The 72,089-nt window shown below is 32.1% G+C and overlaps 1 protein-coding gene and 1 long non-coding RNA gene across 3 annotated transcripts; one reads left to right on the top strand and one right to left on the bottom strand.

The window, feature by feature from the left end:
• Positions 1–6,080: 6,080 nt before the first annotated feature.
• LOC119611716 lies at positions 6,081–12,977 on the top strand. 2 transcript variants are annotated; one of them, XR_005232092.1, is made up of 7 exons: positions 6,081–6,161; positions 6,259–6,302; positions 6,385–6,466; positions 6,546–6,601; positions 7,473–7,531; positions 7,914–10,792; positions 10,868–12,977. It is a non-coding gene; the product is annotated as an uncharacterized LOC119611716 (long non-coding RNA). The 2 variants fall into 2 exon arrangements; XR_005232093.1 differs by having other exon boundaries at positions 7,914–10,138; positions 10,198–12,977.
• Positions 12,978–18,836: 5,859 nt separating this feature from the next.
• LOC119611715 lies at positions 18,837–21,377 on the bottom strand. The gene has a single exon (XM_037967383.1). It carries the CDS (start codon positions 21,375–21,377, stop codon positions 18,837–18,839), a length of 2,541 nt encoding a protein of 846 aa, XP_037823311.1.
• Positions 21,378–72,089: the final 50,712 nt, after the last annotated feature.

The raw sequence follows: 72,089 nt of genomic DNA on the forward strand, positions 1-72,089 counted from the left end.
GTTTTAACTTCCCTCCTCCTACTATATACCCTAGGTACTTCAACTCTTTGAAGCAAAATTTCGACTTCCCTACGTTGATGGTCAGACCCGCCGAATCCAGGCAATGCGCTACCCGATCCAGCAACTCCAGGTGAGTCTCAAAGTCTGGAGATACGATCAAAAGGTCATCTAGATAGACGAAAACTCTATCACGAAGTGCTGAAGGGATCACTTTGTCCATCAGACGACATAACCTTTGGGCTGCGTTACACAACCCGAAAGGCATGACCGTAAAATGGTAAAGTGGTCGCCCCGGCACCGTGAATGCAGTCTTCTCCCTACTAGATGCATCTAACGGTATCTGCCAGAACGCGTCTTTGAGATCCACGCTGGATATGAAGAACGTATCCCCTAACCGACTGAGCAGACCTTCGATGTGCGGCAGCGGATAGGCGTCCTTGACCGTGAGGGCATTTAGCTTACGAGCGTCCAGACACAATCGGTTCTTCTCGCCCCTACGGACGAGAGTAACCGGATGGCTCCAAGGACTCTCGCTCTGCTCTATGACCCCAAGCTCAAGCATCCTATCCAGCTCTGCATACATTAACTTCTGCACAGCCTGTGAGACGGGATAATGCCTGTCCTCACTGGGATCGCGTCGCGGGTATCGATTGTATGGGTTCGAGGGAAGTCTGACCGAGTCCCTTCTTTGAGAAACACGGGAATTTTGCTACCACCACATCTATGCCGCCTTTTGCCCAGGAGTAAGAATATGGGTTTTGGTTACATCCTTCGCCTCCTCAGACTCCGGACACAAATTAACCCCGTTAGTTTGTAATGCTACATATACTAGGAAACAGACCGAACTTTTCATAAAATCTACCCCTAAAATAGAGGCCTATTTAAAGTATGTACTAGATATAGAGTCACTTCATTAGAACAATTATTAAAATTAACTTGGTTTTTACTCGTCCAACAATTCTATGTGGACTGCCATCGGCAGTTTTTACATAGGACAAAAAATTTAAAAACTTGAAGACCGGATTCCTCCACTAACTCCATGCAAGCCCTTACCTAGCACGACAACCGTGGCTCCACTGTCTAACAGACCATCAATCTCACAACCATTTATATTAATCTTAGATAAAGTCTAGCATCCTTGCCCTCAGACAAACTCGTAGACAAATTTCATTCTTGATCTTCTTTTCTAATGTTTATACCTAAGTCTAGATATCTTCGGAATTCTATTCGATACTTGCCCAAAAATCCTAGATTTTGCTTCAGCGTATTCCCGAATTCTTTGATGAAGCGGTTTAATTATATGAACTTTAGGTTGTTCATACGGCAGGCATTATGCGTGCATTATTAACTAGAATTTTAGACGGTCTAAAGTGTTCGATACCATGGTCAACCGGGATTAAGCTAGGGTTGAACGAGTCTCCCCCGTTGTGGACTCGCTCCCCTTCAGGTTTCCCTGACATTTAGGGCACTTAGGCGTGACACGTCATCCCTACCACAATCTAAAACAAAATATGCGTCTATTAGGTGAAGGACAATCCACGAAACTATGGCCTGGCTGCTTACAATTCCAGCAAATATACCGGCTACTAGTGGCTAAGGCGTCGATTTCGAGGATTGGTATAGGCACTTCATCTCCAAACTGGAGTTCATGGACTCGAGCTGGGGCGGGTTGTCTAGACTGGAAAGTCTGCCTCTGACTGGTGATTAAATTTTCAGCTCTTTTCGCCTGTTGACAGAACTCATTGAGACTAGAAGTGGTCACGGAAATAGTAGATGTGACAATGACGGCTTTAGATTACTTTTCATAATCTCCACTAGATCTCGTTCTGAATAGGGATTTCGCTGTTGATTTCTTAGCTTCATCACACCATTGTAAAAACTTTCAAAGCTTTCCATCGGGCATTTGGCGACGATCCATAATTTGTTTTTGTAACTGGAACTCGTTCTCAAATCTTCGGAACTGGGTAAGGAATGCTCCCACCAACTCATCCCAGGACTGTATTGGCCTTAACTTACGTAGGTTCCAATACCAGTCCAGCGCCTGGCCTTCTAGCAGATGATGAAAACCTCGTAGGACGTCATTGAACGCGCAGTTGTAGTCCTGTCTTAGAACGTCTACTCGAAAAATGAAATCTTCAGCACTCATGGACTTCGAGGTTCCGTCGAACTTAATACCCCATTTGGACAAATCCACCTTTCTTTGAACGGCGAATGCGCCGTCAGTAGGCCAACTGGGAGCTTGTGGGATTGAATTGGTGCTGGAAAAACTGGATTCGCATTTGGTGGTACATAATGCGGCTGTGCGTTAGATGCTTGTCCTTGGGTTGGTTGAAAATCATTTTGCAACTGGTAATTACTAGCAGGTATGTACAATTGAGGTTGATGTAGTTGATTCGTTACTAAATTGTTTCCTTGCCTAACAGGTGGTTGCTGCTCTACAGGCTGATGGTTAAACACTGCATTTGGCTGCCGAACAGATGTTCGCGGCTCCGTTGGTTGAAGGACCGATATCGGCGGATTAGCTGGAGCAGCAGCATTGCCGAATTCCTGTTGCAATTCGGTTCGCAACTGCCGTATTTGCCGTTGCAATTCCTCCCGCACAAAAGTAAACATATCGCCTCCTGTGGTGACGATGTTAACAGGTTGAGGAGCTGTCGGCGGGACATTTGCTCGGAACTCTTGTTGCACATTCCTGGCGGTGATACTGCTGTAGTCAGGCGATGTAATCGTGCTGTTGGAGATGGCAGACTCATTTAAAAACCCAGAACGTTCATGGGCCATAGACATTAATTGTTGGACCGCCGGCATGACGGTCGATGCCGAGGTAGTAGTTGTCGTAGCTGTGTTGGCAATCGTATACGTCGGATGCGCCGTAGGAACTACAGTTCCTGCAGTCGTGCGTGTAATGTTCTCCATATTGGAAATATTATTATGCTCAGTTTGTACACGAGTCCTAGCCGAGCGAGTTAAGACCATTCTTAATGAATAGAAATCTAGTTGGCGGAATGACCCCACAATAAAAACTCAACCAAAATAACAAAATATAATAAAATATCAAATTGAAGATTCGTATATATAACAGACCGCTAGTAAAAAAACTATTTATCTCTATGATAAATATTAGCAAATACTAGAAGAAATTCCTCCTCTTTCCCAAAGGAAAACTAAAAAAATCAATTCTAAAGAAAGGAAGTAAAGATTCAAAAACTAAATCCAAAACGTTCGTAACGACAAAGCTAAAACGTTCTACAAAAAACTCAAAATCCAAATCCAAAAGAACCAAAGATAAATCTTGAAATCTCAAATTAATAAAATCTTACTATCGGCGGTGTATTTCAGGAAAGTAAAGTTTGCAGGTAATGTAAAAAATGTATTAAAGTTCGTAGATACGTTTCTAATTGTTTCTTTTCTATTTTGGTTTCAGGAGATGCAGACAAGAAAAAATTAAAATGGATAAAATTTTAGTAGTTGTTTCCCACAGAAAAACTTTTAAAGGTGCAACTAGAAGATGGTTTGATAACCTAGAACCTGTAGGACTACCCTTACTACTTCACTGCGGACAAAACGCATGTTTCTAAAACAAATACTCTATGGACTATTGTAAAAGAGGGGGCTGGCCTTAGCTATTCTTTCTTCACAACTTGAGCATTCTCAGATATGCTATGGAAAGCTATTCTGAGAGCCTCAAATTGTTTGGAAAGGATAGGCTGAAGAATCTATAATTCTGCATGACCATATTGTTCACACCACACGTCGCAACGCGAACTAGACTAAAATTGTCCTGTTGTCCGGGACTTACGTAGGTGTGTACAATATTGACCATGCACAATTATAGCTTCCCATCTATTGAAATGGAGAAAAGTAAAAACTAAATTTACTATTTCGTCCAACGACGTCGCAACAATTAGGGACTCTAGGTATGACCTAACAGGACTTACGTAGTCATGACTAAATAGGATTAGAAAACTAACAAAAGATCAGGATATGGACCTACTCGGGCCCCACGTTGGGCGCCATTTATGTAGTGTAGTGGTTGTGCAAAACAAAAGAAACTAGTGTTGCCAGAGTGGTAGCGGCGCTGGTATGCTCGCGTTCGCCGGGCTTGGAGCTCGCCGGATGGGGGTGGTTCTTGCTACCACTCTAGACACCTACACACACACATAAAAACCATACCAGCTAAAAGAAATAAACGAAATAAAATATAAAGGGGCACCGAGTAGGTTTCTGTCTGTCTCCCTGATGAAACGTTCCTACGACCTATAACGGCTGGCAGATGTTGTGCCAGGATAAACCCTCCCACTCGGGATTGGATAATCCCGCCATGACATCCTAATATTAGGGATGTCCCAAAATTTACCCTGCAAACTTTCCTTTCCCTACTTACCGCCGCTTATATTGTTTAACCGATCATTTTAATTGATTAAGACTTTTAAAAAATTTCATTTAAACATTATAAATGTTGGATTTTATTATCGAAATTATTCTCAAACAAACTTTAACAATATTAGATTTAAAATTTAGTTTAGTTTTAATTTTAATTTTAAGTTCAGATCTAGGCTTTACAATTTAGATTTAGTTTTATATTTAGGCTTTAAATTTAGAATTTAAATTTAGCTTTAGTTTTAGATTTAGGTTTAAATTTAAGTTTTAAAATTTAAAATTTAGATTTAGCTTTAGTTTTAGGTTTAAATTTAAATTTAGCTTTAGGTTTAGATTTAAATTTAGCTTTAGTTTTAGGTTTGAATTTAGGTTTAAATTTAGAATTTAGCTTTAGTTTTAGGTTTGAATTTAGGTTTAAATTTAGAATTTAAATTTAGCTTTAGTTTTAGGTTTGGATTGAGGTTTAACTATATGCACTCAAATTTATGTTTGCGCTCGGGGATAAACCGGATCTGGCAATTCTTTTTCTGCGGCAACCTAGCTGCTTTACATGGAGGCAATTATAGAGCGGGAAGAGTTCTTTTGGCTGATGAGGCTTTCCTGTCCGTCCGTATTAGGGTCCGTTCGGGTAAACCAGGTAAGTAATTGAAAATATATTTTAAGTTAACACACCTTTTAAATAATTTTGCTTGTTTTCACAGTTTTTTTGTTATAAATATATATGGCTAAGACCACCTGAGATCTCAAAATCACGCGTTACTTTGTAAGAGGCCTGAGCTCAACCCTGTTCGCGCACGTTTGAAAAAAAACGAAAACGGAATGGATTATATTTATTTAGTCTAACCTTTCCTTTTTTTTTATAGAAAATTATTTAAAAAGGACACTCGTCCGGTCCGTCTTGTCGTCCGGGTGCAAACTCACAGAAGGTCGGAAAACCAAAAATTATACCAGAGCACCCCAGGCGTGGTGGTGCTGGAAAACAGCTTCTCCCTCGTTGGATGGAGTCGGTGTTGAAGTGGCTTTGCAGGTTTGTGCTTTGCTTTGGTTTAATTTAAAATTTAGTTTTAAGTTTAGTTTTAAGTTTAGCTTTAAGTTTAGCTTTAAGTTTAATTAATTCTTTTTTAAATAAAATTGATTTAATTTATATAAAAAATAAAATCAAAAATTTATTTTTTTTTTATGATGAGGCCACAGACTCCACCTTCTTCTTCTCTCCGAGCAAAAATCAAAAAGGGCCGACATTTTTTCCTTTTGGCATCTAGAAACCTCGGTTACCAATATGGCTTCAACAAATTTTCAGCAATTTGTTTGCCTACATAAATTTTTTTTAAACTATTTGTTTTTGTTTTTATTCATCTTCTTCTTTCCAAAAAAAAAAATCCCTTTTTCATTGTGTTGCCACCTGTTTAAGTTTCTTCTATTCAGTAGCTCTATTACAGGGTGCACACGACAAACCCCACCACTCCTGTTATCCATCCCTGGATACAGGATGGGAGGGAAAAAAAAGCACCCTAATATTTCTGAACTACCCTAATGCCCTATAACTTTTCTGGGATTTTGGGTATTTATTATTCCCATACAAAAAATTTGCACTATGGCAACCCTTATTCATTCGAGAACAAAAGTACAACTCTGTACCGCCGTTAAAAACTGGCCAGGCGGCGACGTACTGTGAACAGCTGCTTGAATGAATGGAAGAGGAGGAGGCAAATAAGAAAAATACTACGCGTGGGTGAAGAAGAAGCACCCAAACAAAAAAAAATATCAATGGATACAACGAGGTAAGTAATTTTTTTGTTAATAAACAATAAAATAATAAAAGTATTAATTTAAATAGTTTAAAACAATATAATAATTGTTTCTTTTGTTTCTTTACAGGTTCTGGTGGATTTCTATGGCCGTATAAGGGGATTTTAAATAAGGTAAGTAACAAAAACATAGTGATAGAAAAATTTATTAGTGGTGTTGTTAACTAACACAACCAAATTTTTTCTTTCTTTACAGGGATCATGTTGGCTGCCTTGGGCCTATATAAAAAACTTGATGGCCGATTCTGAAAGATGGCGGATCGAAGCAGAATGAAATGGTAAGTAAAAAAAAAAATGTGGAAATTATTATAAATATTTATATAAAATTTTCTAATAATTTTGTTTTAAATTTTTCAGGTTTTGTTCCAGATGGTCCAGTGGACTAGGGATTAAGGTGGTTCCGGGAATTTAAGGTAAGTGTAATGGATTATATTTGAAATATAAAAAGTGGACTTTAGTGAAAATTAAAATGTGGTTCGGTGCAAAAAAAAAAAAATTTTGGTTACAGTGTGCGTCAAAAGTGTGAGTGCCGTGTAAAAAAAAAATTTTAATCGAATAAAATAAAAAAATTGAATAAATTTAAAATAATTTCGGTTCGGGTTTTGGAAAAAGTGAATTCGGGTAAAAAAATATTTTGGAATTTACAGTGCGTGTAAAAAGTAAACGGAAAAAAAAATACTTGAAAAAGTTTTAACAATCGTTTCGTGTAGAATAATTAAAAGTGAAAATGTTAAAGAAAAATTATTTGATCGGAATTTATAGTGAGTGTCAAAAGTGTTCGGACAAAAAAATTAATTTAATGAAAAAAAGTTGGAAAAAAGAAAATTGTTTAAGAAATTAGAGTGGTTCTGAAAAGGTGACAAAAAAATTTAAAATTTAAATTTGGAAGATACAGTGAGAACAAAAAGTGAAGTGACAGTGAAATATTTTTTTTTTCTTCAAATACAGTGGGTGTAAAAAAAAAGTGAACATTTTTAGTGACTGGATCTAATAAGCGAGACCAACGGAAACTAAAGTTTGAAAATTTACAGTGGCCATCAGAATTTGTGAATCAGTTAAATTTAAAACAAAATTATTTGTGTAAACAAAAATGAAGTGAACCGTGACCAAAACCTTTTGTAACCAAAACAAAAGAAAAATTAATAAAGAAAACTCTAAAAAAATCAAACCAATCCTAAATGGATAAAATAAAAGAAAAGTGAAAATAAAATTATTTCTCCGATTAAAATATCTTTTTGCTTTAATTCAAAATTAATAATTTTATAAATTTTCTTTTACTTTCAGCTAATAAAATTCAATTGGACCTGGGATTTGGCCTTGGTTGCTGCTTCCGTTCAGGAAAGGTAAGTAATAATCCTAAAACTAAATAATATATAATGAAACATAATTTCACTTATATTAAGTTTTTCTTCATATTCACGACTTAATCGTAGGAATTTGGTAGAAATGTAAGGACTAAGTTCACCAAAGCTCATAGACTAACGTCTAGAGACTTTGGCGAGAAATACCCCTTACAATTTCTCCGGAAATAAAAGTAAAAATATTCAAAAATAAAATTATTTTGAAAAAAAAAAGAAAAATATATATATAAAGTGTAATTTTCTAAAAGGAATAATAAATAAAAATGATTTGATCTTAGCTTGGAATTCAGTTTGTCCTTTTAGAAGATTACAAAAAGCTAGATTAAATTAATTCAACTAATTATATTTTATTTCTCTTCCACAGGTTATAAATTCAGATTGGACCTGGACCGGAAGCTTGAATGCGGTATATGAACCCAATTATTATTCTAAAACAGTAAGTACTAACTAATACTGAACTTATCTAAATCAAATGATTAGATATTGAAAATGACTTGTATCATCAAAATTTACTTTAGACCAAATACTAATTGTTTTGTTTTTCCTTTCACAGGTTGAATCATCAAATTTTGGTTCCTGAAGAAAATCAACAATACCAGCCAACTGTAAGATCGAGAGGAAAATTTCTCCAATCAACGAAAATTTTAATCGGTAAGTGAAAACTTTAAATTTCTATTATTAACATCTAATTTTAAGTTATTCTGTTTAGTCTAATATTAGATTTAGTATTTAAATTAGATTTAAAAGCAAACTATAGATATATTGCCTTATTTCGTGATCGTTAAGATCATAATGTTTTCCATTAGAAAAAACTATTTTGCCAGGAATAGTTCGTGTTGTGAGAACAACATACCGTAGTGATAGATTTCCCTGTTAACGAGTAATTCACGTGTTTCTACCCGAAACGCTTGTTGGATACTCGTTCCCAGCTTTGTTCCCAGACAATTCAAATTGCCAAATTTTAGTCAGCGCTTAGATGACTAATAATTCCTAACCCTGAGTGCATGGTTCCAAAGGGTGCTATGACGGAATTGCATTATGACTAGCGTCTGACGATCACAACGTGGTCATAAACGAAAATTAATATATTTAGTCTGGTTGAGCACTCGGCGAACTACTCGTTAACGGGCAAACTATCACGACTGTTTACTGTTCCACAACACAAATGAACTTCCCTGGTCGTAGGCTTTCACTAAAAAAGAAAACAAAGTGTTAAATATAATCAAGGCAAAATATCATTAACAAAATGTTTTGTGTAGAAAGTATCTACTAACTCATTTATACAAAATACAGAAAATAAAATAGGTTTTATCATTTTGGTTCGAGCTAGGAGTAGGTATAATCGTTGGGACTAGAACCACCAAAGATGTTGAAACTATTGTTTCAAATCTTTGGCATGAAATACCCCCAACGATTTTCCTTGAAGGTCTTCAACCTCGTATAGGCTATTACCAATAGGTCTGACAATTCGGCATTTTAAAAATTTCTTGGCTAGTTTAGCATTAAAATTATTTTTGAAATCGCTTTGCTGAAAGTTGCGGCGATAAACCTCTTGACCTGGTACAAACTTGACTTGACGGCAACGGGTATTGTATGTCTTCTCGTTTTTCAAATATGCTTTGTGCAGATTCTCACGAATTTTGTGCCGTACTAAGTCCATTTTTACGGGTTTTGGTACTATGTCGATTTCCGGATCATGAAGACATTGTAGTTTCTTAGCAAGCTTATATACACTTCCGTGCGAAATCATGTTCATACCGAACAGTGCGAAGTACGGCGTAACCCCAATAGACGTTTGGACTGACGACCGCAGCGAAAATTCAATTTCGGACAGGTACTTGTCCCACTCAGTGTGATCCTCCTGTAGGTAGGAACGAATTGCGGACAGGATGGACTGGTTAACCCGTTCCGAAGCGTTGGCTTGTGGCGAGTGTGTGGCAGTTTTTACATGCTTTACGCCAAAATTCGTTACCATATCCTGAAACTCTTTACTAGTAAACTGCTTGCCATTATCAGACAAAATCGTCTCAGGTGTACCAAATTTGTGGAACACTTCAGATATTAAAAACTTAATGACGTTTTTCGTGTTAGCTTTCGGTATAGCTCTGAGCAGTACATATTTCGTTAGGTGGTCGAGGACGATGAATATGTAAGCCTTTCCGTTTCTTGACCGTGGATAAGGCCCCAAAAAGTCTATAAAGATCTTCTGGAACGGTCGTTCCGTTGTAGATTCAGCTCCCATTGGTGGTCTTAGGATAGAATTCGCGGGTTTTGTCTCGCGACAGGTTTGGCATTTGGCCACAAATGATCGGACCTGAACATTCTGGTTGGGCCAGTAGAAATATTCCCTTAACCTTCGGAGCGTTTTACCAAAACCTCCATGAGCGGCTTGAGGCGGATTGTGGCACTTCGCAATTACTTCTTGCGTAAGCTCTAGTGGAACCCATAACTTCCAAAATCTTCGTCGGCAAAATCTTCGTTTAGCGGCACCCCGTCATATGGGAGGACCCGCTTATAAACCAGGTCATCCACGACCTTCAAATCAGGCAGGCTTTCAGCGTTTTCCTTGATTTTGGCGATTAAGTCCAGGTAACTTTGACCTTTGAAATACTCAGACTCTAAATCTATTAAATTATTTACCTCCACAGATACTTCCTCCATGTCATATCTCGACAAGGTGTCGGGAACGATATTTTTGGATCCGGGCCGGTGTTCGATGGTAAAGGTAAAGGCCTGTAGATGTAAGCTCCATCGGGCTAGTCTGCCACTGAGGTCTTTGTGGGACATAAGCCATTTTAGGCTGCTATGGTCCGTGATGACTGTAAATGGCAAAAGTTCTATATAAGGCCGGAATTTCTTAATGGCCATCACTACGGCCAAACACTCTCTCTCGGTAACCGAGTAGTTCTTCTGTGCACTGGTCAATTTGTGAGAGAAGAAGGCTACTGGATGTTCGCCGTCGTTTTCGTCCTTCTGGAGCAGAACTGCTCCCAAACCTATGTCTGATGCATCGCATTGGACATAAAAGTGCCTGTTGAAATCGGGATGCATAAGCACTGGTGCTGTTGTGAGGGCGGACTTTAGCTTGTCGAAGGCTTCCTTAGCTTCGTCCGGAAAGTTGAAACCTTTTCCTTTCTTAAGGGTGTTAAAAATAGGTGTTGATATGGTAGCGTAGTCGGGGATGAAGCGCCTATACCAACCCGTAGCACCCATGAAGCTTCGGACCTGTTTGGCGGTTTTCGGGTAGGTATATTTTAAAATCGTATCGATCTTATCTGGGTCAGGTTTTAACTTCCCTCCTCCTACTATATACCCTAGGTACTTCAACTCTTTGAAGAAAAATTTCGACTTCCCTACGTTGATGGTCAGACCCGCCGAATCCAGGCAATGCGCTACCCGATCCAGCAACTCCAGGTGAGTCTCAAAGTCTGGAGATACTATCAAAAGGTCATCTAGATAGACGAAAACTCTATCACGAAGTGCTGAAGGGATCACTTTGTCCATCAGACGACATAACCTTTGGGCTGCGTTACACAACCCGAAAGGCATGACCGTGAAATGGTAAAGTGGTCGCCCCGGCACCGTGAATGCAGTCTTCTCCCTACTAGATGCATCTAACGGTATCTGCCAGAACGCGTCTTTGAGATCCACGCTGGATATGAAGAACGTATCCCCTAACCGACTGAGCAGACCTTCGATGTGCGGCAGCGGATAGGCGTCCTTGACCGTGAGGGCATTTAGCTTACGAGCGTCCAGACACAATCGGTTCTTCTCGCCCCTACGGACGAGAGTAACCGGATGGCTCCAAGGACTCTCGCTCTGCTCTATGACCCCAAGCTCAAGCATCCTATCCAGCTCTGCATACATTAACTTCTGCACAGCCGGTGAGACGGGATAATGCCTGTCCTTCACTGGGATCGCGTCGCGGGTATCGATTGTATGGGTTTCGAGGGAAGTCTGACCGAGTCCCTTCTTTGAGAAACACGGGAATTTTGCTACCACCACATCTAATGCCGCCTTTTGCCCAGGAGTAAGAATATGGGTTTTGGTTACATCCTTCGTCTCCTCAGACTCCGGACACAAATTAACCCCGTTAGTTGTAATGCTACATATACTAGGAAACAGACCGAAACTTTTCATAAAATCTACCCCTAAAAATAGAGGCCTATTTAAAGTATGTACTAGATATAGAGTCACTTCATTAGAACAATTATTAAAATTAACTTTGGTTTTTACTCGTCCAACAATTCTATGTGGACTGCCATCGGCAGTTTTTACATAGGACAAAAATTTAAAAACTTGAAGACCGGATTCCTCCACTAACTCCATGCAGCCCTTACCTAAGCAAGACACCGTGGCTCCACTGTCTAACAGACCATCAATCTCACAACCATTTATATTAATCTTTAGATAAAGTCTAGCATCCTTGCCCTCATACAAACTCGTAGACAAAATTTCATTCTTGATCTTCTTTCTAATTTTATACCTAAGTCTAGCTTTCTGAATTCTATTCGATACTTGACCAAAAATCCTAGATTTTGCTTCAGCGTATTCCCGAATTCTTTGATGAAGCGGTTTAATTATATGAACTTTAGGTTGTTCATCGGCTGGCATTATGCGTGCATTATTAACTAGAATTTTAAACGTGTTCGATACCATGGTCAACCGGGATTAAGCTAGGGTTGAACGAGTCTCCCCCGTTTGGGACTCGCTCCCCTTCAGGTTTCCCTGACATTTAGGGCACTTAGGCGTGACTACGTCATCCCTACCACATCTAAAACAAAATATGCGTCTATTAGGTGAAGGACAATCCACGAAACTATGGCCTGGCTGCTTACAATTCCAGCAAATATACCGGCTACTAGTGGCTAAGGCGTCGATTTCGAGGATTGGTATTGGCACTTCATCTCCAAACTGGAGTTCATGGACTCGAGCTGGGGCGGGTTGTCTAGACTGGAAAGTCTGCCTCTGACTGGTGATTAAATTTTCAGCTCTTTTCGCCTGTTGACAGAACTCATTGAGACTAGAAGTGGTCACGGAAAATAGTAGATGTGACAATGACGGCTTTAGATTACTTTTCATAATCTCCACTAGATCTCGTTCTGAATAGGGATTTCGCTGTTGATTTCTTAGCTTCATCACACCATTGTAAAAACTTTCAAAGCTTTCCATCGGCATTTGGCGACGATCCATAATTTGTTTTTGTAACTGGAACTCGTTCTCAAATCTTCGGAACTGGGTAAGGAATGCTCCCACCAACTCATCCCAGGACTGTATTGGCCTTAACTTACGTAGGTTCCAATACCAGTCCAGCGCCTGGCCTTCTAGCAGATGATGAAAACCTCGTAGGACGTCATTGAACGCGCAGTTGTAGTCCTGTCTTAGAACGTCTACTCGAAAAATGAAATCTTCTGCACTCAGTTTTAAGTTTAGCTTTAAGTTTAATTAATTCTTTTTTTAAATAAAATTGATTTAATTTATATAAAAAAATAAAATCAAAAATTTAGTTTTTTCTTTATGATGATTTTTTTTAAAAGCTATTTGTTTTTGTTTTTATTCATCTTCTTCTTTCCAAAAAAAAATCCCTTTTTCATTGTGTTGCCACCTGTTTAAGTTTCTTCTTCTTCTTCTATTCAGTAGGTCTATTACAGGGTGCACACGACATATGATAGAAACAATATAATTTGTTTTTATACATATATCGTCACATAAAACGCAAAAATCCCTATTTAACATTTTTTTAAATTCTACAGGAGAAGCAAAAAACTATTTAAAATGGAAAGTTTAGTTTCAATCAGCGCGATTTGTTTTTCTTCAAAAGACATTTTTTAACGGTAAATTTCTCAGTTGTTTTGACAATTTACAATTTGTATTTACAAATGATTAGTTACGTCTTTTAGCCTTTATATAAAACTGCTTTTGAAGATAGGGCCCTTTTGAACATTTGGCTTGATGTAATACATCAGAAAATGAAAATGTCGATTTTGAATTTTTTTTAGTTAGGGCCGTTTTAGTTATGTATTTTTTACGGAGGCAAAGCCACAAAGTTGCACGTAGCTCTGTCCTGTTAATCCAAAATCTCGGATGTTGATGGAAATGAATTTATTTAAATTAGAGTAAAAAGGTGATATGAAGTGATAAAAATAAGTTTAATAAATTGTATGATATTTTGAGAATACAAAACTTCAGTAATTACATATGTGAAAATTATTTACATATGTATATTCCATATTAATTAAAAAATCGTTTAATGTGTTGTTTTCAAAATTTAATTAATGCCAAAAATTTATCGCTAACGAAGTAGCGGGCAGCAAGCCAATTTTAGACACCGTTTTCATCCCTTCATTACCCGAATTTCTAAAAAGTACCGAAAGGATTTCTAATAGACTTTAATTATAATAGGATAATTTTAAAGTTTTATTTGCATGGTCATTTGTTTCGAACATAAATAGGTTAAGAGAAGGTTCTATGGGGACAGTTTTTACCCTTTTAGCTCTATAAAGTCTAGATTTTTAAAAAAAGTACCAGACACCTATCAATTATTTTTTTGTATAATAGAGGATACATTTGGAATTTTATTTATATCTTTGCTTCTTTAGGAGATATAAAGGATACTAATTTTATCCTTTTTTACCCATTTCTTCCCCTAAACGTAATCCCTTCTTAGTGGATCTATACAATGCCAAAGGAACCTATAACCAAAATTTCATGATTCTAGCTTTAACGGTTTGGGCTGGGCGATGATGAATCAGTCAGTCAATCAGTCACGCAAGCCTTTTATATATAGATTGAGAGAAGGAGAATGGATAGTTAGCTGCTGGTTTCATACCTACATCCTGTACAAAAATATTTTAACAGATTAAAGGTGAGTCAGAATAATTATGAATTTTACGTACATAGTTGTTTAACTAATTAAAATTTTCCTCGGATATTATTATTAGTCTACTAAACTCACCTGCAAAAAAATCATCTGTAGTAACAGTATTACATTCGACACCATTACAACTGGAACCATTTTTTTCTTTTCCGTACACTATCCACGGTGAACCAGAATTCAACGAACACATAAATCCTATGTCGCAAAACAGAATTTGGATGTAAAACCATTTCTCTTCTGCAGGGTGATTTAATACGATTAACCTTAGAATCCAATACGCATATATTAGGATACATCCCACCAACAAGGGCGGCTTTAATGACAGAACAATTCGATTTGATATTTATATAATGCATACTAAGATCAACTTTGCTATATATTAATTGTGATGATCTTAAGGATCCAACCAATTGAGTACGGATATTGCAGTCCTGTTCCACAGGCCATTCAAAATGAAATTATATTAAAATCAAAAACCAATTCCTCATTTCTAAAGTTATTTTTCCATTCTTGATACAGACGCAAGAATATCAAGTGATCGGAAGGAATACCTTCAAATAAACGTTGTTTTTCTTCTTTTATATTATGACGCGATAAATCTTTGAAGGGTTCATTTAAATGATTCATATACGATGAAGAGCTTTTTCTTCACCGGCAACGATATAGAGCAATTCGGTCTACTTTGAATTGTTGTCTATAGGTTGCTGAAATGTTCGATGGGCAGTGATTAATTAACAAACACAAAAGAACTACCGTGGTACCGAGACAAGAATAAAAGATGATGTTGTTCGATTGAATTCAACTATGACAATGATTTATTTATTTAAAAATTCCTTTCTTAAGCCTAACAATTGATCATGTAAATAAGGGCTACACTGTTGTTATTGTAATATTATTTGTTTCTCACTTCCAATGTACCAACTCAACTTGTTTATTTATATTAAAAATATGCAAAAACAAAATACATGCAATAAGTCTCCAAAATAAGAAATTGCATTTTTAAGAGCAACAACAATATGCTTATAATAAGAATTGGAGTGAGAAACAAATAATAAAAACTAACGGGTCATTACCAAAAATATGTACAGTGGTTAGTATGAACAAAAAATAATGACAAATTACAGTGGCAACAGTGAGCCAAAAATATGAATAAATTTAAATACAATAAAAAATGGAAAATTTAAACAAAACAAAATAATAATGTTAGTAATTATTATACGGTGACCTAACATTCCGGCCCCATTGAAAGGACACTTTCAAGAAGATAGAAGAGCTAGTCTGTGGATAGGGCGACGTATAACTCCTTTTGTAGTTTTGATGTCGACAACTCGAACACGATAATCTCTTCCACGAACAATGTTGATGATTTTACCCATGAGCCAACGCTGCGGGGGTAAATTATCTTCTTTGATGATGACTAGGGAACCAGGGGTAATATTAGAGTTGGTGCTAGTCCATTTGTTGCGAGTCTGGAGCTCATTTATATAATCATGGGACCATTTTTTCCAGAATTGTTGCTTGATGGCGCTTATTCGGGCCCAATATTCAAGTTTGTTAATCTCATTTGTAGGGACATCACGTTCTGGCAAACTACGGAGGGGAGCGCCTATCAAGAAGTGTCCTGGTGTAAGAGCTTCAAAATCACTGGGATCTGAGGATAGAGGCGAAATGGGCCTCGAGTTAAAACTGCCTCTATCTCAATCATAGCCGTTGCGAGTTCTTCGTAGGTGAGCCTTGTGTTGTCCAGGGTTCTGGTTAAGTGACCTTTGGCCGATTTGACGGCCGCCTCCCACAATCCGCCAAAATGTGGTGCCCTAGGGGGAATAAATCGAAAATTAATAAATTGATTCGAGCAATAATTTGTAATAAAATTTGAATTTTTTGGCTCAAAAAGGAACGACTTTAATTGAGCCAACTTAGAGTTTGCACCAACGAAATTTGTTGCATTATCACAGAATATATCTGTGGGCAGACCTCTACGACCAATCATCCGTTTTAGGGCAGCAATGAAGGCATCTGTTGACAGGTCGGATACCACTTCAATATGGACAGCTTTGGTAGCGAGACAAACAAATATAGCGATGTATGTCTTGTAGGGGACCTTTCCTCTAATTCTTAGGTAGGTGTTGACTGGACCACAAAAATCGACAGCACACCTTGCGAAGGGCCTTGATGGGTTGAGTCGTTCCACAGGCAAATTTCCCATCATTTGTTGCAACAACTTTGGGCGATAGCGAATGCATTGAGGGCACGAATTTACAATGCTGCGACACAAATTCCTGGAGTTGATGATCCAAAATTGTTGGCGAATCAATGACATTAGAGCCTTGGGTCCAGCGTGGTAGTTACTGATGTGCAGATGACGTACGTAACAGTGGACGAAATGGCATTTGCTGGGCAAGATTATGGGGTGTCTTTGGCCTTCAGAAATTGCCGCGTACTCCAAGCGTCCGCCGACCTTGAGCAAATTGAAACCATTTGACGAATCTAGGAAGGGGTTCAGACACTTTAGAGCACCTTGGGGATCTTTCTTCTTTAGAGCTCGAGTTATGTCATCTTGAAAATGTAGTTTCTGGATGTTGAAAACGATACAAAGTTTAGCATTTTCTAATTCTTGGGGCTGCAAAGAGTCAGAATTGGAAATATTAGTTTTTGTTTTTTGAGCAAAACGAAACATCCAGGCAATAATACGAATGATTTTTAAGTACGAGCTATATTTTCCAACAGAATCGAGGATGTAGTTAGATTTTGTTTCAAGATGAAGTACGGTTTTCCGTTTTTCTTTGTCGAATACTTGCTGATTTTCTTCGGAGAGTTTATCAGTTTTAGTAGGGGGCCACTGAACAGGATCGAGAGCGAGAAATGCTGGTCCGTTGAACCAGATGGATGAGGCGAGTTCCTGCACAGTTGAACCACGAGAAACGATGTCAGCAGGGTTGAACTGGGTTGGGACATGTCGCCAAACGCAGCCATTAGTTAGATCTTGAATTTCTGATACCCTATTGCCAACAAAAACTGACAAAGTAGATGAATGTTGCTTTAGCCAGTGAAGAACTAGTTGCGAATCTGTCCACAGAACGACTTCCAGATTTGGTATTGCGAAAAGATTTTTGATTTTGGAATACAATTTTGCTAGAAGTTGTGCGCCACATAACTCAAGTTTGGGTAACGATTTTCGCTTTGTAGGAGCAACTCTAGATTTGGCAGTAAAGAGCCGAACAACAACATTTCCTGAAGAAGTTTTAACACGAAAGTAAAAACAACAAACATAAGCACGAATTGATGAGTCACAAAAGCCATGAAGTTGAACTGATTTAGAATCAGGAGCGAGACAAAAACGAGGAATTTTAAGTGAAGGTAATAGTTTGAGATCAGAGACGAAAGATTTCCAAGCCGAGTGTATTTCTTGAGGTACAGACTCATCCCGGCCAATTTTTTGCATGATGATTTTAGCTTTTATTATGAGAGGGGATAAAAGTCCTAGGGGATCGAAAAGCGCTGACGAGAGCGACAAAATTGTACGTTTGGTTATTTTTTCATCAATTTGGACTTTAGGCGAAAACAAAAATAAGAAAACATCTTTTTGTTGGTCCCAAGCAGTGTTGCCAAGTGTAGGGATTTTTCCCTTTTTGTAGGGATTTTTTTCAAAATTTTGTTATGTAGGGAAAAAGGGAAAGATTTCGCACTTTTGTGAAATTATAGGGATTTTTTCAATTTCATAGTTTTTAGCAAATAAATAGATTTTTTCAGGAATATTAGATAGATACAAATTAAATTTCAATTAAGATGAGAAAAAATTAACCCCAGCTATCTGAATCTGGATTTTTAAAATTCCTTGATTTCTTTAAAAGTTATTAAAAAAAGGCAAATATCATCGATTATGTTAGTCTTATAGAGCGATATATTATGACTTCTTATAGATAGCGAAGTCGATTTGGCGATGTCCGTCTTAATTTTTATTTTTAATTAATTTTTTGAATTCAGAGTTTTGAAAATTTATAAAAGTAGGCTTTATTTAATTATATTAATTAATAATTATATGAAAATATTATTTTTAGGGGCAGCCAAGATATTTGGTAATGTAATTAGCACACAAAATAATTTTTTTACATCGAATGACGTATCAAGATACTGCAATTGTTAACTGGGTCAGGGTTGGAAGATTTGTATGATGTAAAATTGAAAGTAAAAAATAAAACTTTAAAATGGAAATTTTAGAAATTAAATTCCAAAACTACTAAAAAAGATTTAATTTTTTAGCTTTTTATTTTATTATTATTTTTTTAAATAAACATGCAAAAATGGAAAAAGTAGTATAGGGGAAAAATGTAGAAAAATAAAAAGTGGATGTAGGGAAAAAAGGGATTTTTTCTCATAAGCGTAGGGATTTTTGAAAAATATCTCCTGGCATCACTGGTCCCAAGAGATACCAAGAGCGCTAGTTACTGCAGAATCTTCAATATTAAGGTCTTTGACAGTTTTGTCGTCCTGAAAATCTCTATGATTAGAGTGCCACTTATCTAATTGAAACGAACCATGAATTAGAATTTCATTAACCTCCTGCTTCATACGAGACAATTCTTCAAGCGTATCTGAGCCACAAAGAAAATCATCATCGTAAAATGATGACTTAATGGTTTTTGCACCAAGTTCGAATTGGTCAATGTATTGGTCTGCGAGATAGTGAAGGCTTTTGATGGCAAGGTAGGGCTCAGCTGACATTCCATAGGTGACTGTATTTAGGTGATATGTTCGAATTTCTTCCTCTTCTGAATTTCTCCACAAAATATATTGGAATTTTCTATCTTGGGAGTCAATAAGGACTTGTCGATACATTTTTACTATATCGGCAGTAAGAGCGAAGCGATGAAGACGGAACCGAAGTAAAATTTTATACAGCTCATCTTGAATTGTTGGGCCAACCATAAGAAGATCATTGAGAGACTTCTGGGACGATGATGGACACGAGGCATCGAAAACAACTCTTAACTTTGTGGAAGTGCTACTTGGTTTGAAAACGCAATGGTGAGGGATGAAATAATGAGGCTCGTGTAGACGAGGGCTACGAACTAGACTCATATGTCCAAAATCTTCATACTCCTTCATAAAAGCAACATATTGTGATTTAAGATTGCTGTCACGAGCAAATCGTCTCTCTTGAGATACAAATCTTTTAAGAGCCATATTTCGAGAAAGACCTAAAGCGTCAGGAGATTCCTTGAAGGGCAATTTAACAACAATCCTACCAGAAGATTCACGATGAACAGTATCATTGAAAAATGTTTCACATTCAGATTGTTCTGGTGTCAAATCATTTGAGCCAGATTGAACTTCATCGATTTCCCACAAGCGCTGTAATTTAAGATCAATATCTTCTTCTATCGAGAGCATACAAGAAGAGCCACAAATATTGGGTTGTTTTGATACATAACGACCTGCTACAATCCATCCGAAAAGTGTTTTGTGTAATTTAGGCAAATTAGGGCCAAGTTTTATTTGACCAACTGCTAAAATGTCGAAAAACGTTTCAGTACCAATAAGTAAATCAATTCGTTTTGATTTGAAGAAGTTTTCATCCGCAAGTTCAGTATTTGGGGGCAAATTCCAGGATGAGACATCTAATTCATTATCAGGTTGATATGAAATATGAGGTGTGACACAAAATGAGAGCGAAACTTCAAAATCTGTGACTCGAGATTTTACATTTGTGGACGACCTATATTTAGATTTGCTAAGAGTGTTACCAATGCTAGAGACTTCAGTAGTTTGTTTTGTACGAGGCAAATGTAATTTTTGGGAAAATTCATCGGTTATGAAATTCAATTGAGAGCAAGAATCTAACAAAGCGCGTCCCAATTGATAGCGACCAGTGGAGTCACGAACTAGAACCATGGCAGTAGCAAGCAGCACCTGTTCCGGCGAGGATTTTTCCATATGGGTATGGACCGAGGCAGAAGATTCATTCAAGGCAACATGAGAAGTAGTAGGTTCAGCAGCAGGGGACGAGGGCCGAGAAGCTGGCTGAGACCGATGAAGCAAACTATGATGCGAGCGAGAACAAAATTTGCACTTGAATGTGGAGGAACAACTACTTACTTGATGCCCTTTGGACAAACAATTTAGACAAAGGCTTAGACGTTTTGCATTTTCATACCTTTGACTAACATCCATATCTTTGAACCGAGAACAACGACTAATTGAGTGGTCAGATTTGGAGCAAAGCACACAAGAGCGTTTTGATACCGAAAAAGTATAGCCAGGTTTTGAATTTTTAGATTTGGACTTACCAGATTGATGATCAGGCTTACGAGGGGCCACAAAAGTATGGTTGGTATCAACCGATTCCAAAAATTGACAACGCCTTTCAAGGACCTTGGAGCAAACATCCCATGTTGGCAATCTGGTAAAGTCCAAGGAATCTTTCCACTTTCTTCTGGTACCTTCATCCACTTTTTCCATCACTATGTAAATCAGCATGGAATTAGCAATATCACTATGTGAGCCAAGAGACAGTAAGGAACTATAAAGGGCAGAAACATTATCGACGAGACTTCGTAATTGGGCACAATTGTATTTGGACATGGCAGGAAGTTCAAAAAGGACGGTAATATTTTCCATAAAAATAAGCGAGCTATTATCATAACGCGTTTTGAGCCTTTCCAGAGCCTTCGGGTAATTTTCGTTCGTAATCTGGAAAGCCTTGACCGTTTCTAGAGCTTGGCCTTGGAGGCAGTTGAGTAAATGATTAAACTTTTCAATATTTGATAGGCCAAACTCGCGATCGATAACTTGATTGAACGACGTAATGAAATTTTTGTACTCACTGTACTTACCACTAAATGTGGGCAATTTCAGCTGAGGCAATTTGTGGCTGGGAGCTGGGAAACAAATGGTGGACTCGGACAATGTTGTATTATGAACATCTTCACCAAGCTGCGACTGGATATTCATTTTGGCTGAGATGTACAAATCCTCGATTTCGGGCCTAGCATTGTCCTCGGGATCGTATTTTTCAATTTGGGTTTGATACGTCAGTATCTACTTAAAATACGACTCCAAAATCCCCAAACGGCACTTCAATTCGGCTGACGAAAGTGTCTTACCTTCTCCCCTTCCATTGGCTTCGATTTGGTTCTTGATGCGGGTAATGCTCTTCTTAGTGTTAGCCCGTTGCTGCTTAACCTCCTCCAGAGTCATCATAAATTTTCAATAAGTAAGGTTAGATGAGCCAAAAATGTCCAAAAGTATTTACAAAATGGATGACACGCAATATTCCGAGCGACAAATTAAATATACACAGAATTTTATATTATATACTGGAACCAAGAGCGAACAAATTTATGTATTTTCTTGTATATAAAAATTTGCGGTAAAATTTTAGAGTCACTATTTTATTTTTCCACAAAAACTGTTCTTATGTATTGAGCCGACAAAATTTTTATAATGTTTGTAATAGGTTTTTTTTAAATAGATTTGTAATAGGTGCGTCACCAAAAATTTTTTTAACAGTTTTTTATACATGTTGCACTGTCTCTTGATTTTTCGAATAGTTTTTTTATATGTTTTCTCAGAGTTTTTTTTTAATGTTTAATTTTTTATTTTTGTTGCACAAAAGTTTTTTATTTGAACCACAAAGCTTTTTTTATTTCTGTAGCACTAGATATTGCTTTTATCATAGAACCACAATTTCCACTTCACAATACGACCGTACACTTTTACTTTAAGTTGTACTTCAACGACAATTTTAGAATATACCACGGACCGAGAACGACAAATTTAGTAAGATTTAGATTAATCACTTGCCCCACGTTGGGCGCCAAAATGTACGATGAAGAGCTTTTTCTTCACCGGCAACGTTATAGAGCAATTCGGTTTACTTTGAATTGTTGTCTATAGGTTGCTGAAATTGTTCTATGGGCAGTGATTATCTATAAAACAAAAGAAATTACGACCGTGGTACCGACAAATAAAAAGAGCGATGTTTTTCGATTGACTTCAACTATGACAATGATTTATTTATTTAAAAATTCTTTTCTTAAGCCTAACAATTGATCATGTAAATAAGGGCTACACTGTTGTTATTGTAATATTATTTGTTTCTCACTTCCAATGTACCAACTCAACTTGTTTATTTATATTCAAAATATGCAAAAACAAAATACATGCAATAAGTCTCCTAAATAAGAAATTGCATTTTTAAGAGCAACAACAATATGCTTATAATAAGAATTGGAGTGAGAAACAAATAATAAAAACTAACGGTTCATTACCAAAAATATGTACAGTGGTTAGTATGAGCAACAAATAATGACAAATTACAGTGGCAACAGTGAGCCAAAAATATGAATAAATTTAAATACAATAAAAATGGAAAATTTAAACAAAACAAAATAATAATGTTAGTAATTATTATACGGTGACCTAACAATTTACACTAAACATCAAAAAAGACATGAAAAGTAGCATGTAAAAAATCACCGTACAAATGTTCATGATATTTTGGAAGATTCTCAAAAGAGAATTGGAAAAAACAGACGTCTGAAAAGTCTTAATGTAAATTGCGCCTTAGTAAAGTAATGAAAGTCGTGAAAATGAAATAAGTTGAAATTTTATAAAATTAATATTTTTTAAATATGTACACTATGGTGAAGGGTGTATAAGATTCGGTAAAGGCGAATATAGACTACTTACTTGTTTTTTTTTTTATTTTATTTACATGCTTTTTTCAAATTAAACTCAGCATCAAAGTTTGTATTTAATCAGCTTTGTGATTGCGACTTTTCGAATGTTTTAATAATTTTATTTAAAATTCACCTTGGGAAACTGTTTTGTTATTGACTGAGTTAGCATTGATTTTTATTTTAGTTTTTTTTTTTTGTAATTGAAAAATTAAAAAAAAAAGTAAACAACTGTAAAATTTTTGAAGATTAAAATCGTATTTCTTTTGTTGTGAAATATTAATTTGAAAAAAATAGGGAAAAACTTAATTTTGTGAATGAGAGACAACGAACCTTTACATATAGATTTTGGAACACTAAATTCGAACGAGTAATTTTTGCTTTTGATCCCGAGTTCTTCCAAAAAGGGAAACATAAGCTGAAGACAACAATTTAAAAAAAAATTAAAATGTTTGAATGAAAACTAGTTATTAGAAATAAAATTCGTGCAATATTAATTACTTGGTGATATTTTGTTATATTTTTCGAAATTGGATGTTATATGTAGTTTAAATTGGTGTTATTAAAATGCAAACTTGAATATTACTTAACTATTTGAAAAATTTTTATTAAAAATGATTTTCGAAAACAATTTTGTATAATACAGATTTATAAGGTGTAATCAGGATCTAATGTCCTTGGCATGAAATTTCCTTAAAGGCTTGCCTTTCATGTCCTCCAATTCATAATAACACGTACCATGTTTAGCTTTAACTCTGGCTTTCTCAAATTGATTTGCTAGTTTACTATTATAGTGTTCAGCTGCTTTAGACTGTGAAAAGTTTCGTCTATAAACAATTTGGCCGATATCAAAACTTATTGGTCGAGATCTAAGATTGTAGTATTTTACGTTTGTGTCATAGGATTTACGTATGTTCTCCCGCGCCTTTTCCCTCAAGAGCTCTAATTTTTCATCATGTTTTAAGTCTACAGGTGTTTCTAAAATATTCAGATTTCGCAATAGAGAATAAGAGATTTGCCATTTGTTAGCATATTTTGGCCGAATAATAGGAAATAAGGGGAATATCCTGTGCTGATGTGTACTGAACTTCGTAATGCGCAACTAATTGCGGATAGTTTTGCATCCCAATCTTTTTGAGAGGGTTTCACATAAGCTCTAATGGCCACTAACACTGACCTATTTACTCGCTCACTGGCGTTTGCCTGAGGCGAATAAATGGCAGTAAAATTGTGGAAAACTCCATACGATTCCATAAATTCTTTGAACAAGTTTGATTTGAATTGTACACCATTGTCAGTCGTGATTGACTCCGGGACACCAAATATGTGGAAAATTCTCTTCTCTAAAAATTCTATAATAACATTAGATGTAAATTTTTTATTGGCTCGAGGAAATGAAATTTGGATAAGTGATCCAACACTATAATTATGACTACGTTTCCTTAAGAAGACCTATGGTAAGGCCCTAACAAATCTAGGTAGAGTTTTTGAAAAATGCGTACAGATGTTGATGGCTGACCCATAGGTGGTCTTAGACATTTGTTCGAAGCTTTTGTTTGCTTACAAATTGCACAAGCGGATACGTAATCTGCTGTTTGTTTTGCCATTTTTGGCCAGAAGAAAAATGTCTTAAGTCGACTTAACGTTTTTCCAACTCCGCCATGTGAACACAACGGGTGATCATGAGCTCTTTTAATAAGGTCATTTGTCATCGAATCAGGGACCCAAAGTTTCCAGGAAAATTCTTCCTGCAACTCATCGCCTGTCGCATATTCACACCTCTTATATATGAAACCATCAACAATTTTGAAATCTAGAAGATATTTACTTTTGGTCTTTAGTTTTTCAATTAAGGAGAGATATTCTGCAGATTTGAATTCGTCAGATTGCATATCAATTTCGATAGAGTTTTCAATTTCAGCTACATACAGTTTGTCTAAGTTTGTAATAAAAATTTCGTCGTTGTTTTCAGAATGTATTCGCGATAAAGAGTCGGGAACAATGTTTTGACTACCTTTTCTATGGCGTATAGTGAAATTAAAGCCTTGTAACTTTAAGGCCCATCGGGCTAAGCGTCCATGTAAGTCAGTCTGATTCATGAGCCATTTTAGTGAAGCGTGGTCTGTTATGACTTCAAATTCGTGACTTTCTACGTAGGCACGAAACTTTTTGATAGCCATAACAGCCGCCAGACATTCCTATTCAGAAACAGTATAGTTTTTCTGTGCAGGTGTCAACTTATGGCTCATAAATGCAATCGGTACTTCGTCCATGTCGTCATTTCTCTGAGCGAGAACAGCCCCTATCCCATATTGGCTCGCATCACACTGGATGGAGAACGGACGTGAAAAGTCTGGGTTGTGCAGCACAGGTGCAGAACAAAGGGAGTTTTTGAGCTCTTCAAATGAAGATTTTGCTTCGTCAGACCAAATGAACTTTTTGTTCTTCTGTAACATGTCCGTCAAGGGTGTCGTCAGGGTTGCAAAGTTTCGGACAAAACGTCGGTACCAACCACAAATACCTAAAAATCGTCTAAGTTGTCGTACGGATGTTGGTAAAGGAAATTCACGGATGGACTGTACTTTGTCCGGGTCTGTCTTTATGGTCCCATGGCCGATGATGTGTTCTAAATATTTCACCTGCCTAAGAAGAAATTTACTCTTTTCTATATTAATTGTCAAATTAGCTTTTCTGATACAAACTGCTACTTCATGTAATAGTAAGACATGCTCATCTAAAGTTTCCGTGATAAGGAGCAAATCGTCTAAATAAACAAAGACTTTAGTACGCAAATGAGCAGGAATTACTTTGTCCATAAGTCGGGACATCGTCTGTGGCGCGTTGCATAAACCGAAGGGCATAGTGACGAAATGATACAAAGGTCGACCAGGTACAGGAAAAGCTGTCTTCTCCTTTGACCTTGCATCGAATGGAATTTGTCAGAAGGCATCCTTCAAGTCAAGACTCGAAATGAATCTTGCTTTTGGGAGCCGACTGAGAATTCCATCGATAAGAGGCAAAGGATAAGCATCTTTAACTGTAACGCTGTTAACGCAATGACTCCTAATTGGAGCATTCGGTCGATTTCTGCAAATAAAAGTTTTTCGACAGCGGGCGATATTGAAAAATGTCTCTGTTTAATAGGTTTGTTATCTGCCGTGTCTATACTATGAGTGACGAGATGTGTTCTCCCTAATCCTTCTTTGGAATAGGACGGAAACGAATTAATTGCTGCCTCAAGTCTTGATTTTTGGTCTTTGTCTATTAAATGGAAATTTTCGTCAACTTTTACCTCATCGACATTTGTCTTTGAAAACTTGTTGACATTGTCGATAAACAAATGTTTGGCTAAACCAAAAGTCTTAACAAAGTCTACGCCTAAATACAGGTTAATTACGCTTAGTTATTTCAATCAGTTCATATTCATTAATAGGATTCTGTAAACGATCAGACATTCCTGTTCAGAAACAGTATAGTTTTTCTGTGCAGGTGTCAACTTATGGCTCATAAATGCAATCGGTACTTCTTCCATGTCGTCATTTCTCTGAGCGAGAACAGCCCCTATCTCATATTGGCTCGCATCACACTGGATGGAGAACGGACGTGAAAAGTCTGGGTTGTGCAGCACAGGTGCAGAACAAAGGGAGTTTTTGAGCTCTTCAAATGAAGATTTTGCTTCGTCAGACCAAATGAACTTTTTGTTATTCTGTAACATGTCCGTCAAGGGTGTCGTCAGGGTTGCAAAGTTTCGGACAAAACGTCGGTACCAACCACAAATACCTAAAAATCGTCTAAGTTGTCGTACGGATGTTGGTAAAGGAAATTCACGGATGGACTGTACTTTGTCCGGGTCTGTCTTTATGGTCCCATGGCCGATGATGTGTTCTAAATATTTCACCTGCCTAAGAAGAAATTTACTCTTTTCTATATTAATTGTCAAATTAGCTTTTCTGATACAAACTGCTACTTCATGTAATAGTAAGACATGCTCATCTAAAGTTTCCGTGATAAGGAGCAAATCGTTTAAATAAACAAAGACTTTAGTACGCAAATGAGCAGGAATTACTTTGTCCATAAGTCGGGACATCGTCTGTGGCGCGTTGCATAAACCGAAGGGCATAGTGACGAAATGATACAAAGGTCGACCAGGTACAGGAAAAGCTGTCTTCTCCTTTGACCTTGCATCCAATGGAATTTGTCAGAAGGCATCCTTCAAGTCAAGACTCGAAATGAATCTTGCTTTTGGGAGCCGACTGAGAATTCCATCGATAAGAGGCAAAGGATAAGCATCTTTAACTGTAACGCTGTTAACGCAATGACTCCTAATTGGAGCATTCGGTCGATTTCTGCAAATAAAAGTTTTTCGACAGCGGGCGATATTGAAAAATGTCTCTGTTTAATAGGTTTGTTATCTGCCGTGTCTATACTATGAGTGACGAGATGTGTTCTCCCTAATCCTTCTTTGGAATAGGACGGAAACGAATTAATTGCTGCCTCAAGTCTTGATTTTTGGTCTTTGTCTATTAAATGGAAATTTTCGTCAACTTTTACCTCATCGGCATTTGTCTTTGAAAACTTGTTGATATTGTCGATAAACAAATGTTTGGCTAAACCAAAAGTCTTAACAAAGTCTACGCCTAAATACAGGTTAATTACGCTTAGTTATTTCAATCAGTTCATATTCATTAATAGGATTCTGTAAACGATCAGTAAGTTGTAAAATTGAGTCATAATACGTATCGAATTTCTCTCCTATCCTTTGCTTTCTGTTTCGTATTTGCTCTTTTAAGTCAAAATCAGTTCTGCGATCTCGAAATTGGTTTTTAAGTTCAAAACACAGAGTTTCCCAATCTAACCTATTGGCTGTGCGATGGAATCGCCAGAACCAATCTATTGCCTTTCCAGTAAAAGCAAATGGATATGTCTACATAAAATATCGAAATCACCACGTAAACTTTGAACTGTAAGTGCATGCACTCTATATATAAAATTATCTACAGACAAGCCATCCTCATCTTGCCCTCTAAATTTTAAATGCCATCCGGACATAATATTTGAAACTTTATCTGTAGTTAGATCGAAATTTTGATTAAATGGTGCTCTTCTAGTATTTTGTCTATTTGCTACATTCCTATTCGCGTTAGAATTGAAATTACGATTTCCAAAACTTTGTCTAACAGCATTAGAATTCATCATATTATTATTTCGATATTGTGAAGTTTGATTATTATTAATTTGGTCACCATAACTAGGTCTTAAAATAGGATTTTGATTTATATTCAATGAAAACAATTGACTCCTAACAGCTTCATTGATTAGAAATTGAAGAGTACTATAAGATATATTATGAGTATCTTGATTTGGTGGTAAATTTTGTGAATTTAAGTTTTGTTGAGAAACATGGAGTAAACTATCGAATGAGTTTATCTGGTTGTTTCTATTGAAAATTGGTGTCTGTGCTGTGGTATTGTCCAGTAAATTACGTCTAGCTTTTCTATTTTGAGTTGGAGCTTTGGGTATAGCACCTTGGTTAGTGTTATTATAAACATTTGTAGGAGCTGGTGTAGCATTAGGCTGTTTATCAGTCTCTTCTAAAATGTTATGAGATTTCAATTTAGTTTGCCTACAGGCCTTGCCACATATAGGGCAACCTTGAGTTTCCTTGAGTACATTCACTATACATTCCTTGTGGAATATGTGATTACAAGGTGTAGAAACTACGATGTCATCGATTTCATAGTCCTTTTTACAGACTGAACATTGATGCACATTAGTAACGTCTATTGAAGAAACAATATTTTCATTACTGTGAATGAGTGATCAAGTAAACTATATATTCAATATATGATATCTATAGAACTCATCTGAACTACGAGGTAAGGTTGTGTGAAAATAAGTACAAACAATTTGGATCTGATATAGGAAATTGAAGTTTTGAGATTTGAGTAATACGTTAATTGAAATATACCATCAATTATGAATGAAAAGTGGACGAATTGGCAAATTTTAAATCTATCAAAATCGTAATTCCAAGCTTTTCTTTCTAAATTAATGTATATATCTAATTAACACATTAAACAAACACTAAGATAAATTTTTAGAAAATATTTCACTACAGAAAGGAATAAATATAAACTGGGTAAACAGTGGACTGCAAAAGAATTAGTCAAATCTATTTACAATAATTTCAACTATACTCTGCCTATATTTCATTCTTGGTCTAAACCAACAAAATGACAAACACTATGTGAAAATATGGCTAAAAATAAATCTATAAAATTGATATGTTTTAAAACAAAGTTATCTATTAAGATGTTTATGTAGAGATCTCAAAACGAATGGAATTAAATTGTAAGGTGTTGAGAAGTAACAAAATCTATTTTGAATTTCCAATGTTCTGAGGGCCCCACGTTGGGCGCCATTTTCTATTGTAACAGGGGTATTTGCGGGGAGTAGGAGTTAAAAACTTTTCTACAATGTTTGGCCATATGGAACCTTACGCACGTACTGGCTGACTAGCTAGATCGGGAGATATGGACGGGGATCTTGTTCCATTGGACCTGGCTCCGTACAATAAGAAAAAAATTACGTGCGATTTAATTTGCCCTTTTTTATAAAAAACTAAAAATCGGGAGATATGGGCGGGGATCTTGTTCCATTGGACCTGGCTCCGTACAATAAGAAAAAAATTACGTGCGATTTAATTTGCCCTTTTTTATAAAAAACTAAAAATTCCTCCTATATTCCTTATCACATCCTTTTCTTAGCATTGCTGTTATTGCTAAAAGGCTCTAAACCCACCCAACCGTGTTTTCCTAAGGCCTATAAATGTTATAAGAAAACCCTATCACACATTATCTTACCTCTGTCCCTGTAGTTCTACATAATCAAAAGAGTTTTACATTTTCATTATTTCAGAAATATGTACATATATTATAAACAAAATCTCTTTATGAAATACATTAAAAATCTGTCTTAGATTTAGGGTTAGTAAAATATCATATTTAATAAATTTAATGATAATTAGAAAAGGGGGAAAAAATATAACTCTCTTTTTAATATTGGAGAACAGAGAAGTTTTAAAGCTTTTAGTAATGCAAAAGCAAATTTCATACAAAAACTTCTTTGTTGTTGTAATATTAATTTATGAATGACAAGAATAACTCAAACTTATGAATGAGAGAATATAAAAAAAGTGTTTATAAAAAAATTTACAATGACTTACAGTAGGGTCTCGATTACATTGCTGCTGAAGGCCTTCGGCTTGATGTCTTTTGGAGTCGATTTACAACGAAGTTTATAATAATTGTTTTAATGTTTGTGTTTAGTATGGATAGTAAAATTATGTAAATGTTAGTTTGATATGCATTCAACTGGTCAATAATATAACTTATAACTATAATTAGCAAAAGGAATGCAATAATTTATAGTTGTTATTTATAATTGCATGTTAATATTTAGAAATATATAGGAATAGGTATTCAAATTTGGTTTTAGGTCTTAACTTATAATAGATTAGTACTGATTAATAGTTAAAGTTTTAGTTTAGACAAATTTTCAACTTTGATTATAAATTTCATATTCGATTATGTTAATTATTAAATTTTAACATAATATATCAAAATTATATAAAAATTTAAATATGAAACATATATTTTTCTTCCACTTAAACTGAAATTGTATTAAGTTTTGAAGTGTGTATGTAATAAGATATGTGGATATGTGGTTGAGATCCACTTTGATAAAGACTTAATTAGGAATACGTTATGATCAACAAAATTTATAATTTGATAGTTTAAAAGTGATCATTGAATTTGGAAAGATTAGTTTTGGTCATGGTTAGGTTATGTTGAAATCTTAAATCAGCATGTCAAGCAAAGGAATATATATTAAGTGTTATTATCAGATTAGTAGGTTATACTATTGAATATAAAGAGCTGAAGTGTGTTATCTTCAGGATTTTGTTAATTTTCCGCAAGGATTTAGATCCCTAAAGTTATGAAATCCTCGATTGCCGAATATAAACTTTGTTGACCGACTTGCAACTTGTTGCCCTTATGTAGTAGTTTTTCTGACACGTGTGTCTACGTAGACAAATTCTGGGGTGACACTTAAAGAGGTCTCTCTCGAATGATTTACTGGGTGTTTGGGAAATCCAAAATCTTAGCCCAGTTTGAGAAATTTACACGAGTGTATGATTCTAAAGCAAAAATGATCTACTTAGTAAAAAGATATTTAAGTTTCGAATACACTTAGTTACCTTTTTATGATGTTCTTAAAAATTTATAATTTCAGAATTTGGAGCAGACAATCTTCATCCAAAATTAACAAAAATACAAGTTAATTTTGTATTCAGCTGTCTTTATAAATGTTCAGCTAAATTTTAATCTTATTTCTTAAACGATTTTTTTTTTTTTTTTTTTTTTAAATAACTATGTTTTACATTAACTTTACACTTTCCTTTAAAACGAGGTGGTCGATTTTAGTGCTGGATAGCAAAAGACCGTAATGTGCTTTTTGATAATAGATCAATACCATTATCGCCTTGTCAGAACGAATAAATCTAAATATCATGTATATTAATAAAAATATATGAGAAAATATATTTTATCTTTTCCTATGCTAAATTTAAATATTAAAAGGAGATAGCAACACACTATTATATCTCTCTCATATCATGTATAATTTGCTGAGAATATATACATGATTGGAAATGCTGAAAAACGCAAAGAAGAATATAAAGATCATAAAACAATCTGGTCCAGTGTAATATAGAAAGGTACTTAATAATGCAATGTTGCATTTGCAAGTACTTAATATAAGCACTTAAAATGTTGGGGAAGTATTCTTATCAACATATACTTATAACAGTTATGTTAGATACTCAAATTAAAGTAAATAAAAAAAATTAATTGAAATAAATTTGCAAACGAGTAAAAATTATAAAATTAAATTCTAAAATTGTCATATTACAAGGGATACTGGAAAATGTAAGTTTTTTTATGTACTTCATATCTACATAAAAAATATATATATGTATGTATATAAGTATATAAAAATGAATGTGTGTTTGTATGTATATTTGTTTGGACTTTAAAAACGGGTAAACGGCTGAACCGATTTTCTTGAAATTTTCACAGTGTCTTCCGGTATGTCTGGAAGGAACTATAGGCTACCTTTTGTTTTGGAAATTCAAGTAGGCGAGGTGCCAAGCCCACATATATAATAAGTATTAAAAGTCGTATATCTCAGAAATTACAACAGCTAGAGTCCCCAAATTTTGTATGAACAACTTTGACATCCATATGAATGTTGATAAAATGGGCAGCCTAGCTACAGTGGGCGTGCATCTCCCATATAAACAAATCTTAAATTAGTGTATCTGAAAAAGTATAACAGCTAGAGTCATCAAATTTTTTCGGAGCCACTTTAGTATCGACATAAATGAAATTTAAGACAAACAAGTAAGAGTGCTATATTCGGCTATGCCGAATCTGATATAACCTTCACCTTTGTTGTAGATGCATTATTATTTTGTGTAATAATTAAAAATTTGATATGTTCGAACCTAATCCGGGCTCTACATACTAAATTTCATGTTTCTAACCAATAACAACATACTGCTTGTAACGTGACGTCATGCTCAGCATTGTTTTTATAAACAAATACAATAAAAAATTTACCGTATGATTATGTGTTTTGTTGTTGTAGTTTACAGTTTCTGTCTGAGCATGAATAAAAAATCTAAATTTTTTTGTAACGTGACGTCATGCTCAGCATTGTTTTTATAAACAAACACAATAAAAAATTTACCGTATGATTATGTGTTTTGTTGTTGTAGTTTACAGTTTCTGTCTGAGCATGAATAAAAAATCTAAATTTTTTATGAAATTTTCAGAGGTTGTCTCGGATTTCTGCCCATATCTCCGGTATTTATGGACCGATTTTGCTGATTTTAAATAGCGATCTTCTCGAAAGCATGTCTAACAGAATTATTGAAGATTCGAATCTCGCCGATATCTGGGGTCCTCTAAAAACTGATTTCAACAAACACACAGGCGGACAGACAGACAGACGGACATAGCTTAATCAACTCCTCCTATAAGGATCCAGAATATATATACTTTATGGGGTCGGAAAATTATATTATAGAAATTACAAACGGAATGACAAATTTATATATACCCTTCTCACGAAGGTGAAGGGTATAAAAATTGGTGGACTAGCAATAAAATTCGTTTATCTTTGAAACTATTGGAGTTAGAATTTTAAAATTTTGCACAAGACCTTTAACATCCATCTGAATATTTGGAGAAAATGGGCGGACTTTCATAAGGGGGACTTGACATCTCCCATATGAATTAAATACAAAAATTCTGTTATCTCAAAAAGTATTAGAGCTAAAATTCTAAAATTTTGCACGAACAACTTTGGCATCCATGTCAATATTTGCGTAATAAATAAGCGGACTTGATTTTAGAACCGGGTACCTCCCACATGAAATAAGTACAAAAATTCGTTTTTTGGAGGTAGAATCCTCAAATTTTGTACGAAGAACTTTAACATCCATGTGAACTTTTGGGAAAAATTGGGCAGACTATCATTAGGGAGGATTAGCACCTCCCAAATGAATTAAGTACAAAAAATCGTATATTTGGGAAACTGCTAGAGATAGAATCATCAAATTTTGCACGAAGAACTCTGACATGCATGTGAATATTTGGGTAATAAACTGGTTGACTTTTAATAGGGGATCCCATATGAATTAAATACAAAAATTCGTATATCTCGGAAACTGTTATAGCTAGAATCTTCAAAAATCTTAAAGTTTGTATTTTATTTATATTGATTTTTGGGTAGCAAAGCACACAGGATATAGCTAGTGTATATATAAAAGAAAATACTATAAATAACTAATAACTTTTATTAATGACATTTTCAGCAATTTTTTTATAAAATAGAATACATATTTGTTCTTAATGTTAGTTTAAATACAATATTATTATTAACATCAGTATTTTTGAATACCCTACATTTTAAATTTTAATTATTTACTACATTAATATTATTGTTAATAATATAATACATACATTTATACAATTATATTTACTATAAAATTTTTAATTATAAACTAAACATACATACAAAAAATATTTCTAAATTTTGTTTTTGATGATAATGTGACCATAAGTTCATCATTTATAGTTCATTTGAAAATTTAGATTTTCTATTCTATTTTAATAAGGGTTCTCATTTAAACGTTCAAAACCCTCGTAAACTGTGCAACCTGTGCATGTTTCCATTCTCGCAATTGAATTGTATGGGAATTGATTTGCACAACCCAATTAAATTTGAGCGACTATGTAGACTGGCAAACTTGAACAGTCTCATTGTGCATTTAATAGAACCGCTCTGTATTGACCACTTTTTAACTTAAGCACTTGAATATTTACATTTTAAATGCATTTTTTATACTTTTTGTTTAAATAATTAATTTTTTCTTTTTAATTTCGTTTGACATAGTTTTTAAATGTTTAAAAATATTATAATTGAACAGAATTTGAACAGGGGTTTCATGAAACAAGTCGAATAAACTTGCACACTTGCACAAATGGGAAACTTAAGCGTTTAAATGAAAACACTTAATGTGTATTTATCAATTTTATTAAACTAAAACGAGTTATATTGTGAAAACATAAATAAAAAACTTAAACGCGAAGTTCTTTGTAAATAAAGCAAAAAATTAACGCCGAAAACGTGTAGTGCGGACCTCCAGCTTAATTGTCAGATAGTTGAGAACCTAATATACACCCCTCCCAACGACGATCACCGCCCATTTTAAAGGCAGCACAGTTCTCACGAAAATTTACCAACTCAAGGATTCGTTACGATTTCCAGAAGCAGGAAAAAAAATATGCGCATATTTGCGCAATTATTTTTGGATTTTTTTTAATTTTTACTTTTTTAAAATTTTACCCTTTTTCTACCAAAAAACAAAACACAAGATTTTTAAAACTGAAAGAACCTAGTTTTCAAAAATTGTTATATACCGTATATATACTTTCGGTAATAAGAAAAAAGGATTGCGTAATTATTTTTGGCGATTTTTTTAATATTTGACTTTTTTTAAAAAATTACCCTTTTTCACCAAAAAAAAACGAAACACACAAGATTTTTAAAACTGAAAGCAGCAAGTTTTTAATAATTGTTATATAACGTAATAAAATATGAAATCTCTACTTTCGGAAATATAAAAAAAAGTTTGCGCAATTATATTTTGCAATTTTTTTGAAAATTTTACATTTTTTAAAAAAATAAAAAAATTACCCTTTTTGTACCAAAAAATGAAACACACAAGATTTTTAAAACTGAAAGTAGCAAGTTTTCAAAAATTGTTACATACCCGTGAAATTTCACTATAAGTCTCTGAATACACCAAAACGGAAAATTCAACCAGAAGGTCAGAAATAAGACACAACAAAAGAGAGCTTAGTGATAATTTCGTGTTTATTTAAAATTTAATTTTAAAGTTCCAAAAAATTTAGCATGAAAAAAAAATGCTTCAACATTAACTAAAAATCACCAATTGAGCTCGAAGCGTGGAAAAGCATTAAGGAAGTGATATACAATGTCTTAGGCAAAAATCGACCTCCTACTGCTAGAATATACGTAGACAGCATGCTTAGGGCTTTTGAAAAACTAGGCGTTCATATGTCAACAAAAATTCATTTTTTAAATTCCCATATGGATTATTTTGAGAACCAGTTGTCAACGGAATCTGATGAGCATGGTGAACAATTTCATCAGACATGCGCACCCATTGAAGAACGCTTTAAAGGCAAAAGCATTCATTCACTTATTGCTGATATATGCTGGAGTTTATACGATAATGAAGAAGAATTGCCTAGAGCTAAAAAAAGTGTAATTAATGAATACTTACTATTCAAATTTAAAATAATAGTGATTTTTAGTTAATGTTGAAGCATTTTTTTTTTCATGCTAAATTTTTTGGTACTTTAAAATAAACACGAAATTAACACTAAGCTCTCTTTTGTTGTGTCTCATTTCTGACCTTCTGGTTGAATTTTCCGTTTTGGTGTATTCAGAGACTGATAGTGAAATTTCACGGAGAATATTTTTGGGGGACATTTTAACCCCTTAAATCCCTCTTTTAATGATGTTTTTGCTCTTTTCTAAAAGAAGGGTCACATGGTTTCTTATGCCGATTAATAAAAAGAGTGTTGGGAAACTTTAACCCCCCACTCCTCAAATGACATTCAGTTGTAAACTTTCAAAACGCCGATACACGTGTCTTTTTTTCCTCTATCAAAATTTATATTTTTTCATGCAAATTTTAAGGTACAGCCAAAGCTCGGCACAACGAACGATATATTGTCAGGCCCTATCGTTATAGTGAAAAATTCGTTATATCGTAAAGTTTTTTTTATCAAAATTTTATTAAAAAAAGAAAAGTACATTTAATTCATTTTAATAAATATAAGTGAGTAAAAGTGTTAAAAATTATTTAAGTTGGTGGAAAAAAATCATTTATAGACGTTTGTTTACAAATAACTTGAAGACTCATTTGAAGAGCTTCTTCCTGTATTTCTCGAAGTACTAATTGTTTTGAAATATTATTTTGGGAACCCCATTGTATACATTTATCAAAACATTTTATTACTTCAGAATGCTTTCTTTTCGTTTCATTATTAGAAAATTGGTCAACAATTTCAATATTTTCCTCATTTTCGTCATCTTCATCCAAAGTAATATCATTTAAGTCTCCATTGTTCCAAACGTTTAAATCGTCTGTACTAAATGGAATTTAAAATTAAAGAATAGATAAACAAAAACTAGAATTTTTTCCAACATTTAGATAATGCCTCCTCCTTAACATTGTTCCAGGCGAGACCAATCATACAGGATGCATCATAAAGAGAAAGACTTTTTAAAAAATTAATGATGTCATCTGTTTCAGATGTAACTATTTTTGAAAGGAGGCTATTTCTGTAGTGTAATTTGAGTAAGCGAATGGGGTTTTGGTCCATTGGCTGGATAAGAGGCTTCACGTTTGGTGGCATGTACATTGTCCAAATTTTCCCATCTTCTGTATTTTTTACGAGTTCCTCTGCAGGAGGATGACTTGGAGCATTGTCCAGTATCAGCAACGCCTTCATTGGCAAATTATTTGATTTTAAATATGACTCTACCTAATAACAAAGGTTTATAATAATCTGTTGCAAATTTCTTTTAAGAATGCTTACCTCAGGAATAAATATTTCAAAAAACCAAACTTTAAAATTCCGGTATTCATCCATGCATTTTTTGAGTGCAGATAATTAACTGGTAAAACTTTATTTCGAAATGATCGAGGTTTTTTTGCCTTTCCAATAAGAAGGGGCGTCATTTTCTTTTTTCCTGATGCATTAGCGCATAGAAGAGCAGTTATCCTTTCTTTGGATAGTTTTCTTCCAGGTGCTGTTGATTCACCAGCATAAACAAATGTTTTGTTTGAAAGCATTTTCCAAAACAAACCTGTTTCATCAGCATTAAATATAGAATCATGTGATAAACCTTCTTTTCGAATAACTCTCTGCAACTTCCTCTTAAACGGATCTACCAAATCTTCTCTTGACGACAATTTTTCTCCAGATTCCTTCAAAAGTCGTACACCATACCTTTTTTTAAATCTGGATAACCATCCATCACTAGCACGAAAACCACCGGTGCAGAACTGGTTTTGAATTTCCATAGCCTTCAATTTTAATGTTGTCCCATTGACCGGAATAAAATTCTTTCTTTGATTAAGAAACCACTGATAGAGTTTTTCCTCCATTACGGGATATTCTTCCTTTCTGAGGGATCGACGGTTTTTTGATCCATTGTTTGTAGTTTCAAGATTTGAAACGATTTTGCTTTCCATTTTCTTTAATGTACATATGGATGATTTTGATATTTTATATTTGTTTCAAATCACTGAAAGCGATATTCCATTTTTGCACTCTTCTAAAATTTTTATTTTTTCACTTAAAGAAATTCCTTTTCTATTTCCCATCTTTTTATAAAATAAAACTCACAACTTGTTACAAATGACTAAAATTTTTATGACCACTTGTCCAAAAGCACTGTGTGTTTGTATACAATGAAAACCAACGGTACTTTAACGAACATTTTTTGTGATCTCTTCTTTTGTTACATTCTTTTTGTTTTTACCATTTTTTAAATCATTCGTTATACTGAGCTTGAAAATTATAAAACATTTGTTATATAAGGTAGTCAATGTAAGAAATTTACTCATTCGTTATATCCCGAATTCGTTAAAGTGAGTATTTGTTATACATTAACACCAAGCTCTCTTTTGTTGAGTGTTATTTCTACCTTCTGGTTGAATTTTCTGTTTTGGTGTATTCAGAGACTTATAGCAAAATTTCACGGAGAATATTTTTGCGGAACATTTTAACCCCTTAAATCCCTGTTTTAATGGTGTTTTTGCTCTTTTCTAAAAGAAGGACAAAAAAGACCCATACCTCGAGGTCTTAGAGGGTTAACATGTTCTACAAAAATGTTCTCCGTAATATTTTACATAAATTTAGTGAACAAATTTTATACCTTAAATGTAAGGGTCACATGGTTTCTTATGCCGATTAACAATAAGAATGTGCCAGAGTTGGAAAACTTTAACTTTAATATATGAAATCTCTACTTTCGAAAATAAGAATAAATGCTTGCGTAATTATTTTTGGCAGTTTTTTTGAATTTTTTTTTTTGTATATAAAAAAAAACCTTTTTTCCACCCAAAAACGAAACACGCAAGATTTTTAAAACTGAAAACAGCAAGTTTTCGAAATTTTTATATGCCGTAAAATATCTTGTGTGTTTCTTTTTTTGGTAGAAAAAAGGTAATTTTTTTTTAAGTAAAATTTTAAAAATATCGCCAAAAATAATTGCGCAAATCTGGTTAGTTTTTTTAATTTTAAATTGCTAAAAATAATTGCGCAATTTTGCGCAAACTTTTTTATTTCCGAAAGTAGAGATTTCATACTTTTTTACGGCATATAAGAATTTTTGAAAACTTGCTGCTTTCAGTTTTAAAAACCTTGTGTGTTTGTTTTTTGGTATCAAAAAGGTACATCTTTTTTTAATTCCCCAAAAAACGAAACACACAAGATTTCTAAAGAATGACATTTTCCCCTGCTATGGTATCTCTGAAATTATCATACGAGTTCTTGCTAAAAGAATTTCAAAATGTCGGGAAATCTTCAACATAAAGATTTCAACAATTGGGACGATAATCTAGATGGTACTTATACAATTTCCCTGGGTGGTACAAAACTCCCTAGTCAACTACAGCAACATCAACAACAGGAAATGTGAATTATGAGTTTGAGGATGTTAATGGGAGCTATGCAAATATATACCATTTGACGGATATTTGGACCTAATTTCTATTTTTATTTTTTAATTTTTTTTATATGTTATAGTCGCTTTTTTCAGATTAAACTTTGCACCAGGGTTTGTATTTAGTCTGCTTTGTGATAGCGACTTTTCGAATGTTTTTCTAATTTTATTTAAAATTCTACTAGGGGAAACTGCTTTTTTATTGATTGAGTTAGCACTGATTTTTATTTTAGTTTTTTTTTTTTTGTAAAATTGAAAAAAAGAACTAAAAAATTTTTGAAGATTAAAATCGTATTTCTTTTGTTGAGAAAAATAAATTTGAAAAAATAAGAAAAAACTTAATTTTGTGAATGAGAGAGAACGAACCGTTACATTTTGATTTTGGAAACTTAAATTCGAATGAGGAAATTTTGCTTTTGTTCCTGAGATTTTCCAAAAAGGGAAAGAAAATTGTTGCATAATATTGCCCAGTCAAATTTGAAGCTTAAATTTCCAGTCACATGAAAAAATTTTTTTGGTGTTCATGAATGACTGTATTTTAATCATCTGGTGGATAATTGGAACAGTTTTAATGATGAGATGATAAGGCAATAGTTGTTTTGTTTTCAATGAAGAAGAAAATGAAATAGGAAAGCAATAGTTGTCTTTGTTTTCAATGAAGAAGAAAATATTTTTATGAAATTTGAGGATGTAAATATTTTTTTATAAAATTGAGAATTTGCATAAGGGAAGAAATTATTTTTTACTAAAAATTGAGAATGTATAATAATACATACATATGTATGTATGTAATAATGTTAAAAGCCCATACAAAAAATGTTTAACAAGTAAACAATTTTTTTGCGGTTTTTAATTTTTAACATGGAGACAATTTTTAATTTTTGTACTTTTAATAGTGACGAAATTGGAAACAGATGACTTGCATTTTGAGTATTTTTGGTTTGTTTATATGAAAAAAAAAATAATCTTGAGTAAGGCTGTTGACATTAATGAAGGTATATTTTATGATGTTGAGTATGGTCAAGATATATTTTAAACACTCTAATAACAAAATAATGGGAGTATTATTTTCTATTTACATTAAACATTTTCTTCTCTAGAATACTTATAAAATTAGCATAATAGCACAACCGCTGTCGAAAATGAGTTTTCATACATTTTGTATGGAGAGCAAAATATCGTCTTGTGGTTGGCGACATTGTGGTTGAGATAGATTCTATTCTATTTTTATTGCGCTCTCTGGCGATCCTCTCATTTTTCTCTTATTTTCATGTTGTAGCGTTGCCATATGTTCATAATATTTTACTAAAAATCTTGTAAAATTACAAAAACAGGGTTGTTATAATGCGCATTTTGCCATGTTTTACTATTAACGGAAGATATTAAATTAAATAAATATAAATAATATGCCAAAAACATATTATTTTCAAGAAAAATTCATTCCTACGGTAAGATAACTCTATTATTTTTTAAACATAACTTTATTTTTATAATCTGAAGTCAAATAATTAAAAGGATGCAATTAAATACGTTGATTAAAGGTAGAACTGGACAGGAAATTAATATTTGGTTATTTTATATGTACTAAAAATAATAATTTTGTTTCTTTTATTTTACTCTGAATTATTTTTTAATCATTCCTATTTATTTCTTAAAAAATTAATTCTATTTTTAAGCAAAAACTTACTTTTGCAATTATTTTTCTTACAAATGTCAAAAAAATGTGGTTTGTCGACAGTCGCTTTATTTTAACTCGTCGCCCTCTCTTTTTATGTGGTTTGTCGAAAGCGGTTCAATTGTAATCAAGCTGTAAGTCTCAAAATATACATATGAAAAAAAAATACTCAAAGTTTACTTATGTTGAGATAAAGGTGTTTTATTTTTTTAATTTGTATAAAAAGAGGTTTCAGAGCGTATTTGTTACCATTGATCTGAAGATACTTCAAGGTATAGTTTTCTCAATTTAAAATATTAAAGAAAAACACTCAAAGTATTCAATTTACTTATGTATGTAAAGCAGTGGTGGGCAGACACATCCCTCCAAACATTTAGAAGACAAAACTATTGCGCATCACCCCAGACGCCACGTCATAAACACTTCTGGACGATTGTCGGACGAGAATGCACATTTTACAAAAACAAAATACATTGATTTCGAATTTTTGTCTTCTAAAAATATACTTTTAAGTTACTTCCGGATGATAGTTAGAAGAGTGCATCCATTTTGCTTAAACAGAAAACCAAGACTGCTGATTTTTTTTTTTTTTCATCTGGAAGTATACGCTTTAGTGACTTCTGAATGAGAGTTGGATGAGAACACACATTTTACAATAACAAAATACACTGTTTTTTAATTTGAATCTTCTTGATTTGTATGTTTATGTCACTTATGGAAGACAGTTTGAAGAGTGTTCACATTAATGTTGTATTTTATTCATATGGAAGCGTGGATTGTAGTCACTTCTGGACGATTGTCAGACGAGAGCACACATTTTACAAAAACAAAATACATTGATTTCTAGTTTTCCCCTTCTGGAAGTATACTTTTAGGTTACTTCCGGATGATAGTAAGAAGAGTACAAAAACAAAAAATATAAATACTCCATTTTTTAGCGTGAACGCGAAAAAAATAGAAATAAATAATGCAGAAATTTTGCTAAGTTCAGTGATGTTTTGTGTTTTGTCCAGTCATGTTCAGTTTTAATTATTCATTGTAAAACTTAAATGAGTTATTGAATTTAATATTTATAGAAAAATAGTGTAATTAATATATTGTGAATCTTAAGTAATAAAAAACAATATGACAGTGTTGTGTTAAAAGTCACTGTTAATAAACATTTAAGAAGGTTTTGTTAATTGGTGAAGTAAAAGTAATTATCTTTAAGGATTATATAAACAAAATTAAAAAGTAAGTTGTCATATTTTACATTAAAACACTATTTTAGGAATTAACAACTCTAAACGGCTTCCTTTTCCATTATTTTTAAACGAAGTCTAATATGTTTAATTAAAAATGGTTTTATATTAAATTTCGTCTCTCTCTTAATTGGTTTAGGAGTTATAAGCATTTAAAGACTTTTTCAAGTTGTACGTTTCAGCTTTCATTTGATGAACATTGCATTTTTAACATACTTAGATTTATTTGACTTTCAATATTTTTAAACTATTTGCGCGTTTAGGTCCTGTTTCTAGATTACACTTTGAGCTAAAATTTTATTTGTATTTCATTATCGTAACAAAAAAATACATTAAAATTTTACTTGAAGTATTTAAACGCTAGCTGGAATCATTATATTCAAATTAATACTACTGTTTTATTTATTTTTCGACCTGGGTCACTTGACACGAAATTGCCCATATAAGATATTTAATAATAAAATCAAATATTTTTAAAACAACCTTTTTAAATACAATTTTATTAATTTTCATTTATATAGCTTTGGATTTAATTATTCTAATTATAGGTACTTTCTTAGTTATTAACACCAGGTCTTTCTATGACCTTTATATGATATTAATATTCTTAAGTTTTTGAAAGTGTATAACTCCTTAATTAGAAGAGAGCAAACAAAAAATAGTATTGCAGTATTAGTGTCAAAAGCAATATCCCGTTTAGGGTGGTTAAGGTGTTTCTATCGTTAGTGACTGTAAATAATTTTAAAAAGAAGTAAGAGTGTTATATTCGGCTGTGCCGAATCTTGTATACCCACCATCAAATCATTGCCAAAAAGGAATGCTTCCTTATAAATAAACTTTGATATTTAAGAATCGATGCTTTTGTTATTATCAAAACACTTTTCTCATTTATTACCTCTATGTATAGGGAAATTTTTGTCGCTGTCCTTGTATTTTTAAGGTAGTAAAAAGCGTTAAAGTTATTTTCTGAGGGAACGTTTGGTCAATTATGGACCGATCCTCGTCAAATTTTCTATAACGATTTTAGTTTAGGGTAGTAATGAGCGTTAAAGCCATTTTCCGAAGGGAACCGTTTATGGGGGTAGGATAAATTATGGACCGATCGTTATAAAATTTTACAAAGCTATTTAGGTTTCTATAGAATAAGTTTATGTCGAATTTCATCGCTATAGATGCTTTTTTTAGTCAGTTATGAGCGTTAATGTCATTTTCTGAGCGGGACCTTATATGGGGGATAGGGTCAATTATGGACCGATTCTTATAAAATTTCACAATGATATTAAGGTTCAAAAAAAATATGTTTAAGTCGAATTTCATCGCTATATGCTTTTTTTAGTCAGTTATGAGCGTTAAAGTCATTTTCTTAAGGGGACCTTATATGGGGGATAGGGTCAATTATGAACCGATCCTTATAAAAAGTTTACAATGATATTAAGGTTCCTATAAAATATGTTCATGTCGAATTTCATCGCTATGCTTCTTTAAGGCAGTTATGAGCGTTAAAGTCTTTTTCTGAAGGGGACCTTATATGGGGGGTAGGGTCAATTATGGACCGATCCTTGTAAAATTTTACAATGATATTAAGGTTCCCATAAAATATGTTCATGTCGAATTTCGTCGCTATAGATGCTTCTTTTAGACAGTTTCGAGCGTTAAAGTCATTTTCTGAAGGGCACCTTATATGGGGGGTAGGGTCAATTATGGACCGATCCTTATAAAATTTTACGAAGGTGTTAAGGTTGCTATCAAATATGTTAATGTCGAATTTCATCGCTATAGCTGCTTCTTTTAGTCAGTTATGAGCGTTAAGTTCATTTTCTGAAAGGGACCTTAATGGGGGATAGGGTCAATTATTAACCGATCCTTATAAAATTTTACAATCATATTAAGGTTCCTATAAAATATGCTCATGTCGAATTCCAATTCCAGAAAAGTCATTTTCTGAAGGGGACCTTATATGGGAGGTAGGGTCAATTATGGACCGATCCTTATAAAATTTTACAGAGCGATTTAGGTTCCATGTCGAATTTCATCGCTTTAGATGCTTCTTTTAGTCAGTTATGAGCGTTAAAGTCATTTTGTGAAGGGGACCTTATATGGGGGCTAGGCGAATTCGTGGACCGATATTGCCCAATTTCAATACCAAACAAACTACATCAATATAAAATGTCTGTGCAAAATTTCAGCCCGCTAGGTACTTTCATTTGGACTCTATCGTGTTTTAAACCGACAGACAGATAGACAGACGGACGGACATAGCTAGATCGTCTTAGAATTTAATAAGGATCCAGAATATATACTTTTATGATAAATATTTCGATGTGTTACAAACGAAATGACATAAAAAATATACCCCCATCTTTTTTGATGGTGGTATAAAAATAAATCACATTAAATATTAATAGCTGGTGTAGGGTATCATATAGTCGGCCAAGCCCGACTATACTTTCTTACTTGTTATAACATTATTTTTGTTTATTTCGTTGAAGGATTAATGCGTTCCAAAATATAACTCTTACAATTTGATGGATTGGTGATAAAATTTATGAAGAACTACAAAAATATTTTAGAGTCCAACGTTTTACAATTTTTGGAAGTATACCAGTCAACAGTTGGAATATTAATACAGATTTCCTGAAAATTATCTTATTATAAGGTAATAATTCTAAATTTTTAATACATATATGTATATTAGACCGACTCACTCTGTATGGAAAGCAAAAACGTGTTTTTGTTACCCCTCCCAAAATTTACCTTGCTTTGTTTTATGATGATTCCCAAAATATTTTAAGTCTCGCGATGACCGTTCATAAGCTGGACCAAATTAAAAAAAGGTATTTTGGAATTATTTTTTTAAAATTTTGTTTGTTTTGAAACAGAATATCCAATACGGGGTATCGTTTAAAAGGTATTTTAAAGCCGCGTCCAATGATGTATTAATCATAAATAACCGTCAGCTTATAATTGTCATACTCCAAAATATTTAAAATTGTAAGGTTTTTCACTAAGAAAAATAAAATGTATGCACAATTTTGCAAATTTGCACATACTGTATATATTGTTTAAGAAATGCTGTATAATTTACTGAAAAGGGACGTTTTTGTAACTTTTGTTTAAGCTCACGAACGGCCATCGATAGACTAGAAATATTTTGGGAACAAGCTGGGTAAAATATTGAATTTAACATGAAGAGTCGTGTTCCCATACGATATTTTCTTTAATACCTGCCCAGCTCACGAATGGACAACACTTAACCTAAAATATTTTGGGTAACATCATATTACATAACAGCGAATATTTAGAGGGGGGTAACTCAAGCACCATTTTTTGTGAGTCAGTCTAATATACATATATTACTTTTTTTTAGATTAGTTGTTAAATCAATTATTTTTTCTATTATTTAAATTTCAATTATTTCAATAAAAACTATGAAATTTCATTTTATTTAGATTTATTTTTCAGATTTTATCTTGGTGAGTATACAAATAGAAAAAGAGAAAACTCATCTTCTAGAAGATAAGATAGGAACACTTCTAGATGATACTAAGTAGTCACTTCAAGAAGTGACTTCCTAGTCACATCTATAAGAGTCTTTGGCAATACCTTACTTCCAAGAGTCATCTAGAAGTTTTCTTCTGCGGGTCTTCCAGAAGTATCTTCCACGTTACTTTTAGACGTTCCCCAGCTCGGCATCAGTTCTTCCTAACTGGTGACAAGAATTCTTATACTTCCGCAACATCGCTGGCGAGCTTTTAGCACGTTTGGAAGTTTCATACGGGTAACTTCCGCAATAGAAAATGTTTGTAGGGATACCATCAAGTGTATATTTGTGTGCGTTAAGCAGCAGAGAACTGACTTCAAGTCAACATTTAGTAGTAGTACACTGAGCAAAATTGTCAACATCCAAATAATATATGTTTTCTGTTGTAAATACTTCTTATGTACATATTTGTGTAAATAAATATAATTTTTATAAATTAATCGAAAAAGTGATCAAGAAGAAGATTTAATATTCACATAAATTTTATGAAAATTAATTTTTTATACATAATGATTTTCATTTATGAGTTTTCAAAGTTCTTTTAATTATTTTGTTTTAATTAAAAACCATTTTCCATTTTGGTTTGAATATTTTTATAAATTGTAAGTCTTGAAATTTATCGTTGTAATTATCCTTTATGTATTCAACAATTTTGGTAAATTTTTGCATATAATCAAATGTATTTAAATTAAATTCTAAAAATATTGAATATGTTTTTTAAGATTAGAAATACTATTGTTTTTTAACTGATATATTAACAATCTAATTTATTACTAAATTGGAATATAGTAGAACTCAAATGAAATATTTTTATATTTTTACCCTGAAGAGTCAGATTAAGGTTATTTAATACCTCAGTAATATCGCATAAAAATGCGAAATCTAATAGAAAGTCGGGGGTTTTCTAGAGAATAAATTAGCTGTTCGGTATTATTATTTGATAAAGTTTTTAAAAATACTAATACTTCTTTTCATAAATGGAAGAGTCTTTCCAAACTTTTGCCTCGACTTAGCCAACGGACTTCGGTATATAAGAGTATATCGCTATAATCCGAATTAAGGCTTTCTAGTCTTTCTTTTGATGACATTTTAATAAATTTGCTTAGATAATGGTATATCCTGACAGATTTTCAAAGTTTCTTGGCATTTTTCTCGAAAACAACTAAAAATATCTGTGGTTAAATTTAAGAAAAAAATGCCATCCTCAAATGGGCGACATTGTTTTGCTAAAGATACGGCAACTATATAAGATGCCTTTTTATGAGGCAATGACAATTTTCGGTTATTCAATGGAAGATTGTTACAATTAATCGCATTTGTTTAATTAATAATAAATTTTAAGAAAAATTTGCTTTTAATTGCAACAATTTTACATTTCTGTCATATTCCTTAAGGGGTTTTAAAGGTTTATGACAAGTTTCATAATGCCTTAAAAAAATAACGCCTTTCTACATATAATTTTATAACATACAACGCATTGTGCGTCACCATCCATGTTTTCTATAAAATAGAAATCATTTTCCCAATTAATATTAAACATTTTGCTATGTGTAACAAAAAAGAAAAAATCATAAGCATAAAAAAATTTCGCAGCGAGACCTTGCTTCTACAAGTGCTAAACAACAAATGATTTGATTTTGATCTGTGAGATCACAACAAAGCAACAAACAAGTGGCCATTTTAGTACAACACAGACACACCAATACCAGCAAGCTCCCCTGCAAACATTTTCTATTGCGGAAGTATACGAATTCTTGTCACCAGTCGGGAAGAACTGAACGTCTAAGCGTAACGTGGAAGATACTTCTGGAAGACCCGCTGAAGAAACTTCTAGATGACTCTTGGAAGTAAGTTATTGCCAAAGACTCTTCTGGATGTGACTAGGAAGTCACTTCTTGGAGTGACTTCCTAGTATCATTTAGAAATGTTCATATCTTATCTTCTAAAAGTGTTCCTATCTTATCTTCTAGAAGATGAGTTTTCTCTTCTTCTAGAAGATGAGTTTTCTTTTCTTCTAGAGGATGAGTATTCTCGTCTTTTAGAAGATGAGTTTTCTCTTCTTCTATTTGTATACTCACCAACATAAAATCTATAAAAATAAATCTAAATAAAATGAAATTTTATAGTTTTTATTGAAATAATGGAAAATATAATTAATTTAACAACTAATTTAAAAAAAGTAATATGTAAATGTATGAAAAAATTAGAATTATTACCTTATAAGATAATTTTCAGGAAATCTGTATTAATCTTCCAACTTTTGACTGGTACACTTCCAAAAATTGTAAAACGTTGGACTCTAAAATTTTGTACTTCGTCATAAATTTGATGATCAATCCATCAAATTGTAAAAGTTTTATTTTGGAACGCATTAATCCTTCAACAAAATGAACAAAAATAATATTATAATTAATATTGAATATACATTAGGGTGGGTCGAAAAAAAAAGTTGAGTTAGTCACCCCCTACTATTAAAGATATGTTAATAACATTTCCAAAAATATAAAAAATATTTTTTTGCCACGCCTAGAAATACCGCCCTTTTTGTTTTTTATATATAACGTCGCCATTTTAAGTCCGATCGTAACATATAATATATCAATATTTATGGCTTGACTGTAGCTATATTTCAGTCTTAGAAATTTTTTTAATTCGACGTCATATTCTATGCGCGACTTCTGATATCTCGGATCCTTCCCCAAAATCGAAAATTGTGGCTATACTGGAATAAAGTACATTGAATTATATGAACTATTAGCTTTTAAAATGCTCACTTTTATGCATAAACATCTATTTTACAGGTATTTAAAAATACCTGTATAGTTCTAACTACAAACAATTAATTTGCTAGGGATATGGTCGAAAACTATTTTTTCAAATTAATTTACAATACACAAATTTCATTCTGCCCTTATCTTAACACAAGGAAGATAATTTTATTCGGCATTTAATTTTATTAATTAATAACAAAATCACGTAGGTACATAAAAACTAAACATTTTATTTTATAGAAATCTATGCAAAATTAAATAGTTAAAAATATTTCTTGTTTTTACCATACAATTACTTGCATGTCTCTTGGTTCTTTTCAAAAATCTTTATACTAATTTTTATAAAATGTAATAAATTTATTTAATGATAGATTAACTTTTCATAAATAGTTATATATTTTTAAAGAAGTTCTTGAAATAAAAACTAATAAAAAAATATTAGTCGGGAATGGCCGATATCAGTATGATACCAGTTATGAGTATATCTAAAACATGATTTCTTTTTTAATAAAGCATTTATATTGAAATTTGTCCATTACTTTTTAAGCAATTTATTGATGAAAAACTAATTTTCCGAAAGAGCCTATATATGGGAGCTAGGATCAATTAAAGACCGATCCTATCAAATTTGGTGGAGGGATTTATGTTCATATAGGAGTTAGATATGCAGAATTTCATCATAATGGAAGTGTTTAAGAGGGAAATAACGACAAACCACAATTAAGAGCTCCGATTTAATCCATTTTCAAACAATTTCGTCCTTTGGTAAAGTGAAATATTTGAGCCTATTTTCATCAAATTATCTGGAAAATTGCGACTTGTAGTTTGATTACAAGGTTTAAATGGATGGACAGCCGGATGGACATAGCAAAACCACTATATTGCTGTATTGATATATAGTACATACATAGTTAACTTTCTGCTATTTTGAAAGGAAGTAGGATCTGAAATGGTTTGTAACTGAAACAATAAAACGGATTTCTGTTATATATAGTTCATTTAAAAAAAATTTCGACTGTTTTTCCTGGCAAATTAATTGTTTGTTATGGGAACGGTTGATAAATACTTGAACATTTTTAAATATCTATAAAATAGGTGTTTATGCATAAAAGTGAGCATTTTAAAAGCTAATAGTTCATATAATTCAATGTACTTTATTCCAGTAAAGCCACAATTTTCGATTTTTGGGAAGGATCCGAGATATCAGAAGTCACGCATAGAATATGACGTCGAATTAAAAAATTTTCTAAGAGTGAAATATAGCTACAGTCAAGCCATAAATATTGATATATCATATGTTACGATCAGACTTAAAATGGCGACGTTATATATAAAAAACAAAAAGGGCGGTATTTCTAGGCGTGGCAAAAAAATATTTTTTATATTTTTGGAAATGTTATTAACATATCTTTAATCCTAGGGGGTGACTGACACAACTTTTTTTTTGTCCATAGAGACCGACCCACTCTAATATACATAATTATGTATTTATTGAAATTACCTGTTATACTTTAGAAAGCAATACAAATAGGATTCTCTTATGCCTAATAAACGGTTAGATCCATTTTTTACATTTTCTGCAAATAATCGACATTTTTAATGGAACAGCGTAATAAAATGAGACTTATATAACTTACCAGATCCCTTTTGATATTTAAATTCGGCTAAAATTATTTTAATAGGGGGTACAATTATTGCTATTGTTTTCTAAAAAATTCAAATAATTAAAAATTAATTTATTTATTGTTAATAAAAACATTACCTTTCATGAACATTTTTTAAAACATTAATATAACATGGAATTAAGCCGTCTATAAAGATCTAAAACTATTAAGTCATGGATTATTTTAAAATTATTTACTAACGATAGGAACACGTTAACGACTCTAAACGAGAAATTTCTTTTGACACTAATACTACAATACTATTTTTGTTTGCTCTCTTCTAATTAAGGAGTTAAACACGTTCAAAAACTATATACTTAAGTTAAATATCTTGGGAACGGCATGCTCAATTTTAAGAATATTACACCCAATTTACACGATGATTTTTTCATGTTTGCCCAGACGTCTGTTTTCATGTTTGTCGATGATTGGTGGTGAGCGGGGTAGAGAAGAATGGGGGGTAAGAAAACAAACATGATTTGGGATTTTCATGATTGTTTTTGACATTCCTCTTTAAACTCATTCGTACTGATGATATTATGCTCATGCAAAAAAATAATTATGTCTTTTTTTTACATGAAAACATTATAATTTGCATTAAAAAAATACTATAGCGTGTAATAAATTTTTTTTTAATCAAATTAGATGGTTCTTATGTTGCGCCTTAGGTGCAATTTACATGAAGACTTTTCAGACGTCTGTTTTTTCCAATTCTCTTTTGAGAATCTTCCAAAAAATCATGAACATTTATACGGTGATTTTTTACATGCAACTATGCATGTCTTTTTTTGATGTTTAATTGTATAATCCTTTTTAATTACTTATTCGTAATAAAAACAAAATTAAATTTTTAACATAAAAACCATTTAATTTGATTTAAAAAAATTTAATAACACGCTATAGTATTTTTTTAATGCAAATTTTAATGTTTTCATGTAAAAAAAAGACATAATTATTTTTTTACATGAGCATAATATCAACAGTACGAATGAGTTTAAAGAGGAATGTCAAAAACAATCATGAAAATCCCAAATCATGTTTGTTTTCTTACCCCCCATTCTTCTCTACCCCGCTCACCACCAATCATCGACAAACATGAAAACAGACGTCTGGGCAAACATGAAAAAAATCATCATGTAAATTGGGTGTTAGTATCATACGATAGGTCATAGAAAGACCTGGTGCTAACAACTCGCATCCGATTAAGCGACTATAAAGCTCTTAAAGGAAATTGTATAAGCTTTCTTTTGAGCAATAAAAAAAGCTCATTTTGAAAAAAAATTAATTAATACATAATTAGAAATAATAAAAAAAATAAATTTTTTTCTTGGAAACATTGAAGAAATAGTTATCTAAACTCCTTTGGACAATTAATATACATATAAATAAATGAAAGCTATGAGTGTTTTCTATCAAATTATGGTTTAAGAAAACATATTTTTCAAATTTATCAAATTTATTATAATATACATACATATGTATATATCAGTTGAAAGGTCTTACTATTTACTTTCTAATAATATATAAAACAGTAGTATTAATTTGAATGTAATGATTCCAGATCGCGTGTGAATACTCTAAGTAAAAATGTAAATGTATTTTATTTTTGTTACGCTAATGAAATACAAATAAAATTTTACCTCAAAGTAATAATACGTAATCTAGAAACAGGACCTAAGCATACAAATAGTTTAAAAAAATATAGAAAGTTAAGATTAAATCAAATAAATCTAAATGGGTTAAAAATGCAATTTTCATCAAATGAAAGCCCATTTTGCCTTCTGTTCGAATTTCTGGCCTATGTGTTATGTTTATATGGGAAATTATAGAACAATCGCTAATTTGTAAATAGATTCAGACTTAAAATACACCGTTTGAAAGCTTTTCGAAATGGTATATCAAATGCATAACTTGAAAAAATCGTTAAATGTCTATAACTCCTAAACCAATTAAGAGAGAGACAAAATTTAAAATAAAAAAATTTTTAATTAAACATACTAGACTTGGTTTGAAAATTATGGAAATGGAAGCCGTTTAGAGCTGTTTACTTATTCCTAATATAGTATTAGTATTATATGTATTATATGTAAAATATGGCAACTTACTTTTTAATAATAATCCTTGAAGATAATTACTTTTTGGTATTTATATTAATAAATTTCACCAATTAACAAAACCTTCTTAAATGTTTATTAAGTAACAGTTGATTTTTAACACAACACTGTCATACTGTTTTTCTACTTTAGATTCACAATATATTAATAACACTATTTTTCTATGAATATTTAATTCAATAACTAATTTAAGTTTTACAATGAATAATTAAAACTGAACATGACAGGACAAAACACAAAACATCACTGAACTTAGCAAAATTTCTGCATAATTAATTTTTTTTTTAATTTTTTTGTTTTTGTACTCTTCAAACTATCATCCGGAAGTAACTTAAAAGTATACTTCCAGAAGATGAAAACTCGAAAACAATGTATTTTGTTATTGTAAAATTTGTGTTCTCCCCTAACTATCATCCAGAAGTGACTAAATGGTATACTTCTAGATGATTAACATGCAACATTAATGTGTACACTGTTCAAACTATCTTCCAGAAGTGACATAAACATACAAACCAAGAAGATACAAATTCGGAAACAATGTATTTTGTTATTGTAAAATGTGTGTTCTCACGTAACTATCATTCAGAAGTCACTAAAACGTATACTTCCAGATGAAAAAATTCAACAGTCATGTTTTTTGTTTAAGGAAAATGGATGCACTCTTCTAACTATTATCCGGAAGTAACTTAAAAGTATATTTCTAGAAGGCGAAAATTCGAAATCAATGTATTTTGTTTTTGTAAAATGTGCGTTCTCGTCTGACAATCGTCCAGAAGTGTTTCTGACGTGGCGTCTGGGGTGATCCGCAACAGTTTTGTCTTCCAAATGTTTGAAGGGTCATTGTGTGCGTGTGCGAACTCATCGTCAGCAGAATTTTCTGGCCTATACACGCGTGCATTATAATCTTAAATGTGCTCGTGACTGATGTAAAGATAAAGGAGTCAGTGTTGCCAACTCGTCCAATAACAAAAGCACCGTGAGTGGCTCAAAAACGGGTAAAAATATCCAAAAAAAGCACCATTCATAATTTGCAATAATTTTACAAATACAATAGAATGAAAAAATGAAAACATTTTTCTTTTTGTAAATTTATTAAAATTTAGATAAAAGGGATTACTTCATATAATATAATTTCGTTTATTAACATAAAAAATTAATGAAAATATGTAAGTCATAAACATAAATAACGAAATGTTCATGACCCTCCATGAGTCATCGTTAAATTTAAAATATTTTGAGAATCATCATATGACAAAACAAAAAGTTCTTTCAACCTCAACAATCGAATAAGAATACAAAGTTATTGAAATATTTTGAAAACTTCTATCTCATTATAACATAACGTCCGGTATATCGGACTGATGGGTTATGTGGACTTGTTAAATATTTTTAAAACTTCAATTCGTTCCTCTACTTTTTGTTTTATTTTTCTTTTTAAATTGGAGGAAAACTCAAGAAACATTAAAACAATACAATCACCCTATTATTTAGTCGTTGTCGACACGAAGTTGACAGTAAAAGTGGCATTTTTTTAGTATTTTCCAATATTTTTTTTTTAATATTTTAAGCCAATAACTATTTTTTATCACAAGCCAAAATCAAGATTGAATCGACACAACTCAATTTCTATCGAAAGCTAGTTTTACGACGAATTAAAATTGATGTCGACAACGACTTACTTAATAGGGGTGAATAATTCATGATTGAGTAAAAAGTATTAAAGGACTTCTAAAGTAAAGATGTTGTAAAAAAATGAAGATAAATTTAAAAAGTCATATTATTAAGGAGTGAGATGTGTGCCTCCGGTGGGTTAGTGGTTAGTGTTCTAGTCTGTTAGACCGGAGGTCATGGGTTCAATTCCCACCAGAGACACTGGTAAAGGAGCGCACAAAAGGCCCGTTGGAGGCCTAGGTGTATTTCTTCGGATTTGATGTAACATACATCCTCCTTTCAAACTATCTAACTAACTAAGGAGTGAGATCGAAAAATTTTTAACACACGTTTTTCAATAAAACTTTTAACCCAAGTATTATTTGATTTTGTATACCCTACACCACCATAGTGGGGGTATTATAAGTTTGTGCTGATGTTTGTAACGCACAAAAATATTGGTCCGACACCCACCTTAAAGTATACCGACCGACTCAGAATTACTTTCTGAGTCGATTAAGCCATGTCCGTCCGTCTGGCTGGCTATCCATGTAAACCTTGTGGGCAAGGTACAGGTCGCAATTTTCAAGATATTTTGATGAAATTTGGACCCCCCGAAAAGGGCTTTTGAGTTCATAATTACGTTAAATTTATAAGGATAGGCCCATATTTACCCTTGCCCCCTCTTTTAGGAAATCACTTTTTTCAACAAATTGTTAAAATATTTCGGATTTAAGGTAAACAACTTAAATGCTTTGTTATTAAAAATAATCCACATTTTTTACATACTCAGTGGTGTAGGGTATCATATGGTCGGCAATGCCCGACTATACTTTCCTACTTGTTTTTTTTTATAAAGTTGCCTTTGTAAAACATGTCAATTATTATGTTTAATGTTAATTATATTCATTTGTTGTTAATCTGATTAAAATGAGTGACCAGAAAAAAGTGCGTACTAAAATTATTAAATATTTTCAACAAAACCCAACTTGGTCCTACAAAAAGTTGGCCAAGCATTCAAAGGTCTGCCGTCAAACTGTTATTTAACAGTACCGGGAGAACTTGTCCGTTGATAGAAAGCCTGGTTCAGGTAGAAGGAATGGTCCACATGATGATTCTAAAGCCAAAAAATAGAAAGCATTTTCAAAAGATCTCCCAACACATCCGGTAGGAAAGCAGCCCGGTTAGCTCAGTGCTCGGCCTATTTGGTACAAAAAGTTAAAAAAAATGCAGGTTTAAAATCATACAAGGATCAAAAAGTTCCTGACAGGAACGCTGCTAAAAATTTAGGGGCCAAAAACAGAGCATGGAAATTGAAGTCATGTTTTATAAAAAAAACTAGCATGCTGCCCGCTACTTCGTTAGCGATAAATTTTTGGCATTAATTAAATTTTTAACGATTTTTAATTAATATGGGATATACATATGTAAATAATTTTCACATATGTAGGTTTTTAGCAAATTTTGTAAGTTTCAAACGGGAATTTTTTAATTACTGAAGTTTTGTATTCTCAAAATATCATACAATTGATTAAAGTTATTTTTATTACTTCATATCACCTTTTTACTCTAATTTAAATAAATTCATTTTCATCAACATCCGAGATTTTGGATTAACAGGACAGAGCTACGTGCAACTTTGTGGCTTTGCCTCCGTAAAAAATACATACCTAAAACTAAAACGGCCCTAACTAAAAACAAGTAAGAAATTATAGTCGGGCGAGGCCGACCATATAATACCCTACAGCAGAGATACAAGCCGATGCAAAATGACCGGCGGCGGCGGCGCAACCATTTTAGGTCGGCGGCTTATTATAGAAAATATCGGCGGCGGCTGAATTGTCGGCTCAATTTAACTTTTTCTTCAGAAATTGACCTTATAAGCGTTAATTATAATGAAAAATGTCTGTATAATAGTCTGAAATATAGAAATCTGTCTCTATATAAGTTTTTTCTGCAGAAAATGGACATTTATAGTAGTTTTCACTATTTTAATATTAGCACAATATTAGGGGCTTTTTTTAATCACTGGATTTATTTTGGATTTATTTTATTTCAAGAAAAAAACTATCTTTGGAGGCTGAAATTTAGTTTTGGTCATCATAATCTGAAAATACACTGTATATGCTAATAGAAGGTCAAAGAAAAATTAATTTTAGTGCAACAATGGCGGTTCTGCAGCTAAAAGAAGTAAATCCAACTTGGATTTATTAAATCCAAAAAAATAGTTGGATTTAGCTAATTTCAATATGGAAATGCTTTGTATTCATAGAATAAAACCAAAATAATTTAAAAATGATTTAATTTGTTTTATTTTGCTATTCACCAATAGATGGCAAATATTTTTTAAAATGTATAAAAATAGGAAAATAAACAAAATTCATGTAACTTAAATATTTCAAACATGATATTTCAGTGCAAATACCAATTTTTGCAACAAATTGTTACAAATTTTATGGAAAATTTACAAATTTAATATTAAATTTTGAAATAACTCCATCTGTCGGCCGCTGCTGACATTGTGATTTGAAATTTCTTTAGCCTCGATTAAAACCTTTTGCTTTATCCACCTGGCGTACAGAGGGAGAACTAAATTTTGGATTTAATAAATCCAATTGTTTAAAAAATCCTGCTATTGTGTGGCAGCTCTTTTCAATTTGCCATAAGAATTTAAAATAGTGTCAATCCGTTCAAATTGGTGAAATTATTTTCTGAAATACATGTGCGATTCCAATCTTTATCAGCGGCTACGTTTAAGCCGACTTAGATTTTTAGCCGAAAGAATTCGGCGGCGGCGCGGCTTGCAAAATATTACCGGCGGCCAGCCGCCGTCGATTTGAGCCGTCTCGGCTTATATCTCTGCCCTACACCTGTTATAAAAATAAAATGTGATTTAGTTTTCATAATAATGCATTTAAGTTGAATTGTACCTTGCCTCAGATATACTTAAGCCATTTATTGTTAAGTCATATTTTGAAGGGGCCTTTGTATTGGGGCTAGGGTCAAATGAGGCCCTATAATTATAAAATTCATCAGGGTCATCAAGGCTAGTATAGAACTTGGTTTTGCAGCTTTTTGTCGAGATACGAGTATATTAAACATAAATATGAACTTAAAAGCCCTATTCGGCGGGTTCAGTTGTATGGGGGCTAGGTGAAATAATGGACCGATGTTGGCCATTTTCAATAGGCTTTGTCTCCGGTACAATAGAAGATCATGTGCCAAATTTCATTAAATTATCTTCAAAATTGCGACCTGTAGTTTGATTACAAGGTTTACAAGCCATATTCCGGGGTTCAGTTGTACGGGGCTAGGTGAAATAATGGACCGAGCTTAACCATTTTCAATAGGCTTCGTCCCTGGGACAATAGAAGATAATGTACCAAATTTCATTTAATTATCTTCAAAATTGCGACCTGTAGTTTGCTTACAAGGTTTACATGGACGGACGGACAGACGGACATAGCTAAATCGACTCAGAAAATGATTCTAAACCGATTGGTATACTTTAAGGTGGATATAGGACCGATATTATTGTGCGTTTCAAACATCAGCACAAACCCAATATACCCTCCCCACTAAAGTGGTGTAGGGTATAAAAATCAAAATCGATATTTTCGTTTTCTTATGTATTGCATTAAACCAAATGTTCAAAAAAAATTAGACTCCGCTGGTCAAAATTAGCGGTTTTATTGACGAAAAACAAAGGGCCCTATATTCAAAAGCAGTTTTATATAAAGGCTAAAAGACGTAACTAATCATTTGTAAATACAAATTGTCAAAACAACTGAGAGATTTACCGTAAAAAAAATGTCTTTTGAAGAAAAACAAATCGCGTTGATTGAAACTAAACTTTCCATTTTAAATAGTTTTTTGCTTCTCCTGTAGAATTTAAAAAATGTTAAATAGGTATTTTTGCGTTTTATGTGACGATATATGTATAAAAACGAAATACCCTAATTTATATGTCAATATGATTCGCCTTATCCTATTGGAAAATTGTTGGAGGAAAAATTAATGGCTGGATGTTTTACTTCCCAACAACAATTTCCGGATTAATTTTTATTAGCTATGCGGATCTCGTAACAATTACTCTCCAAAATATATACAATCAATAAATGTATATACAATTTCGGATAATTCAATGAAAATACTTAAAATATGACATTTTTTCCTAATATTTAGATAACGTTTTTCAGTTTTTTATAAACTTTGTTAAACAAATTTTAAAATTATTGGGAGATCTCATAAGGTCAAAAATTAGGTCAATACCTCTTATAATTTAGCCATAAGAAGTATTTTTTGTAATATTTTAGAGAATAGGACTTAATTCTTTAATGTTTTCAATAAAAATTAAATATATTCAGGATATTATAGTCCACATAATACAAAAGATTTCCCTAAAGTTGTATTCAAAAAAAAATATGTTTCAAAAAGTATTAAACTATTTTTAGAATTTGTGTGGCCTCCGGTAGGTTAGTGGTTAGTGTTCTAGTCTGGTAGACCGGAGGTCGTGGGTTCGATTCCCACCTGAGGCATTGATGTATGTATATTAGACCGACTCTGTATGGAAAGTGAAATAGTGTTTTTGTTTCCCCTTTCAAAATTTACCATGCTTTGTTTTATGATGATTCCCAAAATATTTTAAGTCTAGCGATGGCCGTTCGTGTGCTGGACCAAATTTAAAAAAGAGATTTCAATTTTTTTTTAATTTTAGTATTTTTTTTAAACAATATATTTAATATGGGGTACCATTTGAAATAGTTTTTAAAGCTGCATCCAATGGTGGATTAATCATAAATAACCGCCTCCTCATAATTGTCATATTCCAAAAAATATTAAATTATTAGGTTTTTCATTAAAATAAATAAAAATTATGCACAATTTTGCATCTTTTGTACATCTTTTGTACACCGTTATCAGCTTCAAAACACCTTTCAAATGATACTACATATTGCATATTTTGTAAAAATTTAAAAAAATAACTAAAAATGGCCTTTTTTTGTAACCGGTCCAGCTCACGAACGGTCATCGATAGACTCAAAATCTTTTGAGAACCATCATAAAACAACACAAAGATTATTTGAAGCTGGGTAAAATTTTGAATTATGAAAGTACTTTTTTCTCAATGGTACTCTTTAAATTTCCTTTTACAGTCAAACCCGTTTATAACGAACTCCGGGGGACCAGTCAAATTTGTTCGTTATAAGCGAAGTTCGTAATACGACGGGTGAAGTTTTTGAAGATCAAAAAATAAAATGGCATTTTCCGTAATTAAAATAATATGAATTATACATTTATTTCAGATTCCTTATAAAAAGCCACCACTGATTTTATTTGTTCATATATTTCTGAACAAATTTAAGTTTTTTTTAAAGAAAACGGAATAGTTTCTTATGATTTCAACACATAATTTTTGAAGTTCGTTATAAAATAAGAAAAATTGTATGAAATTGTACTTGAGGGACTGAAATAGTAGTTCGTTTTGTCCGAGGATTCGTTATAAGCGAGTTCCTTATAAGAGATGTTTTTTGTATGAAAATAGTTACCAAAATGTCGGGACTTGAGAAATAGGTCGTAATAACCGAGAATTCGTTATAACCGAGTTCGTTATAAGCGAGTTTGACTGTACATTAAATGTAGAAACAAACAAGTAGGAAAGTATAGTCGGGCATGGCCGACCATATGATACCCTACACCATTGGATTATTTTTAATAATAAAGCATTTAAGATGTTTTATTACCTTAATTCTGAAATATTTTAACAATTTGTTGAAAATTGGTTTTCTAAAGAGGGGTTATATGGGGGGCAAGGGTAAATATGGGCCTATCCTTATACATTTTGGTAAATGGCTTTACGTTTACATTAAAGTTATGTATGCTGAATTTCATCGTGGTAGGTACTAGTGTTTATAAGTGAATTTTGGACATTCAAGACATTTTCTGAAGGGGACTTTGTATGGGAGCTAGGGTCCAATAAGGTCCGATCTTCATGAAATTTGGCAAGGTCATCAAGTCTTGAATAAAACTTAATTTTGCCGCTTTTTATAGAGATATAAGTATATTTACCATAATAATGAGCTCTAAGGCCCTTTTTGGGGGGTTATGTTGTATGGTGAAATAATGGACCAATTTTAACCATTTTCAATAGGCTACGTCCTTGGACCAAAAAAAGCATATGTGCCAAATTTCATCCAAATATCTTGAAAATTGCGACCTGTACCTTGCGCACAAGCTTTACATGGACAGCCAGCCAGCCAGACGGACGGACGGACATGGCTTAATCGACTCAGAAAATGATTCTAAGCCGATTGGTATACTTTAAGGTGGGTATAGGACAAATATTTTTGTGCGTTACAAACATCAGCACAAACCCAATATACCCTCCCCACTTAAGTGGTGTAGGGTATAAAAACGAAAGATCTATAAGTAAAAATCCATGAGGAACTCAATGGTACATTTTGAATTTTCTATAAAAATAATTATATGTAGATGCAGTGATTAAAGTATATTTTGTTAAAAACATTTTAGGTGTCAAAATACGTCCACATTTTAATTACAAAAGTTTTTAATAAAATTTTCCAAAAACGGTTCCCGAGGCAAGGTATACTTATTTGGCTCTGTAATATAAAAAAAAGTGGTCTCAGTAATAAAAAACTAGCAAATATTTTTACACAAAAAATTTAAATTTCAATATACATATTTTCTTCGTTAATACAGTCAAATAAAGAAATTTTTTACTACACAAAAATAACAATTTAGTTAGTTATATAATAGAAACAATGTAATTTGTTTTTATACATATATCGTCACATAAAACGCAAAAATCCCTTTTTAACATTTTTTAAATTCTACAGAAGAAGCAAAAAGCTATTTAAAATGAAAAGTTTAGTTTCAATCAGCGCGATTTGTTTTTCTTCAAAAGACATTTTTTTAACGGTAAATCTCTCAGTTGTTCTGACAATTTACAATTTGTATTTACAAATGATTAGTTACGTCTTTTAGCCTTTATATAAAACTGCTTTGTTTTTCGTCAATAAAATCGCTAATTTTGACCAGTCTATATTTTTTTTGAACATTTGGTTTGTATGTATTTTATACGGAGGCAAAGCCACAAAGTTGCAATTGTATGATATTTTGAGAATAAAAAATTTAGCAATGTTGACGACTTAATTACTTTGGAACCGGATATCCGATTTTAACAAATGAGGTCTCGTTCGACTGGACTCCAATTGCGCATTATTGGCATTTCATAAATTTTTTTTATGTCCTGGCTCAAGGACCATAAAATGGAAAATGTCCTTTATCCTTGAATATCCTGAAAAATGGTATTTTGTTTTTCTTAATTTCGATTCATTTTTACAGCCTCCAATTTCATTTTAAAATTTACATTACAAAACATCGCACTATGGGCCAGAGAGAAACACTGACACAAAAAGTGTAATAAAATAATTATGTGTGTTAATTACTAAAAGCCGAAGAGAAAATTATCACAAAGACGCTTGTAGTGTAAAATATATTGAAGTTAGAAAAACACTTCGGAAATTATCAAAAAATGACAATAACTTAAAAACTGATGATGATACAAAAAATGGTCTGTAACTAAAATGTCGTAAATTTGATTCTCTACAAATTTTGATATGACACCTAAACCCGTAGGATGCATAAAAAAGAAGATATTTCTAAAAATGTATTATTTTGACCTTTGACCTCTAATATTTCATGTAATTAAGACTTCATTTCATATAATTTTATCCATAATATTTCTAACATCAAGTTGATGGTCTGTGGTAATTTTTACATTATTCGGCATTAAAACCTTTATTTGAGTAGACTATGAATGTATTAAATGTATAAAAAGCACACATTTCCTAGGGAAATTTTAAATGTAGCTAAATATAAAACTGCCGTAACTTCTGAACCCATTGAGATCCCAATTTGAAATTTTTACATCGCAATAATAATTATATTGGAGTGATGCCAGGAGATTTTTTTCAGAAATCCCTACGCTTATGAGAAAAAATCCCTTTTTTTCCCTACACCCACTTTTTATTTTCCCTACATTTTTCCCTACACCACTTTTTTCCAAGTTTATCTTAAAAAAATACAAAAATAACATAAAAAACTAAAATATTAGCTCCGTTTTATAATATACATATATACATATATATGTATTTTTTTTAATTTTTAGGAATGAAATTTCTACGCTTGTATTTATAAAAAAATCTTATTTTGCTTTTAATGCACTCAATAGTTAAAGCACACTTTAGCCTTAAAAACCATTAATAAAATTGTGATATTCATAAACAAATAATAAACGTATATTAACTATTGTGCTGATTTATGTTTAAGTTGGCAGCACTGTACAATACGGCTGTCATTTTATGTGTTAGTGTTGCGTACAATTAGGATAAAATATTCGTTGATTCGGTTTTCTTAATTTCATATTTTTGTTTATAATAGATTTTTGACAATATAAACAAACTTTTAAGAAAAATAAATATATATATGGCTTTAATAAATGTCTATTTAGTTCAGATGTATAAATATAAAATATAATTTCTAATTATTATTAAAAGTATCCGAATAACGGATATTTTGCGACAAAATATACATCACTATGACATATTTTCTTATTTTTACTTATTTTCCTTGTAATTTTTGATAAATTTTTGCAAATATTGATAAATTTCTTTGATATTTGACTAATTTTAATGCCGGCGAATATATTTTGCATTAGTATAACACTAATCAATATAATTTACATGGTTAATTACTTTATGGCATTATATTTAACCAACAAACTTTGAAAAAGCCAAATCAAATAATTTGTCGATCATTTGGTTGACAGACGGGCATTTCCAAATTGCCTAAAAATAGTGCTGGACAATTGGAATATTGTCAAATATTCATGCATTAATCCAATAACGCCTAGATTTGAGTTTTTTCCTCAAAATATAATCGTTTAAAAATTTTCTGGGATTTTATTTACAAATTTGTAAACGTTAAAATTAGAATTTTTAGATTTTATTTTAAAAGAAACCATAATTACTTTTCGCAATCAACATAAAATTACCGGAAAAATCTTTATCTGAGAAAAAAATTGTTAAAAATCAAGTTATTGTTGGCTTAAAGAAGGGTCGAGCCTACAATAAAATTCTTCTAATTGTCAATGGTTTATTGAAGGTGTTTTAAGCTATTTCACGTTTATAAATACGATTTTCCTGAATTTGCCTAAAATTGTTTAATAAACCTAAAATAAGTTTTTATAAATACAGCCGCTAGAATTTAAATTTTTTTTCTTTTAATTTTACATAATACAAATCTTCCAAGCCTGACTCTTCAGTTAAGATTAAAAAAACAAGACAATTGAAAGATTTATGGCAGTATCACGATTCGATATTAAAAATTTATTTTATGTTTTTTAAGGTTTACTTTCGCTTTTACTTTTGCGTTTACTTTTTGCGGTTTACTTTTATAAATTTTCAGAACATTAAATCTAAATGAAAGATTTTAGTATGTCGCATGTTTTGTAGACCTCAGTTCAAGAAACCCGAATTTTGGATTATGCCAGTCTTGTAGCGATATGTAGGTACATATATTGTAGAAATTACAAGCGGAATTTTTACTAACGATACACTTAAAACTGATTTCATTTTTAATTTTAAAGTTTAATACATGAAAGGGTATATTTCTAGTTGTTAAAAACTATGAAATTAAAAAAATCCCTACAATTTGACAATAGTAAGAAATCGTTCCCTTTTTCCCTACACGTGAAATTTTTGAAAAAAAATCCCTACAAAAAGGGAAAAATCCCTACACTTGGCATCACTGTTATATAGCCTATTTTTCGTAAAATAATTAAGAAAAACAAAATACCATTTTTCAGGATATTCAAAGATAAAGGACATTTTCCATTTTATGGTCCTTGAGCCAGGACATAAAAAAAATTAATGAAATGCCAATAATGCGCAATTGGAGTCCTGTCGAACGAGACCTCATTTGTTAAAATCGGATAATCGGTTCCAAAGTAATTAAGTCGTCAACATTGCTAATTTTTCAGAATAATACCCGAGATGCCCAACTTTAGGAGCCCATAATATGTAAACCATATAAGTTATGCATACAATATATACGTCGTAGAAACCACATTTAAGAGTAGAACAAATGCTCCAAATTATAGCTAAATTGAAGGGGTCAAAAATTTAAAGTGTTCGAAGTGTCTATGGAATGACTCATTAATTAAAAAATCATATATGTATATTTATATAATTACGGGCTCTCACTACAATTTTTGGAATACAATTTCTTTTACTTAAATATGTACCAAAAAAATGGAAAAAATCGGAAAACTTATTTTTATTCATACTTATTGAGCCAGTTGTGATAAATTTTGTAAAATTAATTAATTTATTCACTCGAAATAAGATAATGGCATGTTATAACAAGGCCTATATAAGACCAAATTCTAAAAATAGTTTATTTATGAAATTTGAGGATGTAAATACAGTGTGCGACAAAACAATGGAAACTTTTTCTAAATTTTCACAAACAGACTCAAAAACCAAAACTTTATTAAAAAATTTTATTTTTTTTAGAATTTCTTTTGTATTTATCCTTATTTACTCAAATTAGTAAAATTCTATAAAAATAATTAATTAAATTTTGAAAAAATTAAACAAGATTAAAGTATTTGGTTTTCTGTTACTAACAGAACAATGGAAACTTTGGTATTATCTCAAAAAAAAACAGTCAGAACTTGTCAGTAACTCAAAATATAGTTGGGTATCTTTTACTTTGTATTGCTGCTTGACATCGGAGATGTATTGAAACCCTTATAACCGCATCCTAAAAATCGTCCTTCCAATTACACCTGCACAGTGGGGCAGAATGGAAATTTTTTGGAAATAAATCTGGCATTTCTAAGCGGCTGATCCGATCGAGATAAAATTTAGCGTGAGCGTAGCCAAGGAGTATTCGAGTTTAAGTTTTGAAGATGAACCCTGCAGATGCCCCAGGGACGGCGCTGTGGCGGCTCAAAGTAGGGTACCTACGACATGTAAAATTTTTAAACTCGTGCCATTTTTTTGTTTTTCACCCAAATACAAAGATTTTTATATTTTGTGAAAGCGCTCGACGAGATCTTGAAAAACATTGGACATACTACTTATCTCTTATAATATCCGAGTTATAGGCATTTAAAAATTTTGTGATACAAAATTTACCATACCTTGGTCCGCCTTTTTTTGAATACCAGGCGTAATTTTGTACCAAATGGACTCAATTTTTTCTTGTTAGTTAGACAACAAAATTTCCAATAATATACAAAAAATTTCAGATCAATATCATTTACAGATCCAAAAATATACGTTTTTTAATTAAAAAATTCAAAAAATTTTAGATTTTTGGCCGTTTTTTGCCAAAAATGTGTCTTAAATCTTTTATTAATAAAATAAAATTTTCTTTAAGAACATATAACAATTTTATAGTTTTCTAAAAGGTATCTTTACGCAGAACGCTTTGGCGTAAAAAACTTGTCCTATTTTTTGAAAATGTTGCCACTACGTCCTTCCGAATATGACCTATTTTTTATCAAAACTTCAACTTTGGGCGACATGTTCTAAAATCCCAAAGCTGGGATCAGAAAACTGAAAGCAGTTTTGGAAACCTCAATATGTTTTCTATTTACTCCAAAAGTATTTTCCCAGCCCTGAAAGAAATGTGGACCCTATGGGCAAAAAAGTAAAAAATCCCATTTTTGGGATTTTCATTCCTATTTTTGGGAATTGCGGGATGCCCTTTGACCTTTTCAATTTTTTTTTTTGCATTTTCTTATTTGAAATGACAAATTTAACAAGCGTTGAAAATTTCATTGAGTTTTGTTCATAAATAAAGATTTTGTCATATATTACATATTTGTTTAATTTCTAAAACTATGATTTATATCAAAATTTTAATAGTGTCGCAGATAGCTACAACAATTTAGTCCATATTTATCCCTTAATATAATTTTTTAGTTAGATATGGAAATTCTCGACCCTTTACAAAAAATTTCAAGCCAATATCTCAATTACATTCAAAATATGTTCATTTAAACCTGTGTCCTTTAATTTCATCTTTTTCATATTTTAGTATTAAGTATGACAGAACATACATTTGGTGTTGAATAAAATATTTGGACAATTTTTAAAAATTATTTAGTTAATTATTTTATTATAATATTGTATATAAAATAAAAAAAATTATAATTTTATTATGAGCCACGCACAACAACACCTAAATCACCCCACACAAATTACCTTTCCCGTCCACCGAAATATAAAACACAATTTAATACAATATCATCCGTTAGTATAATAGCTTTTTTTATTTGAACTGTTTATCTTAAACATAATACAATTAATTCTTACAACCTACTTATATAGTTAATTCATAACACTACTTATTTTCTATAAAATAATCTGTCATATCGGTATACATATCCAGAAGGTAATATAAGTCCTTTAAATCTTCCTTGTTTCGAGATGATAGAGTTTCATAACAAATCCATCTTTTTCGCATAGTTGAAAGAACAGGATCAGAAGATAGAAGTAAACTATTAAAAATATCTTCATTCTGTGATTGCCTGGAGCATTTTCTTGAGCTGAATAGTTGAACATGCTTAAAATCTCGATTCCTCGCTTCCTGGGCTTCTTCTGTTAACTCTCCAAGTGGAAGAATATTCGATTCAATTATTATTTGACCATGACACAATACTTTGTGTACTGTTGGTGTTAGTTCCCTCCATGGATACAGAGATACAAGTAATTTAGAAATTTCAGATGTGTATTCCCCAAATCGATTTTCATTAATTTTATGTTTACTATTCAGTGCCATTAAAATAGTTTTAAATCTTCGAGGCAACTCCTTGTCGATTCCAGTTATTTTTGAAGTAATTTCAAAATCACGAAAAAACCTTCTCGACGTATTACCGTCATTTGTACTACCGCAACTTGAAAGTGGTTTGTCGATGTTTAATCCCATCTGAACTTTAAATTCTTCTTGGATTCTGCTTTTTTCCGCAGCTCTCATTTCATTCAATTCTTCATTATTTTTTGTTGATTTAGTAGGATAGTTTGTTTTTTTTTCCTGGATCGCCTTGTATGATGGTAATATATTGTGTCCTTTTTCATGCAGAGCTTTCCTTAATATTTGGTACTTATTTCGACTGAGACCCAGTTCCAACATAAGCGCTATTGCTTCCTCTTCAGTAAAATTTGATTATGATGTTGGAGTTGGTATACTTTCCACAATTCGCTTAAGTCGTTTTGGTGATGCATTAGGAAGAATAGTTGCAAAATTTTGTATCACTAAATTTTTAAATGCCTATAACTCGGATATTATAAGAGATAAGTAGTATGTCCAAGCATGTTTTTCAAGATCTCGTCGAGCGCTTTCACAAAATATAAAAATCTTTGTATTTGGGTGAAAAACAAAAAAATGGCACGAGTTTAAAAATTTTACATGTCGTAGGTACCCTACTTTGAGCCGCCACAGCGCCGTCCCTGGGGCATCTGCAGGGTTCATCTTCAAAACTTAAACTCGAATACTCCTTGGCTACGCTCACGCCAAATTTTATCCCGATCGGATCAGCCGTTTAGAAATGCCAGATTTATTTCCAAAAAATTTCCATTCTGCCCCACTGTGACCTGGAAGGACGATTTTTGAGTCCATTACTTCGAACTACTGTTTCCCATAGATTTTCTATGGGGTTGAGATATGGTGTATAGGTAGGCCACTTCAATACAGGTATAACTTTCGAGTCTAACCACTCGATTGGAACTCAAAAGTTGTTAATTTATTGTTAATAACTTCCGTTAGGATGATGCTATCTTTACAAAATTTTACAAATTAAAGTTTTATGCCAATAAAATTCATATAAAAGTAGTATGTTTATGGAGTTTCTACCCCAGTTTTTTCATACAAAACTCGGTATGCGTGAATTTTTCGCCACTGGTAACTAGTCTGGTTTAGTAGAAATGGGAAGGCAATAGTTGTTTTTGTTTTCAAAAAGGAAGAAAATTAAATGAGAAGGCAATAGTTGTTATTGTTTTCAATGAAGAAGAAAATATTTTTATAAAATTTGAGGATGTAAATATGTATTTTTTTATAAAATTGTAAACTTGCAGAAGGGAAGAAATTATTTTTTACTGAAAATTGAGAATGTATAATAATACATACATATGAAGCATGGAGCCGAATAAGGGCGTATAAACCATTTGGGAAATTATACAGGAGAGCATAAAAACATCATAAAACTTTTAGATTATATATTTTTGATAAACTTTTTAAATATATCCTCAGATATCATTCATAGCTATCCCTCTGAAAAATTTCAGTAAAAATTTAAAATCACAACTTGCAAAAATCGACACTTGAAATTTTGCTAAAATGGAATAAGGGCATATATCCATATATTTTTGTTGAATATGTTCTGAAATAAATGATTTTTCATGTACTTATTATCAACTAAATTGGATAAAACTTGGACAGCATCAACGTAAGAGACCATAGTATAATTTGCTTAAGTTTCAAGGAGGTCCTTGATTATCCTTTAATATTATTAAAGGACAAAAAATTAAATCACTATTTTGCTATTTTTATACCTTAAATTTCAAATATTTTTGAGTTAGAGGGCTGGACAATGTCAACTATAGTTATTATTATTACTTCAATGCCTTATAAGGACGAAAACCTTCTTAACTTAAAACTGTTTAAAAGCTCAAAAATTGTCTTGTTAATATATACCTACTTATATTTATGGATATATGCCCTTTTTGTTGTCCATATTGAGATTAATATTAAAATAATATTTTTTTGCAATATATTTAAGGAATTCATGGAATTGAAATGTGTTCCTCCTATTCTGTAAATTTGATGCAATTATAATAATTATTTATACGATTTTTAACAAAAAATACTTGATGATTCTCATATTTTTTACCTTAAATAAAAAATAATATTACAAAAACGTGTTATTAAAGCTAAATATTTTGGCGGAAACTTTGGATTTTTCAATTTATCTCTTCAGGAATAGATGTAAATAGACCAGATGAGCACTTACAGTCGAAAAACAAGAAGTGGTCTTTACGCCCTTATTCGCATCCATGCTTCATATATATCAGTGTTGCTCAAACACATACTACCATAGACTACTATAGTTTTATTTGTGTTGGTAAAGCAGCAGAGAACAGAATTCAATCCAAAATAAAAGTATACTAATAAAATTACTATAAACTATAAAGCATATGCTAACTGTCAAATATTTATTATGGATTTTGACAGCCAGCGTATATCAAAGTCTATATATAAAAAACTATCAACTGTTCTCTCATGTTCTCCTACATTAATTCGGCTTTCTCAAAATTTTGTTGTTGTATTTCTGTGTGTATTTTAAAAACGTCGCGTACAGACCTTGCTTCGACAAGTGCTGATCAGCAACTGATTTGATTTTGTTTTTCAAGTTGAGAGCAAACCAACTGATATTGCTCATTATAAAAAGAAGAAGAATTAAACCTATAGTGTATGTGTATCAACTTAGCGTCAGCAGAATTTTCTTACCCTATCACGCGTGCTATGCAATGGTAATCTTGCGCTCCTCTGATATATATATATATATATATATATATATATATATATATAAAATGCTACATTTATTAAAAAATATAATTTTTATAAGTTAAACTTAAAGTTTAAATTAATTTATTATATAAAAAACTTTTTATTATCATCAAAAATAAAAAAAATGTAATGATATATATATATATATATATATATATATATATATATATATATATATATATGTAATAATGTTAAAAGCCCATACAAAAAATGTTTAACAGGTAAACAATTTTTTTGCGGTTTTTAATTTTTAACATGGAGACAATTTTTACTTTTTGTACTTTTGATAGTGATAAAATTGGAAACAGATGACTTTCATTTTGAGTATTTTTGGTTTGTTTATATAAAAAAAATAATCTTGAGTAAGGCTGTTACATTAATGAAGGTATATTTTATGATGTTAAGTATGATCATGATTTTTTTTGAACACTCAAATAAGTTTAATTGTAATTAAAAATGTTCATTTAAAATTTCATTTTTAACAAAACTTTCTTTTTGTTCTACGAGTAAACACAAAGAATTGTTGAGTATGGTCATGATTTATTTTGAACACTCTAATAACAAAATAATAAGAGTATTATTTTCTATTTACATTAAACATTTTCTTCTCTAAAATACTTTTAAAATTAGCATAAGGCTTAATATTTACATTTTTAAATAAATTTTGTCATTACATTTTTTTTTATTTTTGATGATAATAAAAAAGTTTTTTATATAATAAATTAATTTAAACTTTAAGTTTAACTTATAAAAATTATATTTTTTAATAAATGTAGCATTTTATTTAATTTAAACATTTTATTTTTATACATTTGTTGCTTACTATATTATTGAATAAACTTATAATAAATTAAATAACATTTTTTTATTTATTATATAAATCAGAAAAAAATCTAATACTCTATTTCCATAAGATATTCATCATTATTGGAGTCATTAATAAATGAGTCTTTAATTTGATCTATTTCTTTTAATAAATTATCCCCATTTATATCATTAAAAAATGTTTCTTTAAAATTTTTTTCATATTCTTTGTCTACATGTAGCATAAAATGATCATCATCATCATTATTTCTTAAACATTCTTGCTTGTAATGACCCCAAGCAAGAGATTTATATTATTACTACATATATATAAATCTTTTATTGTCTAAATAGCTTAAACTAATATTATTTATATGTGCAGTATACAGCACATGTAATTTAGATTTAAATACAATCATATTACCATAATATATTTTTTTGTTATATAAACAATTTTTATAGTCTGAAAGACTTAAATTTCCGTCCACATTATTTTTCACATCCTTAGCCTTTTTAGTTTCTTTTAGAACTTCTGTTTTAAATGAGTACATATTTGCTCTCAGACCTACAAACTCTTTCATAACTACACCATTATTTTCATCCTTCATCATACCTAAAACTTTCTTATTCTTTTTTGGTATACCAAACCGATTATTACTATCATATTCGGAAGTGCCGAATCTTAAATCGATGTCATTTATTATTTCTTTATAGAAATCATATGTTTCTATAGTATAATTGAATGAGTCGGTATCCATGTAATTAAGTTGTACTTCTGAATTGTATTTAGGTACAATATAATTATAATGGAAATCATACATCTTCCATTTCTAGAATCGTAAATCCTAGATTTATTATAAAAGGAATATGTTTTATTTAGCTCAACAGCTAACATATTTTCTTCGAAAATACTGATGGAATGAATTTCAGGTTTTGCTATTAAAGCACGGGCTCCTAGTCTTTTACTTACATTTTCCCATTTATTCGCATTTTTGAGCAATTTGAAAAAGTTTTTTTCAAATGCATTTTTAACATTTGTTCTATGGAAATTATTCAATGATATGTACTTTTTAAGCCAAGAAGATTGTTGAAATTTTAAAATTCTATGAATTTTATTTAATTTTAATCATTATATATTTTTTTTGAAGTGTAAAGTGCAATAAACTGGAATATATTTCTCTAAATCAATATCTTTTCCTTCGTCATTTCGAATCATTATGGATATATCATTAATATTAAAAGTTTCAATAGGGTAATAATCTATCCTATTAAAATTAATGTAATTTTTAAACGATGATATTGAAAATATTTTTAAACATTTAGTTTTTTACTCCCCACATAATGAGAAATATTATTGGAGAATTTATTTAAAGGTTTCTCCAAAATGTAATGTGACGAAGATAAAATGGAATCTTTTCTATTATTTTCTGGTTCATTTGTAATAACTTCAGCACTACGTTCTTCATT

This window comes from Lucilia sericata, unplaced genomic scaffold (genome assembly GCF_015586225.1).
Source record: "Lucilia sericata isolate MDLA Ls3-8-SP2 unplaced genomic scaffold, ASM1558622v1 Contig001515F_arrow, whole genome shotgun sequence".
NCBI classification, from domain to species: domain Eukaryota; kingdom Metazoa; phylum Arthropoda; class Insecta; order Diptera; family Calliphoridae; genus Lucilia; species Lucilia sericata.

What these genes read in the sequence shown, in the direction of transcription:
- LOC119611715 (XM_037967383.1), bottom strand. Translation starts at nt 21,377, where the DNA reads ATGAATATCCAGTCGCAGCTTGGTGAAGATGTTCATAATACAACATTG.